Genomic DNA, 72,089 nt, shown 5'->3' on the forward strand with positions numbered 1-72,089 from the left:
TAAATTTAAGTAGTGAAATTCATAGTTATGTGAAAGGGAGGAGTATACATTTATAGTACTCTGCGAATACTCAATAATTACCCATGCACTCGACAACTGTAAAACATAGTTCCCCTTTAAGATATGTTTAATTATGGTAAATGGCATAATAAATGAATTAGGTGGCAGAAATTTGATGAGTGGGAGTTATCAAAATTATGGGTGTTGTTAAAAAAAAAAATATATGGGTGTTGTTCTTATTTTGATTAGTATCGTGGGAGTTATAAAATCTAGGTATGTTTAAAAGCTCACAATTTATGAGATTTGAAAGTTTTACCTAAAATTATGGATTTTAACCTTACACTTGCACTTATTTAGAATTGTATCAAATTGCATTTAAATTACTAGTAATGTATTTGGATGTAATTTTTTGCTGAAAATATTTTATTTATTTAAATAAACAAAGGTATTTAGATTTTTTCGAGTATTTAAGTATTTCCTTGAACATGTGTAATCTTACCGTCCTATACACATCAGATTATTATAGGGAAGAATCTTTCCCCTAAAAGCTTATTTTTATTGACAGTTAGTTAAGTTATAGTTGTATTGTGTATTAAAAAACATACACAAGTAAGTCAAAACTCTAAAAGAAAAAAAAAGTTTGCCAAATAGACATTCAATCTTGTTTCACCTTACCATAATAGTCATGTGACTTGTTTTCTCCCGATTAAATTTACATTAAACTATTTTTTAGGAGGTATCGAAAAGTGAAATTTAATTTCTAAAAAATCAAAACAACCAGAAATTTATACTAAAAAAAAAAAATCTTAGACCTCATCAACCGAACAGGATCAACTCAAGGACTGCGACACTTGGATGCATTTGATTTACACAATTGAATCAATTGTTCACTTCTTTTATTATATTTATTTAATCCTCGAGCTTTCAAAGGTTGATAGTAAAATTTATGGCACTCTCCAATCTCAAATACACAGTATACTCGTGAATGAAAAATAACTTCTTAAGTTAGTATTACAACTCAAATGACATACTATACAAGCAGCCAGATCATTGAAACAATCAATAGACCACAGTCTACACATGAAAGAAATATTGACACCTATTATTATGGTATGTACAACCCAAAATAAAAAATTTGGAGATATAATTGTATAGCAATTTGATAAACCTACATGTTTCTCAAATAACTAAATAGTCGCAGTAGTTGTGAAAATGAGAGGGATCAGGTTCATTGTACCATGAATATGCCAAAGTGAAATTCAAAACCATTGAAAATGTTGTATTCTACGATAATATTAAATTCGATACTCTTAAAGAGTCAAGGTACATACTGTATCAAAAAAAAAGAAAAAGAGTCAAGGTACATACATTATATTCAATATGTCCAAATCGATCAATATTATTGACTCTGTTGCTTAATTTCAAAAATAGCACTTTTTTTTTTGGGGCACGGAAAAAAAAAACCATTGGACTCGAAGAAACCATGACAGAATAGTTCACACTGTAACGACGGCGCGGAGCTCTAATACCACGCCCCCTCATCTTTCGGTGAACTTTCACAGTAACCCAAACGATTGTCACCCACAATTCGCACCTCGATGCCTAATCTTATCTACCAATACCAAATCGAATCACGCCCCTATCACACAATTCACAACCCAAAAATAAAAATTAAAACAAACCCATATCAGTAAACACAAAGAAAACAAAAACCCAAAAAAAATTGAATCCCAAAATCACTTATATTATCACAGACAGACCCATAAAAAAGAAAAGAAAAAAAAAGTGTGCATATATTATAATAGAAAAGAAGAGTCCAACGCCACGTTACGAAAACAAGGCTATAGAAGCGCGCTTCGCATCCCTGCCGAGTCTCCTTATAAAAAGTTAGCATAAGTTATATAACCTCCCAAATACCAAAACCAAAAACCAAAAAACCAAAACCCAGTCACTGAGACAAGAGCCTCATCTTTATAATTAGAGGGTCTTTCTTTTATATTTAGTAGGCTCTCTCTCTCTCTCTCTCTCTCTCTCTCTTCTATTCTTTTTCACCAGAGACCCAGACCACTTCTTTTTCTCAATTGTACCCCACACGTCTCTTTGTTTTAATTTTTATTCGTCTAGTACTAATAAATATCTCTCCCAAAGAACTTTCTATATATCTTTTTCTTCAACCAAATTATTTTGTTCTATCATTTTGGACACGGGACCTGCCCACCCCCTATATCAATTTCTCTGAAACAACACACACCCACCAAAAAAAAAACAAAAAGGGTCACAGAAAAACACATCTATTACTAGGGATATTATGTGAGAGAGTCGAGATTGAGAGAGAGTTGTAGCTGAAAATATAAAAAGGGGGGCACAAAATTCACCACACCCACCCACACCTTCAATTTTTTTGCCTGTGGCCTGGCTTCCGTGCAAGACCAAAAACCCCCCAAACCTTACATTTCTTTTAAAAGGTACATTTACATTACCACTTTCATTTCACCTCTCCCCAATTTTTTTCGTTGCTCAGTTATCATCATTGTTAGGTTAGGGCATGTCATATATGTATATGCATATTATGTTACATCTTACAGATACAGTCTAAAATTGTTTTGTTTTGTTTGTTTTTTTTTTTTTTTTAGACCTAGCTGATAGCTCCACCCCCATAAATTATTTTACTAATAAGAAAAAAAAAACACATAATGGGTCACCCAAAAACCCTCTCTTCAATTCTACATTCATTCTAATTAGCTTTTTCATTAGGGATTTTAGGGCATTCATGTTGTATTTGCTACATAATTTTATTTTTGTGATCATGGATTTAAAAGGTACAGTCATGTTGTACATGTTCATGATCTAGAAATTTTTTTGGGTTCTTTTTTTTTTTTTTTTTCACTGTGTTACCAAGTTAATGTACAATAATGTAGGGTTTTTAGGGTTTGTAAATAAAAATTAAGGGTTTTGTAAATTGTACGGAGAAACGTCGTGCTAGACTAGAAGAATTTGTTGGCTACGGTTTTGAAAGAAGTGATTAGGTGGGATTATGATCCTTTTTGAACAATTTTGCATTGTTTACATATCGTTTCGTTGGCTTTGTTGATTTCATTCTCAGATGGGTTTTGATTCACATGTTGCCTATTTTGGGTTCCGCCATGATCAGGACCTCTATTTATCAAATGGTTATTTTTTTTAATAAAAAAATTTTTTTTAAAATTTTTTTTTTTTAAACCATTAAATTTGACAGCTTTAGCTAAACCAATTGCAAAATTTTATACTTGTACTTTCTGTTTTTTTATTATTATTATTTTTTTTAAAGATATAGAGAAGGGAATTAAATTCTAGGTGTAGACAGTAATATTTTCAAGAAATTAGTTGTGAATTATAATAACTTAGCATTAAGCTTCATGGTAATATTGCTATCAAAATATATGGGAAGTTAATTTTTTATGGAATGTTTATATATATATTTTTGAAAGATAATTATAATATGCTGCTAATCCAATAGCTCGAACTCTTTTCTCCCTTAGACCCCCAAGCACTTTGTGCATGGGGAGGTGCCAATTTAGCTACAAGGCCCTTGATAGGATGTTTATAATTCGAATTGCATGGTATTAGAATATGTATTTTAGACACTTAATAAGATGAAGTGAATGAATATTTTTCTTCCTTTTTTGGGTGATTTAGTGAGAGTACCTTTATGTTCATTGAGTGATATGACACCATAATATTTTTGCTAATTTTTTTTATTTTTTTATTTTGGCTTCCCCTGCCCTCCTCCCCTTTTCTTTTTTCTACCTTCAAATTAAGAACATTGGATGATAGAGTGTTATTAAAAGTAAGTTTAAAGCTCAAAGTCTAAGTGCTTCACTTGGTTGAATCAAAGCGCTTTCTGGCATCTTTTTGAAGAAGCACAAAGAATGTCTAGGCATGATTTTTTATTGTTTGTTAAAAAAAAATATGAATCATTAAAGTTAGTTGTTTGATATTGAAAGAAATGAAATGGTCTAGTGATTTAATTATAAAAAACACCATTTTTTAAGCACATATTATACAACAACCAAAAAAGTTTATTTACATATCAAAAGACAGAAACCATGGTAATTTACTAATATGGTGTTTTTTTGGTCTTTGCCTTTTGGATATCTTTTAATTGAACCACATGCTTCTTTTGTTCATAGCTATCGCAGTTATGATTACAAGTGCAAGTGGATTATTAATGTACTTAGCAAAAAAAAAGTGGATTATAAATGTAAAGATTATTATCATATTGTCCATTGATGACTGATTTCAAATTTACTATATAAAAATTTTAAGAAATTGAAAGAACTTATGTAAATTTTGAACCTATAAACTTTGTGCAATCACTATCTATTTTAGCTAATAAAAAAAAACTATTTTGATTTATTATTTCTTCTATTATATGCTATTTTTCTTATGTAAAATTTATTTAATGTTACTGTTTTGATTTATTAATTTGAAAATTTGGAGCTTTATTTTATTTAGGTGAGCACTTGTGCTTTGTGCCTAGACTCCAAGAGGCCTACGCGCATGACACTTTTACCATTACTAGGATGATCAATGAAAATGCAATTGAAAGTTTCTAGTTTTACGGTTTCTAGAAATTTTTTATCAGCAGGTTATTGTTAAATTTTGGATTGACAATCATAATAAATTAGGTTCAAAGCATTTGCTTTTATTTTTCTTTCATTTAATTTAATAATTATATCCATGTGGCACATAGGTATACTCTTTATACAATGTGCCATGTTAACAGTGTCACACGGACAAGTCAGAAACATGGTTGGGCTGGTCTGTTTCAGTTGAGTTGGAGGTTAGATTTGTTAAGAGGAAACACAAAAAAAAAAAAAATGGTATTTCTAATAGATCCCTCAACATAATTAGAGACGACGACAACAACAACAAAGCCATAATCCCAAATTTTGGGGTTGGATATGAATCCTCAACAGATTAGTTAGGGTTGGTCACATTTATTATTTTTTCTTTATTCTATTCTATCTGAAGTCATATTTTTTGTTACTCCTTTAATTGATACGTCATTTTTTTATTACTTCTACTAATATTGTTTTGGGTCTTCCTCTAGCTTTATTAACTTGGATCAACTCACTCTCTCTTATCAATGCATTAAAATCACTCTCTTTTGAACATAACCAAATCATCTCAAGCAATTCTCTCTCATCTTTTCATCAATAGGCCTAGGAACTATTATTACTTTCTTTTCTTAGTGTGTGTGTGTATATATATATATATGTTTAAAAGTATGTTGTCTTGCTTCTTCCGTAAGTAGATGATTGAACCGATCTTATCGGGTTAGCTTTTCAAAGTGAATATTTTTCTAGTTGAATGGCCTGAGTTTCATTTATTCAAGTTAGATGGCACCCTTTAGCTAGAAATATTGACCATAGTTTCAAAATAACAAGGAGTTCCACTAAGAAATTTAAGAATGATATTGGAAGGTAAGAATCAACTTGTCAAGAAAATGCTTTGCAATAAAATTTTTCCTTTTTAATTTATTAATAAAGATTTTGGGATTTCATTGATTTAAAATTTATATTAATTTAATGGTGCCTGTGACCGTTTCACTGATTATGGTATTATTCATTGGTAATATGTTGATGCATCTTTATTTTCCACTGATTTATGGTATTATACATTGGTAATATGTTGCAAGTAGTGCTTGTCAAAATAGTGTGAATTAATTATCTTTCTGGCAAAAGGAATAAGTCAGGAATTTTTAATTTACCATAGCTTATCCAATGCACATATAAACTTGACATGTAGAGCGTACTCAAGAACCATTGTCACTTTAGGTATGATGCTTCATAATGTCAAAGGTTGTGAGAGTCTTAGTACCAGTATCAAAATATTGGGACGAAATTGGTCTATTACTTGAAATTGTCAGTCAAGTGACATGGTTTTCTTTGCTTTTATGCTACTTACTATTTTAAATGTGTCAAATGACATTTGAGCTCAGCTTTTTATTGGAATTCCACACTACATAATCCGTACATTTTCAATGCATCTTTATCAGGCCTTCATCAGTGGCTGGAGGGCAGGGAAAATGCTGGGGCCATGGCACCTCTGCACCCCTCTCTTTATAATAAATATATTTTAAAATATTCCTTGTTTTTAAACCAATGGCTCCACGAAGCCTCAAAGTTAATTCAAGCATCTGCTTTGATACAACTGCAATATCTTGATAATTTTGTCAAATTCAGTTATTCCACATTAATATTCATTATCTAAGTTTTGATTATTTTAGTAAATTACAGTGTCTTTTGTTGGATAAACTATACCTGGAAGTTTACAGGATGAGATTTTCCATATGACTAAGTTTTTCTTGTGAAACCTTAAAATTGGACTGATTCGTATTTGATTGGAGAGTTGCATGCTTTTCAAATGCAAAATTGTGGTCTTTGTTGTTTTATGTTAAACTTCAAATTAAAATTTTGTGCTGTGATATTTCAAATAGATTTTGAGATATATGTCATGAGTAGCACCTACAACTATTAGATGAAAGTTTGCTTAAACAAACTAGGGGGAATGTTGAGAAGATCTCTTATATGTGCTTTGAGCTTGAAAGATGGCATTAATCTAGTTGGAGTCCTCTATTTTTTTCTTTACCCCCTCAAGTCTGGCCCTTAATATTTGGGAGCCTATATTTCAGCACGGCTTGCATGCTTGGTTGATCACTTCCACAATGTCCACAATGTCTTTGGTACTTGGCAAAAGTGATCTCCAACTGTGCCATGGATTATTCCATATATAACCAATCCAAGTCAGGCCAGTGGGGTTTTCATTAATGATGTCTAAGAACTTTTCTCTCTGTGATTGATTTGTAGAGATAACGTTACACCTATGTAAGTGTTGCACATATATGCCCACATATGCACACCTCTGACATTAATCCTCGTTCTTCTTTTTTTCCTGTTCAGTCAGGAAGAAGTATGCTCTAAATTTGTTTTGACTATATATCTGCTGGTATACCTTAAATGTGTATTCTGACTCTTTCATGGGGTGAGTTTTATTTGAACAGAGAGGTGAGTTGGGGAATAACCAGTGAGATCACAAGCATCATATGGCATTAAAAATTTCAGTCTAAAATCATGGAAGTGCTTCCTTGTTCTGGTGTCCAATATGTTGGAGAATCTGATCGCTCTCAACAGAGTCCAGGAACAGTTTTTCTTTATGATGGTGAAGCTAACTGCCTTGAAAATGGAAAACAAGTTCAAATGGGAGATGGTAGACCGGGTAACTTATTGCTAAATGTGGAAGGGCCTCAACTAGAAAAACAAGGCGAAGTTAAAGGGATAGTTGATGAATTGCCTACTTCAGAAGGCCACTGCAGTGGAGCTTCATATTGTGATAGTCAGTTGGAAGACCAAAATTTATCTTGTGGTTCTCATGATTTTGAAGACGATGATGTAAATGTGCAGAATTATTGCACGGACCCGTGCATGCCAAACAGGGATGAGGAGTCATCTCTTGCAGAGCCCACATGGCTGGAAGGGGATGAATCAGTGGCACTGTGGGTCAAGGTAATCATTTCAAATGTTTTACATTATATATAAAAAAAATTCTCTCATTTGCAAAATTTATGGTATTTGTTCCAAATTGTACGGTGTTATCCAGTCTCATATTTTGTAGATGTGAGCTTACTAGTTCTAGTAGGTTAAATACTGCATGCTTGTCATTTTCTTTCTTGATTGTGCACTGAAAAAGATATGACGAAGTGGAAGATTCAGCCTATACGTAAGCTCCTCCCAGTGTCCACCATTCCCACGTTCCCCTTTCCCAACCTATGAAATAACTTGGAGCAAACCAACTCAACCTGTTCGTTTGGTTTTACTAAAACAAACTGAACATGTAGTGTCATGGCTAGATATTGTCAATTGACTCCAATGTGACTACCTCTGTGCTCTTAATGTACCATCCTCAGCTACCCCCAACTATCTATTTGGGTCTATGCCTGGAAATTTTGTCACTATGAGGTTCCAAGTCCTTGTTATTTTCTAAAATTATGTTCCTTGCTTGATGTTTTCTAGTTTTTAGTTTTCTTCTGTGAAATATGAGATAAAACACATGCTAATTTTTGTTGTTTTAATGCTTCTCTGTTTTTCCAAGTATAGTGGAGAGGGAAGTGGCAAGCAGGAATCCGATGTTCCAGGGCTGACTGTCCATTGTCAACTTTGAAAGCAAAACCAACACATGACAGGAAGAAATATTTTGTGGTTTTTTTTCCACACACAAGAAATTATTCTTGGGCAGATATGCTGCTTGTTCGTTCTATTAATGAATTTCCACAGCCTATTGCATATAAGACACATAAAGTAGGATTAAAAATGGTTAAAGATTTAACTGTTGCACGCCGGTTTATTATGCAAAAGCTAGCTGTCGGCATGCTGAATATTGTTGACCAATTTCATACTGAGGTATGTGATTTGGTGCTCACATTTGATTGTGATTTTATTCTTTTGTTATTTCTCTGTTTGAAACTTTTACTTTTCTTGTCCTCTTAAAAATATTTCTTGCATGGTTGTTCTTATTAGAGATCTGCTCAAATTTGTGTAGGCATTGGTAGAGACTGCTCGTGATGTGATGGTTTGGAAGGAGTTTGCTATGGAGGCTTCCCGTTGTGGTGGTTATTCTGAACTTGGAAGAATGCTTCTGAAACTGCAGAAGGTAAACTTCTTCTGTGTTATATGTTTAAATCTCCTGTTGCTATGCAGGCTTCCTGTTTTGGTGGTTTTCTTGTTTCTATTAAAGCTATGATATATATTTAAATCTCCCACCCCAAAAAAAAAAAAAAGAAAAAAAAAAACCATTTGGCAACAACCACTACCTTGCCCTTTTTTACCTTTTACCTACAGTTGTTCATTCGTTAGGAAGTAATGCATCATGATCTGAATAGGTGATGCAGCCATGGAAGATTAATTTGCTACTACTTTTCAAATTGGCAGCCTATTCAAGAATTATTTTATGGGGTCGTCATGTTAAGTCCGATTGAAGTGAAAGTTGGGTGATTTTAATGGTCTATTGAATCTTTTAGGGTTAAAAATATTTTATTTTATCTTATTAGTTATGGGCAATTTTATATTCAGCGGCAAATCTGTAATTTCTTCAAGTCCTATGAATTAAGGGTATTTTGGTAATTTGGTTGAGTCTAGAATCTTCTTGGAGACCCTAGGTCCCTAAGTATCTTAGGTTTATTTTATTCGGGTCCAAGTTAGTTTTTTATTAGGTTTTAGTTTACTAGTCAAACTAGGAGTCTTAGTACTAGTAGGAGTCTTAATACTAGTAGTACAAGAAAGAGTCTGTGTTTGTTTGGGAACAGCTTATTTAGCTTTTTGCTGAAATTTTTTTGCTGAAAGTGTGCTAAAGCATACTTGTACCTTTAAAAAATTTGAAAAAGAGAGAAAATGTGGGAAAAAGTGATGTTTTAAAAAGCTGTACATAAAAGCTAAAAGCTGTTCCCAAACACACTCTTATATGTATATAATTTTTTTTTATAGGTAAGAATAAATTTATTGAAAGGATACTACTTCATGAAAAAAGACACAAAGTAGCTTAAAGAATTACAATTAGAGAAATATCTACATATGAATTATCTTTACAAAAGATTGGACATAATATTTGAATTAGGATCCATAATCCACCACCCACATAGCAAATCAAGAACCTTCTTTGGTAATACCCACTGAATCCCAAACATCCCGAATATAAAACTCCACAACTCAGAAGCCATGTCATAATGCATCAAAAGGTGGTCCACTGTCTTCCCACTACAACGGCACATACTTCACTAACTTACCTTTGAATAACCCCTTTTGATAAGGTTCTCACAAGTAAGAATTTTCCCCAAGCTGCTATTTACACAAAAAAGAAAACTCTTCGAAGCCATAGGCGATGAGCCCCGTAATGACTCATAAAAAGAAGATAGAGAGTTGATTAATAAAATTATTTATTGTTTTGAGCATAGAGGCATGTTGGCCTTTGTGGATTCTTTTCTCCTTTCCTCTTCTCTCTCTTTTCTTATTCTTCTCTTCCTAAATTTACTGTTCATGGGTACTGTTCAGGAACTTCATACAGCCCCTAAAACACCATAAAACCTCTTTTTTCTTCTTCCTTACAATCCCATAATCCTTCTTAAACAATTCTAAACCTAGACTTACAAATTCTCCTAACCCTAAGCCCACCACAAACACACGTAGACAAATTCTCCAACTTATCCTATGTCTTTAGGTTGGTTGCTTACATTAGCATCTCTGGCATACAATTGACTGTTGAGTGTTACTGTACATGTTTTTGCGTAGACTGTAGGATTTACCTGAGTGGGGCCTATCCAACTTCCATGTGTTCAAGTCATGCTATTAGATTTTGCTGAAAGCTAACCTTTATGATCTTGTTCTTGATGTTTAGAAGTTTTTCCCTTCGCTAATTTTGGTTGGCAATGAAGTGATGCTACTTATTTCCTGCACAGATGATACTTCAACGTTACATGAACTCTAACTGGTTACAACATTCTTTTCACTCTTGGGCACAAAGATGTCAGAATGCACATAGTGCTGAATCCATTGAAATGCTGAGGGAGGTATGTGATATACTTTGCTCATCCATCCATGTTATACAATCTTAAGTTGTTCAAGGTACTAATCTTCATGACGTGTTAACTTCTTTTTGAAGCTTTGGTCTTCTACTCTGTCACATGAGTTTCAGAGGAAATGAAAAATTGAAATCTTTGCATGGTATTTGTTTTCCTTTTGAACTGAGGGAGCTGGTTCACTGCTCTTCAGTGTGTGAACAAATCCAGAAGATTGTAGCTATTTAATGTATCACCCTCTATTTATATGGAATCAATTATTGCTTTTAATTGCTTTTCTTCTCCCCCCACGTAGTGGCAAATTGAATTGAAGATACTGTAATCATCTTACTTCTCACCTGCAACAATAAAATGGATCCATATGGTCTTGAATTAATTGTAAATTGTTTTCTCTGAATTCTGGCTGATGCTTTCATCCTTCCTTTCTCTTGTTCAGGAATTGTTTGATTCTATTTTGTGGAATGCAGTCAACTCTCTCTGGGATTCACCGGTGCAGCCCACATTGGGTTCTGAGTGGAAAACCTGGAAGCATGAAGTCATGAAATGGTTTTCAACCTCTCATCCAATATCTAGTGGTGGAGATGCGCAGCAGCAGACCAATGATGGTCTCTTGACCACTGGTCTCCAGTTTAGCAGGAAGAGGCCAAAGCTTGAGGTTCGTCGTGCAGAGGCACATGCCTCCCAGGTGGAAACAATTGGATCTGATCAAGCAATGACCCTTGAGATTGACTCTTCATATTTTAGTGTTCGAGACACTGTAAATGGTGCTACATTAGCATCTGAACCCTGTAATGTGGATGATAGAAAGGAGGTTGCTGCTCCAACAGATACACCTAATTTTGTGGCTGATAAATGGGATGACATTGTAGTTGAACCTGGAAATTCTGAATTAATTCAAAACAAAGATGTGGAATTGACACCTGTGAATGAAGTGGTCGCCACAGAATCCTTAGAACCTGGGAGTAAGAATCGACAATGTGTAGCTTTTATTGAAGCTAAGGGAAGGCAATGTGTGAGGTGGGCTAATGATGGTGATGTTTACTGTTGTGTGCATTTGTCTTCTCGTTTCTTAGGCAGCTCTGCTAGGGCAGAAAGGACTCCATCTGTTGACACACCAATGTGTGAAGGTACCACTGTTCTTGGTACTAAATGTAAGCATCGATCTTTATATGGCTCCTCTTTTTGTAAGAAACATAGACCTCGAAATGAAACAAGAGGGTCATCAATTTTTCCGGAGGTGCTCAAGAGAAAGCATGAGGAGAACCTTCCCAGTTCAGAAACCACAGAATGCAAAGAAATAGAAATGGCAGGCAAAGTTGAAAGTCCCCTCCAAGTGGATCCTGTCTCAGTCATGGAGGGGGATGCCTTACAAGGAAGAAACAGCTTAACTGAAAATACTGAGCATCCTGGTAAGGATTATAACAGCACAGAGGTGCTGCACTGCGTAGGCTACTACCTGCATGATAATCTCAACCCATGTCTAGAAAACCCAAACCGCCATTCATTATACTGTGAAAAACACCTTCCAAGCTGGCTTAAACGTGCAAGGAATGGTAAGAGTAGAATTATCTCAAAAGAAGTGTTCATAGATCTTTTGAGGGACTGTTCTTCACAGGAGCGAAAGGTGCGATTACATCAAGCATGTGAGCTTTTTTACAAGCTCTTTAAAAGTATTTTATCCCTGAGAAACCCAGTGCCTAAGGAGGTTCAATTTCAGTGGGCCGTATCTGAAGCCTCTAAAGATTATAATGTTGGTGAATTCTTTACAAAATTGGTTTGCAGTGAAAAAGAGAGACTCAGAAGGATTTGGGGCTTCAGTGCTGATGAAGCTGCACAAGTTTCCTCTTCTATCATGGAAGAACCGGCACTGTTGCCAATGGCAGTTGATGGTACTTTTGATGATGAAAACACCATTAGGTGCAAAATTTGCTCTGAGGAGTTTCCTGATGATGATGCACTTGGCAGCCACTGGATGGACGTTCATAAAAAGGAAGCACAATGGCTGTTCAGAGGTTACGCTTGTGCCATCTGCCTTGATTCTTTCACGAATAAGAAAGTCCTTGAAACCCATGTGCAAGAGAGACATCATGTGCAATTTGTTGAACAATGCATGCTTCTCCAGTGTATTCCTTGTGGCAGCCATTTTGGGAACAGTGAAGAGTTATGGTTGCATGTGCTTTCAGTTCATCCTGTTGATTTCAAGCCATCAAAAGCTGGTCAACAGCATAATCTGTCTGTTGATGAGGATTCTCCACCAAAACTTGAGCTTTGCAATACAGCTCCTATGGAGAATAACTCTGAGAATTCAGGTGGTTTCCGGAAATTTATTTGCAGGTTTTGTGGGTTGAAGTTTGATTTGCTACCTGATCTTGGCCGCCACCATCAAGCCGCGCATATGGGGCCAAGTTTAGTCAACTCTCGCCCTTCAAAGAAGGGGGTACGTTATTATGCATATAGACTAAAATCTGGAAGACTTAGCCGTCCTAGATTTAAAAAGGGCCTGGCAGCAGCATCTTATAGAATTAGGAACAGGGCCAATGCTAGTATGAAGAGACGCATCCAGGCATCAAAGTCAATTAGCACTGTTGGGTTAAGTACACAGCCTCATGTAACTGAGGCAGCCAGTCTTGGCAGATTGACAGATTCCCACTGCTCTGCAGTTGCGAAGATTTTGTTTTCTGAGGTTCAGAAAACAAAACCTCGGCCCAACAACCATGACATTTTATCTACTGCTCGTTCTGCTTGCTGCAAGGTGAGTCTTGTAGCATCCCTGGAGGGGAGGTATGGTATATTGCCAGAACGTTTGTATCTGAAGGCAGCTAAGCTCTGCAGTGAGCATAACATTCAAGTTAACTGGCATCTAGAGGGGTTTATGTGTCCTAAAGGTTGCAAGTCATTCAAGGATCCATACTTGCTTTCTCCGTTGATGTCTTTTCCACATGGGTCTGTGGGGTACAGATATGCACATCCATTGGATCCAGTGAACGACGAGTGGGAGGTGGATGAGTGCCACTATATCATTGATTTACACCAATTGGGATATGGGTCCACTCAAAAGGCAGCTGTCTTGTGTGATGATATTAGCTTTGGGCAGGAACTAGTTCCAGTGACCTGTGTTGCCGATGAGGGTCTCTTGGATTCTGTTCACATCCTTGCAGATAGTTCTGATGGCCAAAATGTTATGCCTTGGGAGAGCTTTAACTATGTTATGAAGCCGTTGCTTGATCAATCCATTGCTGGTGATACAGAGGTAAATTTTTATTTATTTTTATTTTTTATTTTTATAAGTAACACAATTAAATTTATCTGAAAGATATTAATCTTTGGTCTAATGCTAAGTAATTTGGAAGTTAAGATTATAATAATTAGCACTATGCCAGTGCAATGCATAGGTTAATAAAAAATCAAATGTAAACTAAAAGAGAGTTTAATAATATAATTGAGATTTAACAATAAAATAGGGAGATTGAACAATAAAATAGGTCGCAAAAATAAAAGAAAAATAACTTTTAAGTTGTGTTGTATAGGACTGAATTTATATAAAATCCAAAAATTATAATAAAATGTTAAAATAAATTATGAAACCTTTTTTTTTTTTTTTTTTGCGGGTGATAATATATTTTTAATTTAGAGGAAACTATGTTAATAATTTTAATGTACTTATAGTGTGCTACATAGTGAAAGTTCGTCATATGATATGTGATATGATATATGATATGTGATACTTAAGTTGAGTCACATAGTGCAAGCAGGATATGTAAGACCTGAATTTTTATTATTAAAACAAAAATATGGTAGGTTATAAAAATAATGAAAGTTAATTTAAAAAAAAAAAAAAATCTAGAAACATTTGATGGTAATAGATTTCAGAGTAGTATTTTTAAATTTCTTGAAATTTTGGTAATAGAGTCTCACTTAAAGCAAACTATGTTTATAATTTTGGTGTACTTATAGTGCATCACATGGCAAAAGCATGTCCTAATTATGTAAAATAAAGGGGATAAAGAACTTTTCAAATTGCATGAGGGAAAAAGAAAAAAAAGGAGAGATTATCCATTTGGTGCAACCACAACGTTTACAATTCAACTTTTATTTTTATAGATAAATTTTAAAAGGTCCTGATTGACAGGCTGTTTTGTCTCACATGCCATTTCCCCATACTCAATTTCCTCTCCTGCTGCCTCTTATGCTCTTTCTCTAACACACCTATACAAAAAAATTAATGCACGATATGTAGGGTATATGCATAATTCTCTAACCTTGCTTTTGTATGTGTTTTTTGTTTGTTTGTTCTGTACTCATTGCAGAGCTTACAATTGGGGTGTGCCTGTCCACATTCAGCATGCTATCCTGAAACCTGTGATCATGTTTATCTCTTTGATAATGACTACGATGATGCAAAAGACATTAATGGGAAACCCATGCACGGAAGGTTTCCGTATGATGAGAAAGGCAGGATTATCTTGGAGGTAATGTAATTTCATCTATGATCAACTATCCTTGTCATCATCGTCATCATTTTTTTTTTTTAAATTTTAAATCCTTTTAAGTGGGTACTGATTTCATTGATGGCACATGGTATCAGCATGTAGCTTAGCTGCAATAAAACCTAGCATTTTCTTCCACCATTTATGCCAGTTATGAGCTATCCTTGTTTTAGACAGCAACAACTGATATTTCTGCCTTCACTGTTGCTTGGCATGCAATAAATCTTATCATTCTTCTCCATCAGGGACAACCACATACAAGCATCGTTTTGATTTGATTCTTAAATCAGTAAACTTGGATTCACTTCAGACAATTTTCCATGCAAAACTGTTGCTAGAAATGATACTTAACCTATATCGTGAAGAGCCTTGTAACTCAATTGGCACCTCCTAGTTTTTTCAATGGAGAAGTCCAGGGTTTTAATCTCCCCTCCCCCTACTATTGATTATAAAAAAAAAAAATGATGTTTAATTTATATCATTGGACCAAGGCGATCACCAGGCTACCAACATTAAACTCTTGCTCAATGAGTTTTCATTTATGTGACAAGCAGTTATCATTTAACTTTCTAGTTCATTTGTTTATAATCTTCTTTACACCTTTTTAATTTTCCTTGGTAAGTCTGCTAAATTTCTCTTTCCCTATGAAACTCTGCAGGAGGGTTACCTTGTTTATGAGTGCAATCATATGTGCAGCTGCAGTAGAACCTGTCCAAATAGGGTTTTGCAGAATGGGGTAAGAGTGAAGTTGGAAGTCTTCAAAACGGAGAAAAAGGTATCTGTTAGAATTATGAAACTAGTTAAATCTATCTATTTATGATAGCTTAAGCTTTTGGGACAATTGGTAATTTATCATAGTATCAAAGTAGATAGTCTTGAGTTCAAACTATGCCTCTACTGTACCTCCCATGTAGAAATCCCACGTGTTAGACCCCATTTATTAAGGGTGTTTGGGCCCACACATGAAGGGAGTGTTAGAATTATGGTTAAATGATGAAATTCATCATTTCCTAATAGCAATAGCTTTTGGGATAATTGGTAATTTATTCATATCATTTGTCATTGTTGTATTGTTTCAAGGAGTCTGTATTAACTACTCTCATTATTGATTTTCAGGGTTGGGCTCTCAGGGCAGGTGAAGCAATCCTGCGTGGCACGTTTGTATGTGAGTACATTGGTGAGGTCTTAGATGAAGAGAAAGCAAACAAGAGGCGCTGCAGGTTTCTCATATCTTCTGATAGATGCAGTTCGTGTTTATTATTATCATGCTATATCTACTTGAATGGATCCTTGTGGTATTTTTCAGGTATGGGAATGAAGGTTGCAACTATCTGTATGAAATTGATGCTCATATCAATGATATGAGCAGATTGATTGAAGGACAGGTCCGATATGTGATTGATGCTACAAAATATGGAAACGTTTCACGGTTCATCAATCACAGGTGAGAAAAGATTTCTTGAATGGGTTTTTTTTTTCTTAATACTTGGGTTCAGGAGGCTTTTTATTTAACTCGCTTACATATGCATCCATTCAAATAAATCAATTGGTGGACTACCAGTTTTCTCTAAACTCAAAAATGTTTTTCCGGAGGTTGCTAATGCAACACAAGGTCTATAATCTTCAGTAGTTTTTCCATCTAGTTCATGTAGAGCTAAGAACTGTGAAACAGGCTGTAGTTAATTCTCTAGTTTACCTACATGGGAAAGGAGGCCAACTCCAGGTAACAAATGATGGTCACACTTTTGTTTTGATTGTTGATATGAATCTAAATTTTACCAAGTAGCTTTAGTTCAAGTGAAACCTCCTTCCCTTGTAAGAGCAGAGTGGGTGGTGAAGCTGTGGATTCAAAACCCAGAGTATGTGTAACTTATCATATATATAAAAATAAATAAATAAATAAAATAAAAAATCTAAAATTTACCCCTTCCCATTTTATATCCTGACCACCTGAGCAGAAATGTGCCATACTAGGAACTTGGATAACACAATTTACATCAAGTTTCCCAATTGTAATTAATACCTGCACCACCATCACCACAAATGGCTTTTATATTGGCAGTGGTTGGTAGTGGTTTCTGGAAGAGGGTGTATCATTGTGTGATGCAACAATTTCTGGTATAATGGTTGTACCGTTTGTTACATTAATATTAGTTGCATAAAATTTTCTGTTATATGATAGTGTTACTGAAGTTATGTTGTGTAATTTCATTACTGAATATTTAAAGGACTACAAAAATAGTCTCTTAAAATGGTTGCAAATATGTAAAGAACCTTTACCATTTCTTCTACACCATCACCATTGTCAGCATTGCACCTTTGACATTGTCACATACCTGCTCCAACACCATCGCCTTTGATTCTCTCTCTCAAACATATTTTACTTCCAGCCACACTAGATCTCAGCATTTTGTTTAAAATAATGATTTTGAGTTTTTGGCTTCTTTTTTGAAATAATGATATGGGCTAGACTTTTTTGAACTGATATGCCCATGGCTGAAGCTCCTTAAGCTTTAATTTCTTAGCCTCAAACTTCAACGTGTTATTTGTTTATTATGGTTTCCATAATTGTTTACTTTTCTTTTTTATTATATGCAATTCTAGAGAACATACTAGCAAATGAGTTTTGATTTCAATTTAAGCAGAATATATTTTGATTGTCAATCTGAATATTTACCATGTTGATTTAGTAATGCCTTTTTCTATTATACACCATCTGTTCAAGGTACTTTCCCAAGGTTTAACTTTAACTGTTGACCATTTTTTCCAATAAAGTAAACTATTTCAACTTCTGTACTCAATTCCTTTGTGGTGTTTTAAGTATTAGAATCATAATTTTCCACTTGGTTCCGGCTATGAAAGAACTGGAGCTGGAATTGCAAGTTGAAACTTCAATTCTAATTCCACATAGCAAATCAGACCCTTGAGAGAAGCTATGGCCTGACTTAGGTAATTAGTGAAAGGTGTTTGTGCGGTCAACTAGTGAGATGAGCCAACCCCAAAGGGTTGGTTGACGGGTTCCCAATACCTCATGAAATCCATGAGGTTCAAAACTCCTAACTAGCATCTTAGGGCTACTCCCAAGGGATTTTTTTCCTATAATTACTTGGTGTGTATGGGATGGGGGGACTACACACACCCAAGAGATTAGTCAGGTGCTCAAAAAGCTCGTTGAGGCACTCGCGTTAGCAAAACAAAAGAAAAAAACTAGTCAGATGAGCGTTAATTGACTCAATAGTTATCTACTAAAAAAAATAGTTTTTATCCTGCCATCAGCTACTTTAGGCATGTTGAACCTGTTGATTTACTTATGAAATCTGTTATTTGTAGCTGCTCGCCAAATTTAGTCAATCACCAAGTTCTTGTGGAAAGCATGGATAGTCAGCGTGCGCACATTGGTCTTTATGCAAGTCGAGATGTAAGCACTCTCTCCCTGTATTTCCTATAATGTTTGTCCACATTCTGAAACTTGGGATGACATAGGCTAATATGTTTTCCAATGCGATTTTCAAGATGACTATTACTGTTGGATAGAAGAGGTTATTTTCTGGAGGCCTTTACTTTGTAGTGTTCTGACTATTGACTTGCTCATTTGTAAACACAGTCAGATTTCATCCTTCCCAATTCTGATGGATCCCCTTGGATGATGGCATTCTATGAGAACTAACTTACTATTATTACCTTAGTGTGCTAGACAATCATTTTTCATATTTTACTTTACTATTTTATGAGCAGATAGCTTTGGGTGAAGAGCTGACATTCAACTATCGGTATAAGCTGCTGCCTGGTGAAGGTCATCCATGCCATTGTGGAGCTTCCAACTGCCGTGGCCGCCTTTATTAAATTTCAACCAACCTTAGTGCCCTCTGCTTCTCTAGTCTGGACAACCTAGTGCCGAAAATTTCATTGGAGAACAGGAAAATCTGAAATTGGATACATCAAAGCAGTGATAGAATGGCTGAGACCCCAACAGAATGGCCTGCAATTGCTATATAGTGTGCCCCCTAGCCCTTCTGTAAATTACCACCTACGTTTCTTTGTTCATATAAATCCTCACCCCCAACCAAGAAAAGGGCAATTTTACCAGCATTCTATACATGTTTCTTTGCAGAAATGAGGATGAAACGTCAGTTTATCATTTTTTTTTTGGTTTATTGGGAAATTTTTATCTACTGCAGAAGTGGCTCCGGTCTAGCAAAATGTAGATGGCATTCTCGACGTTCAAAATTCTCTCTGGTCTGGTGGGAATGCATTCTCAATTTTCAAAGTTTATCTCTGGTGGGAATGCATAAAAGGCCAATGTTTTGATTTTAAACGTATTTGCCATATCTGTTTTTGAAAATATTTAATACCCTATAGTTAAGGGGTGTAAAAAATCGAACTCTTGATTGTTAGAATTAACGGACTAAACTCTCACAATTCAAAAGGTAACTAATAAAACTACTAGTATTTGTGTGATGGCGTTATGTGTGGGGGTGTTAAGAGAAGATCAACTTTTAACAATAAAAAAAATACAAAATAAAAGGGCTAAGAAGAGACTCCATCATTGCACACCATCCTACCACTGTCAAACCATCAGCCATTGCAGGTTTTTGTTTTAATTCTTTTTGTTGGCATTTGAGAAGCTCTGAGCCTATCTGGTAAACTTGTTTCAAAACATTTTCAAGTTTTCAACAAAAAAAAAAAAAGTGGTGGATTCCAAGCCATGTCTCTTTGTTTGGTACCTGTTATTAGAAAACCGTTCTTAGATAAATTGATCTCAACTTTTGCTATACTGTTTTCTGAGAACAACCCGTATGTTTTCTGTTGTCATTTTCTGTTTTGGATGGCATTTTTGTAAATATATGAATTGCAATATTATTATATTTTGATTTTTCTTTTCTTCATTTTATTGCTTTTTCATCCCCTTAATACTCTCTCTCTCTCTCTCTCTCTCTCCAACGATCATGAGCGAAGTAGTTGTGGAGTTGATGGTGTCTCAAGGCGACTTGGTGGTTGAGGCGTGGCAATTGGATTGGCTGTGGAGTTGATGGTGTCTAGAGGCGAGTTGATGGTGTCTCGAGGCGACAAGGTGGTTGAGGCGTGGCAATTGGATTGGCAACGAAGTTAATGGTTGAGGCAATAGCTGGAGGCAACATGGAGATTGTTGACAGTTGTGGAGGTTGAAGCAGTAGTAGGGGTTTTGAGACTGTTAGGTTGGCGCGGGTTGGGTAAATCTGGGTTATGCATAAGCATGTGCATCAACCTGCTCAATTCGTCCAATTCAATCAATCACTTTGTCCCAATCTACCTCACACTCACATGAATATGATATTAATTTCCAAGCAGGTTAGGCAAGTTCAAATATTAAAGCAATGGATTTAGTTGGGTGATGGATTCAGTTTTTTTTTTTTTTTTTTTTAATATAAAAAAAATAAACTGCCAAGACCTGACCTAACCTACGTATATATATTAATTTTTTTTTTTAGTTTTTATCTCATATCAAATTTAAGTTTTTATTTTTATTTATTTATTTGTTAACTTCATGATTTAATCTATTGAGAAAGTGAGTCACTTCTTATAATTTCTTTTAATAATTTATAAGATTTAGAGAAAATAGAACTTCTTAAATTTATCTGGTAATATTACTTTTAAAGTTTAGTATATAATACTATATAATTAAAGTTAATCTGCTCAATCTCCTAAGTTGAAACCACTTACATTTTCAATTTATCCATCGTGGATTGGTGGCAGTTTGAAAATTTTCTAATTTGCCAAAGGCAGATTGATTTTTTTTTAGTATATAAATTATGATGCCATTGGGCTTTGGTGCATCGGTTTGCCATCCCCATTAAAACAACGAATTATGCTTTAAGGCCAGCCTCAATTATCTAAACCTAGAATATGTATCCTTCTTGGCCATCTTGTTCTTTCGACTCGAGGACATGTTCTCTTTTGCCAATGATTTTTTTTTTTTTTTTTTTTTGTGAAAGTTATGATAGAAAAACCTATTAAGGGATTTATGTCCAATTGTTTTAGATTTTTTTGATATGGTTTAAGGGAGTTTTTTAAGAGCAAATTTTGGCTATAACTCCCTTCAATATCTTTTCATTGGATGCGAATTTTGAAAATCCATCATTTGATTATTTTTTCTTATATCTTATATACTTGCAAAATTTTCAAAAGATCATAGATTAATAGTTATATCATCCATTAAATGTTTAAATGTTTAAATTTTTATGATTCTAAAATATTGCATAAAAAATAAGTTTATGGATTGAATAATAAATAACATTCAACTGGTACGAAATTTAATATGTGTGTTTAGAATATAAAAACACGTAATCTAAAGGTTAGATTTTCAAAATATATAGTTCTGTTAATTTTTTTAGTGGGAATTATAGCCATTTGTGGGGGGTAAAAGTGTTTGAACAAACGTTTGGGCTTTGGGCCTGATTGGTTGATACAAGTCTGTTTGATCAGGGACTCTAGGCCCACAGGTCAGTCCGCATTATAGTGGTCCGAGGAGTTGTCTGAGGAGGAGTATCTCCTCGGACAGGCCCAGCAATGGCCCTGGGACTTGCTAAACGGGTTAGAGGCAGAATCCTAGAAGAACTGGTGGGTAAAAGTGTGATCCAAACACCCTTTAGAAGCAGGAACGTGTGAGAAATATTTGAGGAAAAAGCTGCTACCACCATATTAAAGGCCCTGCATCTACCTCCTTGGCCGCATTAATGGAGAAATGACCTCTGAACAGTAGAATTCAGCCTTCTTGCTATTATTTGAAGACTTCAAGAAGGTAGTGGATGGGACAAGTATCTAAGAGGAAGATTTGTGTGACACGAGGATGAAACAGGGAAGAAGAAGAAGTATATAAGAAAACGAGAGAGGAAAGAAGAGGGGAGAGACCTTCTTCTTAGCTAAAAAAAAAACTAAGAATTGTAATCGTTTGCTTAGAAAAGGAAATACTATATAAATTGTCCTCGGCTTACGTCCGAGGAGCTTCTTTTTTGTTACGTCTATCTACTACTTGCATAGACAGCGGCATTCTAGCCTGTTGATCAAATTTCCAATATCCCAAACCTAGGTTTCAAACTCATACTCTACAAATTTCATTGTATAAGACTCTTTGGGCCTGAGCCCATCACTTGTTTTTGGGTCCAGGTACAAATTGTGCACTTACAATTGGCGCCGTCTGTGAGAATCTAGCGTCAAAGGAATTGGAACATCATGGCAGACTTAGGTTCGCATCATGCAGAATCTCAGGGATCCCAGCGTGAAGACCTTTTTGAGTGTCTTGAGCGTCGGAGGGATCGAGAAGGAAGTGTGCATACCGTATATCTTGGTGCGAGCCATACGCGTGGTGGAAGCAGTGCCACCCATGAAGATGATGCCAAGGCCATGCAGAGGGAGATTTTTCACCTCAAGAAAAAGCTACGCCGTGTCAGACGAAGGCTGGCTTCACCCCATCCAATCCTTCCTCAGGGGGGTCCCGGGGAAGCAGTTACAGTCCAAGGTCCAGGACTCCCCCTAGCGAAACCTTCTCTTACGAAGGGGATGACCTACCAGGTCGTAAGCATAGGAAGCTTCCTTCCAGGGGCTTGGGGAACGATGCTATTAGCCGAGTGTTACACCAACTCTCTAAATCGCCCTTCTCATGCAGGATCGAGAAGGGAAGGCTCCCTCGACGGTTCACCCAGCCCACTTTCACCATTTATAATGGCAGGACAGACCCGGTTGAACATGTGAGCCATTTTAATCAGAGGATGGTGGTGCATGCTCAGAACGAAACCTTGATGTGTAAAGTCTTTCCTTCCAGCCTGGGACCTGTTGCCATGAGATGGTTTAACGGGCTAAAGTCGGGGTCTGTCGATTCTTTCATGGAACTTACCAGGGCATTCGCGTCTCAATTCATCACATTCAGTAGAGTCCCTCGACCTTTGGACTCGCTATTATCTATGGCTATGAGGGAGGGTGAGACATTGAAAGCATACTCCGACAGGTACTGAGAGATGTTTTATGAGATTGATGGAGATTTTGACGAAGTGGCGATTAATACTTTTAAAGTGGGCCTCCCCACTGATCATGATTTAAGAAAATCCCTGACCAAAAAGCCTGTACGGAATGTACGTCACCTCATGAACCGCATCGACGAGTACAAAAGGGTCGAGGAAGATCAACAACAAGGTAAGGGTAAGGCGAAGGTTATCCTGCAGGAGAGAAGGGATTTCAGGTCGGACAGGTACCATAACAATAAGCCGAGGAGAGATTACTCTAGGCAATCTGGCTCAACCACTCCTCAAGCAGTTAATACTATATTCCGAGAACCAGTGCACCAATTGCTGGAGAAAGTCCGTAAAGAACCCTACTTCAAGTGGCCCAGTAAGATGGCAGGGGACCCTATGAAACGGAATCAGATTCTTTTTTGCTAGTACCATCAAGATGTGGGTCATACCACCGAGAATTGTTGGACCCTTTGGAACCACTTAGAGCAGCTCGTTAGTGAGGGAAAATTGAAACAACACCTGTATCAACCCAACGGACAAGGAAATCGTTCGGGTTCAAATAATCAGAAGAACAACTTATCTCGGCCACCCTTGGGGACGATTAATGTCATCTTCGCTGCACCTGGCAGGACCGGTTCTTGTCCTACCAATGTAATGGCAGTGTCACATTCCCAAGCCGAGGAGTCAAGCTCAAGGCCGAAGAGGATCAAGGGGAGTGCGCCTATTTTAGGATTCTCTGATGAAGATAAGGTTGGGACCATTCAGCCCTATGACGACGCCCTGGTGGTCACATTGAAGACAGGAAATTATGACGTCAAAAGGGTGATGATCGATTAAGGCAGCGGTGCGGATATTATGTACCCTGACTTATTTAGGGGGCTTAAGTTGGGCCTGGAGGATCTCACTCCTTATGACTCGCCGTTAATAAGTTTCGAAAGGAAGACTGTTATACCAAAGGGACAAATCCGATTGCCCGTACAGTCCGGCTCGGAAACGGTCGAGGTAGATTTCATTGTGGTTGACGCATATTCTCCATACACGGCCATCCTCGCTAGGCCTTGGCTGCATGCTTTGGGTGCTGTCTCCTCAACTTTGCATGTTAAAGTAAAATTCCCTTCGGGTGGAATCATCGAAGAAATTCTTGGTAACCAAACAGTAGCAAGGCAATGCATATCGGCAGCAGTATTGCATCAGGCCAAGACAGAGTCCTCGACCTTGGCTATGGCGAACTTATAGCAATTAATGACTCTGGATGCGCCCGGTGCGGTGACAGTAGAGGATGCTATGTGTGAAGATTTTGAGAGATTTCTCATAACCGATGATCCTGAAAGGTTCTTCCAAGTTGGGATACGGTTACCACACCAAGAGAAGATGGAATTGGTGAAGTTTTTGAAAAACAATATCGATGTCTTTGCCTGGGATCCCTATGAGGCTTTGGGGGTTGACCCAAGCTTCATTTGCCATTATTTGAACGTCAACCCTGCCGTTGTTCCTAGGAGGCAACCACCTCGGCGTTCTTCGAAAGAGCATTCCTAGGCTGTCAAAGAAGAGGTGCTCAAGCTCAAAAGGGCTGGGGCTATTATAGAAGTTTTCTACCCGGAATGGTTGGCGCACACAGTTGTAGTGAAAAAGAAGAGCGGAAAGTGGAGAGTGTGTGTGGACTTCACAAACCTAAACAAAGCCTGCCCAAAGGACTCGTTCCCGATGCCACGCATAGATCAGCTTGTGGATGCTACGGTCGGGCATCCTCGGATGAGTTTTTTAGATGCTTTCTAGGGTTATCACCAAATACCATTGGTGTTGGGTGATCAGGAGAAGACTACTTTCATTACTCCAACAGGGAACTATCACTATAAAGTAATGCCGTTTGAGTTGAAAAATGCCGGGGCTACTTACCAAAGGATGATGACCAGAATGTTTGAATCGCAACTTGGAAAGACCATTGAGGTATATGTGGATGATATGGTAGTGAAGAGTAAGACAGTACCTATGCATGTGGAGGATCTGGATGACACCTTTCAAATACTTAGGAAGTACAAGCTACGCCTTAACACCTCAAAGTGTTCTTTTGGGGTGGGTTCCGGAAAGTTCCTAGGCTACATGGTGACTTATAGAGGAATAGAGGTGAACCCGGCATAGGTCAGAGCCATTCAGGGCTTGCAACCACCTCGGAATCCAAAGGAAGTTCAGAAATTGACCGGGATGACTGCTGCTCTCAGCAGATTTATCTCTCGGTCAGCTAACAGGTGTAGACCTTTTTTCCAACTGTTAAATAAATGGAAAGGATTCCAATGGTCCGAGGAGTGTGCTTTAGTTTTCCAGCAGCTTAAGGAATATCTCTCCCTGCCACCCATTATGTCTCGGCCGGAGGTCGATGAAATCCTGTTTGCATACCTAGCCGTAGCTATCCATGCAGTCAGCCTGGTTCTTATAAGGGACGAAGGCGGGGTACAAAGACCGGTTTATTATGTTAGCAAATCTTTGAATGAAGCTGAGGTGCGTTATTTGCCTTTAGAGAAGGCAATTCTGGCTGTAGTCCATGCCACGTGGAAGCTTCCTCACTATTTCCAGTCCCACACCGTTGTGGTTTTGACTCAACTGCCTTTCAAGTCAGTGTTACGGAGTGTTGACTACTCGGGGAGGGTAGCCAAGTGGGGAACTATTCTATGAACTTTTGATATCAAATATATGCCACGCACCTCGGTGAAGGGCCAGGTTCTCGCGGATTTGGTGGCAGAATTCACCGAACCATCGTTAGAAGAAACTGCGAAGGAATCATACATGAATGAAAAATCAGTTGGCATGACCACGGGCAAAGGACCTCCGATTTGGAAAGCGTATGTCGATGGGGCAGCCAACCAGAGGGGGTCTGGCGTTGGACTTGTTTTGGTATCCTCTGATGGAATTATCTTTGAGAAATCATTGAGATTAGTGTTCTCGGCCACTAATAACGAGGCCGAGTACAAAGCGGTCTTGGTCGGTATGAATATGGTACGGAGAATGAGGGGAAAGGCAATTCATACGTCCTCGGATTCTTAATTAGTCGTGGGCCAAGTGACGGGGACTATGGAGGCTAGGGATCCAAGAATGCAAGAGTACCTGACCTAGGTCAAATGTTTACAATCCGAGTTCGATTCTTTCATCCTTTCGCATGTTTCTAGAAGCGGAAACACACATGCGGACTCGTTGGCCACTTTGGCGACATCCTCGGCTCAATGCTTGCCTAGGATTATCGTCGTCGAAGACTTGCTAAAACCAACTCTAACCACTGCAAGTGCAGTCCATATCCATCTGATAAGGCCTGGACCTAGCTGGATCGACCCTATGGTCTCTTTTCTAAAAAGCGATATTCTGCCCGAGGAGAAGTCTGAAGCAGATAAGATTCATCGAAAGGCGCCTCGTTTCTGGTTGTCCGAGGATCATAAATTGTATAAACGCTCCTTTTCTGGACCATACCTGCTGTGTGTACATCCTGAAGCAACGGAGGCACTTTTGGAAGAATTACATGAGAGAATTTGTGGAAGCCATATTGGGGGGAGATCCTTGGCCCATAGGGCTCTGACTCAGGGATATTGGTGGCCCAATATGCAGAGGAAAGCTCAAGACTACGCAAGAAAGTGTGACCAATGCCAAAGGTTTGCTCCCAATATTCATCAGCCTGGGGGAGTCCTTAATCCTTTGTCTAGTCCTCGGTCATTCGCTCAATGGGGACTGGATATAGTTGGGCCCTTTCCGAGGGCTGTAGGAGACAAAAGGTGGCTGCTCGTGGGAATTGATTACTTCACAAAGTAGGTCGAAGCTGAGCCTTTATCAAATATTAGGGATGTCGACTGGAAGTTTATCTGGCAGAATATTATCACTAGATTTGGGGTACCACACATACTTATTTCAGATAATGGCATACAATTTGACAGTAGAGCTTTCAACCAATATTGTAACGACTTGGGCATCACAAATAGATACTCCACCCCAGCTTATCCTCAGGGAAATGGACAGGCCGAGGCCGTTAACAAAGTTATAGTCAGTGGACTTAAGAAGAGGCTGTATGATGCGAAGGGTAGATGGATAGAGGAGTTACCACATGTTCTGTGGACATATTGGACTACGCCGCGAAGATCCACTAGAGAAACACCTTTCTCCATGACTTACGGGGCCGAGGCGGTGATACCTTTAGAATCTGGGTTTCCCACATTAAGGACAAGTTCCTTCAGCCCAGGAAATAATGATGGCCTCCTGGGAAAAAGCCTGGATCTGGTCGAGGAACGACAAGAGGTCACCATGGTCCAAATGGTTTATTATCAGCAGAAGCTTAAACGAGGATATGATGCTCATGTGAAGCTAAGGCCACTAGCGCCTGGGGATTTGGTGTTGAGGAAAGTCGTGGGTACTGCTAAAAACCTAGCATGGGGAAAGCTAGCACCAAATTGGGAAGGATCATATCGCATAATCTCTGTAGCGGGCATAGGGTCATATCGATTAGCTGATCTAGATGAAAAAATTGTATAACGCCCCTGGAATGTAAACAACCTACGAAGGTATTATTATTAATAAAAATTGCTTTTGTCGTTCGTTGTTCAGATTGTCATTATGCAGTTTGGCTTATTTATTGCTGCTCATAAATATCAAACAGAAACTTGGACATGTATGGTCCTCGGACCACATGCCTTGTGAAAATTGATATCCTATTGTTTGTTAAACAGAACCTTAGTTATGTTGGGTCCTCAGACCTTCTACTTTGGAGAAATTAACATTTCAAGTTACTACTTCTAAGTATCAAACAGAAACTTGGACATATATGGTCCTCGGACCACATGCCTTGTGGAAAATTGATATCCTATTATTTGTTAAACAGAACCTTAGTTATGTCGGGTCCTCAGACCTTCTACTTTGGGGAAATTAACATTTCAAGTTACTTCTAAGTATCAAACAGAAACTTGGTCATGCATGGTCCTCGGACCACATGCCTTGTGGAAATTGATATCCTATTGTTTGTTAAACAGAACCTTAGTTATGTCGGGTCCTCAGACCTTCTACTTTGGGGAAATTAACATTTCAAGTTACTTCTAAGTATCAAACAGAAACTTGGTCATGCATGGTCCTCGGACCACATGCCTTGTGGAAATTGATATCCTATTGTTTGTTAAACAGAACCTTAGTTATGTCGGGTCATTAGACCTTCTACTTTAGGAAAATTAACATTTCAAGTTACTTCTAAATATCAAACAGAAACTTGGTCATGCATGGTCCTCGGACCACATGCCTTGTGGAAATTGATATCCTATTATTTGTTAAACAGAACCTTAGTTATGTTGAGTCCTTAGACCTTCTACTTTGGAGAAATTAACATTTTAAGTTACTTCTAAATATCAAACAGAAACTTCGTCATGCATGGTTCTCGGACCACATGCCTTGTGGAAATTGACATCCTACTTTTTGTTAAAAAGAAGTTTAGTTATGTCGGGTCATCGGACTCTCTACTCTGGGAATATTAGCAAAAACCATACCACGTTAGTGTTGAGGTGTTAATGCGCCACTTGGATTGCTTTATGCCCCAAATTAAATTCTAAGTTAAATTTTTGATTGTGTATTGCTGTGTCACATATATTATGCTTTTGAGGCACGATTTACAAGTATACGCTAAGTATGTGTACTTTTATTTAAAGTTACAGCAAATTGAAATATTGGAAGTGGAGTTAGTTGTTCCATTCATTCATCTTTGCACTGATGAGTATTTTTATACTAAAGATTGGAAGTCAAATAAAAATCAAACTAGTCAAAGTTTCTCATTAAATTCTGTTAATATACATTCAAAGCAAAAACCCTAAAATTTGTTACATAACAAAAAGGGAGGAAGTCCTAACTAGCCTAAGCCTTAAGCCTTAGGAGGGGGGTCCTGCTCGGAAGTGCTGGCAGCCTCTGTTCATTTCAGCTCTATTTCAAATGAAGTCTGGGCTTGTTTCCCCTTATCTGTTGCCACCAGCAGAGGGACATTGGGCTCGGCACTTTAGCTCGTAGTCTTCTCGGCGCCATCGCCCTGTTCCTTCTCTTTGTTGGAACCCTCAGGTTCTTTAGGAGTTGGAATGGGCTCTGGAATCGTGGGTGGGAGCGTGGAAGATGCTGTCTCAGGGGCAGGTGCGATAGGAGGAAGTTCTTCGATCACCTGGATGTCTTGGGGGAGCCAGATGTTTTCGGGCCTCCTCAACTCGGAGGTTGTGGGAATCCCTGCCACATTTAAGGCTTCCTCCCACACTTGTTGACAATATTTCCGACACAGTTCGGCGAACTCCTCAGTTAGTTGGTTTTCTGTCGCCTCCACCCCTTCCTTGTAAGTGACCTTCTTCGCGGCCTCCATGGAGTCCTTGAAGGTACGAGCCTCATCCCTCATCCCTCATCCTAGCAAGCTCCTTCTTCAGGTCGGAGTTTTCTTGTTGAGTTTTGGATAAGTCTTTGTCCTTCTGACGAAGAAGCTTGCGTTGCCCCTCCACCTGGGTCCTCATTGTCTTCAGGCTGGCCTCGGCACCGTTCCTTTCCCTTTTTAGCTCTCCCAACTGTGTGGTTAGCTTCTCGTTCTGCGCAAGAGCTTGGCCTAGGGACTTCTCGGTCTCCTGCCTAAGCTCCAGTTCAACTGCAACTTTCTTCTGAGAATCTTCCACCCACTTCTCGGCAGCGAAGACTTCCTGAATGGCCTGTGGTGAAATATCAAAATAAATGTATTATTAGTAGCACGAATCTAAAGTACATAAGAATGTTTCTTTCGTTAAGGTGTAATGAAAGTAATAAAGTGAGGATAAGACTTAGATACTCACCAAAGCCAAGTCCCTTTTTAGCGAAAGGAATAGATGCGGTTGGTTCATTTTGTCTAGGGCGTCCATGTCCTTGGGCAGAAGAAGAGGACGTTTTAAGGCGTCGGCTAGGTGGTGAGCGTGACCTTGTTGGAATGCCCTAATACTAGATTGGCAGGAGATTGGTGCCCCATCCAGTTTCAGCTCGGGAGACCAGTTAGTCGGTGTACGGCGTACCTCGGCAAGGTCCCTGTTCGCCCCGCTTTCCACTGAAGAGGCACATCCTTTGCCTTTGCTAGGTTGTTGTTGTTGTTGTTGTTGTTGTTGTTGTTGTTGTTGTTGTTGTTGTTGTTGTTGTTGTTGTTGTTGTTGTTGTTGTTGTTTCAGTTTCTTCTGCCTCTTTGCATCTGCCTCCTCGGCCTCATTCTTTCTCTTCTTCTTAGGCTCCGGAACGGGAGGCTTAGGATCGAAGGGAGGAGGGGATGGTGACAAGGATGAAGGGACCTGCGACCCACCCATTCCCTTTTGAGAGACTTTCGAGCCCCTCTTATTCATCAGCTTCCGTAGAGTGTCCATATCTTCTTCTTCGGAGCTGGAATCAGGCTGTGCAATTACTAGACCTTGTATGCCCGAAGTTTCGGCAGGCGCGTGTTCTTCGTTAGAGAGGATGACGAGTGGATCTTCTCGAGGTCTCTCAACTTCCTCGAGTCGAAACTGGTCGATCTCCTTGTCTAACGATTGTTGCGAGGACCCTGGCTCTTCTCGGACGGCAGTTGTCTGGGAATGTGCTGAAAGAGGAATCGCTGCGATCGGGCGAGAATATAGTATGATGGAGGGATCGTCTGGGAGTTTGCAGTTAGAAAGGAAGCCTGGTCGTGCCACGTCTATCCTTCTGCGTTGTTTGTCTCCCGTAGTGATCGCGTTGTCAATTTCTTGAAAGTCCACTGATAAAGGATCGTATCCTAGTATCAGGTGGGCAGCTCTCACTTGTAGGTCTTCATTGACAAAGACTTCGGAGCGAAGGACGCGATTCAAGTCTGCGACGTTGTGAAATCTTAGATGCGGACGTACGTGTTGTTTATTTGTGAAATGAAACGTCCGAGAAGACGAGCATGGTTGGATTAGTGATAAATATCAAGAAAAAAAAAAATAATGCGCAATATAATTCAAAAAACGGTAAAAGTAACGGGATTGAGTCATGGGTTAGGAAATCTAACTCCTATGGAGTCACACCTGACTCTCCCCATTCGACTGGGCAGTGAGGACCGTCAAACCAATTTTCCAAGGCGATGAGATAGTCGTTTTTCATGCCTTTGTTGGATTTGGGAAGACATGATATCAGCCTAACGATGCTAGACTTGGATTTAATGTAGTATCCTACACTTTTGAGTTTATGGCACTCGTACATATAGGCTACATCGTGCTATGTGAGGTTCAAACCCATTTGCTCGTTTAGAGCATTGACACAACCTAAGACCCTAAATACGTTTGGTGTGCACTAATCTGGGCATAACCTATGGTTACGTAGGTATTCCCTGGTTACGTTTTTCATGGGGAGGGTCATCCCACCTTCTATGAAGGCTATCATGGGAATGATAACTTCTCCCTTTTTCCTAGCGTCACCTATGGCTTCTACTGGGCAATATTTCAAGCCTACGTCGTGAGGAATCTGATATTTGGCCCTGAAACCCTCCATACCGGCGTCGGTATCAACTAGACACTTAAATCTACCCATTTGGTGGGAACGAAACGAAACGAAAGTTTAAAGAAGGAAAGGGATCTAGATGGTGGCTGAGGACAGAAGCTGAGAAGGAATGAGTAAAGAAAAGTGAGAACTTACGGGAGTTGATTAGGCGATTCTTCACGAGCTTCTTGAGAGAAAAGATAATAATTGGCACTTAGATGTGATTGATTTCTGAAAGAATGGATGGAGATACGGGTTCCCAGGCGTTTTGACATGCGGGAGGCGGCCTCGAAATTAAAACTCTCCCGCTCAAATTTTTAGAGCAAATCTGGGTCGTTGGATGCGTATCCCACCGTTGAATGTGGGGAACAGGATGTAACTTGCGGTCATAAATGCGCGCGTTCCGGGTTTCGAAGCGTCAGAGACGTTTTCAGGGAACGAAAGGACCCCTACACGTGTGGCGGTTTGCAAAGTGTGTGGAGGGTGCGCTGTTTGGTTGAAAACTCTATTTCTCCCCTCGGATGGGAGGGAAAAATAAAGTTTTGAGAGGCTATTGTGGGGGGTAAAAGTGTTTGAACAAACGTTTGGGCTTTGGGCCTGATTGGTTGATACAAGTCTGTTTGATCAGGGTCTCTAGGCCTACAGGTCAGTCCGCACTATAGTGATTCGAGGAGTTTTCCGAGGAGGAGTATCTCCTCGGACAGGCTTAGCAATGGCCCTGTGACTTGCTAAATGGGTTAGAGGTAGAATCCTAGAAGAACTGGTAGGTAAAAGTGTGATCCAAGCACCCTTTAGAAGCAGGAACGTATGAGAAATATCTGAGGAAAAAGATGCTACCACCATATTAAAGGCCCTGCATCTACCTCCCTGGCCGCATTAATGGAGAAATGACATCTGAACAGTAGAATTCAGCCTTCCTGCTATTATTTGAAGACTTCAAGAAGGTGGTGGATGGGACAAGTATCTAAGAGGAAGATTTGTGTGACAGGTAGATGAAACAGAGAAGAAGAAGAAGTATATAAGAAAACGAGAGAGGAAAGAAGAGGGGAGAGACCTTCTTCTTAGCTAAAAAAAAAACTAAGAATTGTAATCCTTTGCTTAGAAAAGGAAATACTATATAAATTGTCATCGACTTACGTCCGAGGAGCTTCTTTTTTGTTACGTCCATCTACTATTTGCATAGACAGCGACATTCTAGCTTGTCGATCAACTTTCCAATATCCCAAACCTAGGTTTCAAACTCATACTCTACAAATTTCATTGTATAAGACTCTTTGAACCTGAGCCCATCATTTATTTTTGGGTCCAAGTACAAATTGTGCACTTACACCATTGACTACCATCAAGTTTATAGCCAAACTTTAGACCGTCAAATATTTTATAAATAATAAAAAGTGGCTCCATACTTCAAAGAACTATTTTTTATTTTACAAAAAAAAAATCTAAACTAATAAATACACTGTTCTTTACGCAATACTTTTTTTTTTAAATTTTAAATTTTAAATTTTTTTTTTTACGCAATACTCCTGTATTTAACAATTGGAAAGTTGGAAATTGTAGCCAATAGGTACATTTTGTTCCTGAGCAATTTGATCAGAACTTCATTTCTCCTTGTTGGACCACAAAGAAGACAAAGGGAAGTCCATAACTGAAGCCCACCAAGATTGCCATCCCTGTGATCAGATTTTACCGATCAGAATTGTCAGTAAACATTCATAATTTCGATTAATTACCAAAAATTAAAGGAAGAAGAAGTGTAGAGGAGCAACTATAAATGGAAAATTCGAATGACATATTGATTTTTTTTTTTATTTAAGATTAAGAAGAATTCATAAAGTTGTTTTAGGAGCATAACAAAATGTCAACATTTTCACAATAATTGAGGTTTTAACTCACCATAAGTTAAAATAAAATTATAAAATATTATTCCTAGATCTACTAAAACTATTTGTAAAATTGTTTTATCCTTTAGACTTTCACAATCACATATTGATTTAGGGGAATGGAACATCGTCAACAAATAATAAGAACTAACTTTAGTTCCAAAACTTTGAGTTAGATTATAAATCACTAAAAGATTAATTAGGGTTAGTCAAAAAATTCTTTTTCATCATTCTATACCATCTAAATCAATATTCTCTATCCTCCTCTTTTTTTATAATTCCATAATTACGATGAATATGAAATATTTGAATCATGACTGTTATTAAGTTACAAGACTTTTGACTTTCTTATCATTCTTGATTATTACGTCTTTTGAGATGACAAAGGTGTAGTAGGTGGGGTGGGATTGTGAATTTGGACTACATCTTTTACACATCTTACCAAGTTGCAATTGAAAAGAAAGAAAGGGGAAAAAAAAGAACTAAAATTTGTAGTCTCACCATAATCGAAAAATTTTGTGGAGTCCCTTTGCTTTCTTCGCATGGGGTCCTCTGGGACTAATGATGCTTCCAACTGCAAAATCAAGGAAATGACAACTATCCCAATTCCAATTTTTTCTCCAACCACTCTCTCACGCAAATTTAGAGACCAGAAGCCAGCTATTTCATTCACAAAATCTTCAATTACAACCTTGATGAACAAGAATAGTCCAAGCAATAATGATACCCGGGCAACATGAATGATTGTTGTTGTGGAGGAGATGGCCCAGTTCACCATATTTACAACACAAGCACATGCATAGAGAGGAAACCAAAAATACCAATCTACACCAACCAAAAAGGATAATTAAAGCAAAGACACATTGAGAAACTGTAACATAGTAAAATAGTAAGGATATTGAGATTGGAGTTAGTACCAGGGTCATTCAATTGAACAGACGCTGAGTAAGCAAAGAGGGAAGCCATTAGCACAGAACATAAGCTGTGTAGCTTTGTGCTTGTCATTTTTCTTCTTCTCTTTAAATGCTTCAAAGAAGTACAGGTATTTATGTGGTGAATCTAGTGATGAACTGATGATTCAAGGAACAAGATTGAATTTTATTAAAGTCAACGTCTTCTACTCTCTAGAAGTTCACGTTGTCCACTTCATATTTGTGGGATGAAAGTATTGCCTTTAATTAGCAGGGTTGGAACTGTTAGAAAGTAATGGTTTTTAAATGGGTCTTTTTTTTTTAATCCACTTATTGAGTCAAAATAAGTATGGGATCCATGTATCTTTGAGGAAAGTCCAGGTTGGGTTGTATTGTATTCACCTCAATGAGGAGAATTATACAATATAGTGGTTTGCTAAAAAGTATTAAGAAATGAATAAGAAATTGACTTCTAAAGTACCCACTTAAATATTGGTTGAATGAAATAAAGAAATGTGTTATTGACATCTTTTTGCAATTAATAAGTGTCTTTTGGCAATTGATGTTTCTATTTTATAAATTCATTTAATTTGTGAGTCATTTATGTTTATTTAAGGTTTATTCTCTACCTTTCTCTTTCCACTAATTTGTTTCTTGTTTGATTTACAATTTAGTTAGATTTTAGGGTTAGAGTGAGTGTGTTTTAACCCAATAACTAAAATGAGGGCTAGCTACAGTTGGATGCTCCGAGGTGTCTAGCCTCTTCTTGAGACCGCACCCTAATTCTAGACTTAGTCTACACCATTTAGACCTTCATAAGTGAAGTTCAAAAAGCTTTATGGAATTATAACTAGGTGATGACTCCTTTTTTGCCTGTGTCCTAGAAGAATCAATGTACTCCTGGGTTCATAGCTAAGAATAAGTCCAAATCGTAGATAGGGAGGGAAAGAGAGCAATTCACACACTCCACCCATGCAACATGGGGTGAAGAGAGGGGTACAATCGATGGTGCTCACAGTTGGATATGCCAAGCCTCGTGCACAACCACTTTCTGGAACTATATATTGTAGCTGCTAGAATGAACTATCTTGGTCCTCGATCCAAACCACAATTCCAATTTTTTTTTTTACATGAAAACTCGTAACCTTAGACCATGAGCTAATGATCTGAGGTGAATTTTCATCTTGGCATGTTATGACTCATAAGTGATGAGACATGTCTCACTTTCTTTTATGCTTCTTTAAGCTTTGGCACTTTAACCTTGATTTTGGTTCCGTTTGCTTAGAGATGAAAGTGATGTTGATGTGGCAATGTGGCAAATCAACCTTAGTGAGCTGTAAGATCTAGATTTTTAAGTGGGAGTGGGCTACTCCTTAAGTTTTTATCATGCCCTCTCAAAATGTCTTGTAGTGACATGTGCTTTGACCAATTGAGTGACCATTAAGTCATGTGTATGAGTCTCGGCCTTCAAGAAATATGTATGAGTTTTATGATATTGTAGTTTAGTAGCCTACATTATTCACTACATTATTGTAGTTTAGCACCCAAAATTTCCTCATGCCTAACGGGTTGGGCTTATGGCATATGAGTTTAGTAGCCTACATTATTCAGTTGACATGAAGTGAAGAAATGCGGGTCATAACTCATAAGCTCAACCCGTTAGGCATGAAGAAATTTTGGGTAACAAAAAATCAATCTATGTAGTTGGATGAAATTGGGATCTTTGGGAGGTTTTAAAATGACCTTAGCCCAAAACACATTCTCTTTATTCATAAAGATGATGAGGTGGCATGGGTTAACCAGCAAAATTATGCCACGTGGTTGTGAAAAAAGAGAGCTCAAACATACCCTTTATAGAGGCGTTTTCCATATAGTTAATCTCATAATATTTATATATTTAAATATTCTAAAAAGTGAAGATAATAGTAATAGAGTAACCGTTATAATGAGGACTATGGTAACCGTTATAATGAGGAAGTTGTAAGGCGTGTAATACACTCCTTGAACATAAAAGAATTCCATAAGCTATATTAATGGTTTGCAAATGTTTTATTGTGTGCTGTAAGATAGGAGACCTCACATGTTCTTATCTTTAAGTTTGTAAGAATGAAAATTAGACATTAAGTGTCTAGTCACACCTAAAAAGTCCTGTGATTGGTAGTAACTTCACTACCTTTTCAAATTCAAGACCTCACTAGTCACTAGGGGCCAGTTTATAATCTGATTTTAACACATACTACTGTGATGAACTAAGAGAGTAGGAGCGAGCTCGTGTGTACATGCATGGTGTGTATATTGATTTTTAATGTTTATTTGATTTTTTTATTATTTAAAATTGTAAAATGGTTTACCAATTGAAAATGAATCATTAATTTTGCATACTAAAAGGGAGATTATTGTAACAATTTAGTATACATTCGATAATAAATGTTTTTCGGGATTTGAATAATATCGAGCTATGTTTTGGTAGATGATTGTTAACTGTATTAAAAAATAGTTAGTTTATATTTTTCATTGATGTTTTTGTTAATATATATATATATATATATAGTTAAATTACACTTACACACACAGACACGGGGATGGCAGTGGCAGCTCCAGAAATTTTGTTCAGGGTGTTTTTTAGGAAGCATAAATTACACAATTTTAATTCTTTTTAGCCTTTAGCTAATTAGGTTTGATTCAATGTTATTAATTCCATTCCGTTCTGGCCGTAACTGGTGGAAAATATCATGCTGGTAAATAAACTGGAACAGTAACCCACCCTATTTCACTTCAGAAAAAATTTCTTCCGGTCTATTTTGGGTGTTTCGGGGTGTTTTGGTAAAAACTACCCGAAATTCAAGATTCGGCCGACATGAAGTTTGTGATTAAATGTTTTTTTTTTCTTAAAACCAAAACAAATTTGCATTCTGTAAACCAAAAAACCTCAAAAGGAAAAAAAAAAAATGAAAAGAAATGAAATGAACAAAGGTACTTGTACATCTAAAAAAAATCGTATTGAGAAATTTGAGACTTAAAACTTGAGAAGAGGCATTGTTGCATTGGTACTGGTAGAAGACACAGAAGTTACGAATAAGAAGGAAGGCAAAACGTAGATGTAAAAGTGAAGATGAAGTGTGATAAAATTTTAAAATATGAAGTGTAAAAATTGAGGAGACAGAAGACGTGTGTGGTTAAAAATAAACAAAAAAAAAAAATTAAAAGTGAGAACTAAGTAATATATGTCTAGTGAGGAAAAATAATTTGTAATAAAAAATAATAAAAAGTTGAAAATTGTGTTGTATTGGGCTGTGTGCTTAGTTGAAAGAATCAAGCCACTGTCTAGTTTGTAGTAATTTATTATAATTTTTTTTCTTTTAGATTTTAGTTCAATTTTTTTTTTGAGTTTTTCTTTTTTGCTTGAAAGACCACAATATATTGTTAAGTTGCTTAAATTATAGACAAAAATTTAATTTTATTGACATAAAAAAATTCAGGCTGGTCCCAAAATTTTTTTTAAAGGGAAATAAATATAAAATTTTAGCCATAAGGTGGTGCGGGGAATGGGGGAGAAAGACTCAGAGCATTCTTATCAAGCATTGCAAAAAATTTAGCATTTACCATCTTAAAACACTACTTTTTCAATTTTAACACTTCATTTTACAATATACCAAACATCAAAACTTCTATTTTTTTTACAACTTCATATAAATATTATTTCTTTATAATTTTTTATTCCTTTTTTGCTTTTATTTTTTTCATCCTCTTTCTCTGGTCTCACTGTCTCCCTCTTGGTCTCGCTGTCTCTCCCTCTCTCCCTCTCGATGACCCACACCAATGAGACCGATCAACTCAACGATCCACGCCGAACGCAGACCCACACCCACGAACGTAGACCCACATCCATGCTAGTCACATAATCTTAACGATCAAGTCAACGAACCCAGACTCACGAACTCAGACCCACAAACCCAGACCCACAAAATCGTCGGAGCTCATCGCCGGAGCATATCAGACCACGACCCAAAATGCCAAATCCATAACCCACACAACCACTGCCGAATCTAACATAAAATCACAAACTTTTTTTAAAAAAAAACCATTGCGATAGAGATCAACTTGGCTTGATGCTCTGGCCTGGGTTTCGTCATAGAGGGAGGCAGAGATGTCGAGCAGAGAGAGCGAGAGAGCAGAGAAATGGGGGCAAGGAGAGACGGAAGAAACGTAAAACAGAGAGAGAAAAGAATGTCTAGAGAAAGAAGAAAGAAAGAATATAAAATGTATTTTTGTTTTACAATCTTGCTACAGTGGACTGCTAGACATGGCAGTCCACTGTAGCTGAATTGCAAAATAAATGAGATTTAAGAGTATTGATGGAGCATGCTTTTTAGAATTTATAACATTTTGTATGTTAAATTTTAGTATTTATAGGATTTGCCCATCTTGATAAAAATGCTCTCACAAGAGCTAGATTTAAACTATATGTTAGTTTAGATTTACACATTAACCACCAAGCACTAGCAATGTTGGATAAAATTAATATGCAATATGATACTTCTTTGTGTACCTTTCGATAACCCATCTATCACAAAACACTTTTTTTGGTCAAAATTTTATCACCCGACATTCAATCACGATGAAGATGATGGATGGGATATAAGATTGTTCATGGGTTGGCTCGTTCTGTCCTTCACTCTTATTAATATTCAGCATATTAGTCCAAATTTGGCGCCACCCTAGCTCGGTCTACATATAGGCAGCCAGGGCCGGCCTTGGCCTAGGCCACATAAACCTTATTAACACAAAAGTTTACTTTTAGATTGGCTTCAAATTAGTCTGAATCTATTTTTATTCTAATATATGATGTAACGAGTAGGTATATTATTTGGGTCATGCTAATAGGAGCCTTTAAAGTAATGGTTAATAGTTCATTTTAAGAACTTTTTGACATTACATATTTTGGAAAATAAAAAAAGTTGTCAAAATATTAATAGTTTTTTTTTTTTTTCATAAAAACTTTCTTTTAAATGGATTATTAACTATTACCCTAAAGGCATCCGTTAGCATTTTTCATACTATTTATATATTATTTTAGTCATAATTTTTTTAATGATTTATATAATTTGTTTAAATAATATACACGAATAATCTTGTGATATTAAAAGTGATTTAAAGTGAAACTTTGTCTTTTTAGTTTTAATTTTCCCTTTTTTTTTTTTTTTTTCCCAATCTCAATGAGAGTTTGTAGCCGTGTCACACATGGTAGCTCAACAATGTTGACCACAATAGGGAAACTGTTTTTTTTTTTTTTTTTCAAGGCCCAAAGTGAGAGCCAATTAAACATGTTCAAAATAATAATAATAATAATAATAATAATAAAGTTGCAGGAGCTACTCCATTGGCTCATGGCTCAAATTAAACACTGATTGACGATTACGTTAAGTTAGCTCAATGTCGGCCAGTCGGGGCGTTAATTTCAATTACATAGCAATGAGTTCAAGACCTACCACATGAGGTGAGATATCATGGTGGGCCAAATTTCCAGCACGGCCACATTGCCATAGCTTTTCTTTTTGGTACCCATTGATGATGAAAACGTGCTCTCTCTCTCTCTCACTCTCTCTTTTTTTCCATTACAACATCATTTGCAAGCTCTATTATTGCACTACTACTACTACTACTACTACTACATCCACAGTTGACATGGTCCATGCATATAGCTTTTAATAATGCACGAATCCTCAAAGAAATAAAATAAAAAAGAACCAAGTCAAAACTCAAAAGGCTCCTAAAAACTTCTCAAGTTGTGACTGTTTGGTCTACTTACCCATACACTCTTATGTGAAATTGTGCCATTTGATAGTGATGTTGTCCACTCTTTTTCTAAAGCAAAATACCGCAACTCCACGAGGAACGAAGATGAAAGATATCTTTTGTTTCTGTTCAGCTAAAATTTAAAAAACGAATGACGCCAATTCATTAGGTGATAGCCACCAAAAAGTCGCATTTAGAGTAGCTAGAATCAGATATTATGGTGGTGGTGATGGTACACATAATAATACAGGGTAGTTTATAGTTGGATAAACCACCTTGTGACAGGTTTGAATTTTATGTATTCATGTATTTAATTCGGCTTTGGTTTAGTGCGGATTATTTCTACTCTGATCCAAGTTTGGTGTACAAAAGACTTCTTTTCAATTCCTACAAAAAAAAAAAAAAAAAAAAAAAGAAGAAGAAGAAGAGAAAGTCTTCTTTCTAATCTTTAAAAAAAAAATGACATCCTTATCTATTCTTTATTATTATTATTATTTTGTGCTTCTATTAGTCCATATGAATCTATGATTGTGATGGCACAAGTCATCGATTGGAACATGTCATGATACTCAATTGGTTTCTGTTGCGTTCCCAACATTATTACTAGGTCCTTAAATCCCATCTCTTATCTCTCACTCTCAACTTTCTTGTGGGACCAAAGTTTTGAATCAAAACTCCGACCTAGTTATCCACAGTTGTTAGCCACTTTGATGGGTGTACATATGTGAGTTAAGTCCCACACTGAATGAGTAGTTAATGTTCGTTTGGGACAAGTTAAAAATTTTAGCTTATTTTTCTTACTATTTATGGGTTTCATTGCACTTTTTGATACTATTCATGAGTCTTACTATCCTATACAGCTAACTTTTACCTTTATTTATAGTACTTTTAGCAAAAAAATTTCAGTTTTAGCTAAATAACCTGTTCCCAAATATACACTTAATATAATACAGTTGAGTTCATATCCATTGGATTTAGGCATTTTGGATTAAATAATATCTTTTATATGTTATATTAATTACTTATAGAATCTTCCCAAAGTGTTTATCCCCCAAACAAATGGTATCAGAGCTTATGGTGGTATGCGCCAAAGGTGGCAAGGTTAAGGTTATCGAGGTCTCTTTCACAATTGGAGCAGGGGGGTGTGTGTACTTAAAGCCCTTTTGCTAATGACGCGTTGAGGCCTATAGATGATGCGCTAGTGAAGTTGATCGGTACTTGAGTCCAAGACCCCAACCTTTGATCAAAGAAACTGAGAATGGAGCAAAGGTACCAAGATTGATATTCCTAGCCTCAAGTGCCATATAAGACTAAATAATAGGAATGGAGCAAGTTTTTGTATAAATACTCAACTTGTAACTCCAATTATAATATATGCTTTTCTTGTTTGTGATATGTTTGGATGACATGAGTTCATGGCCATTATATTTTAAAATACCAATTTCGATTGAGCGGGATAGGTACCTAATATCCTCTCATTCTGTACTTAGCTTTTGAACTTATATCGATAGTTTTATACTATGCTTTATCTATGTAATTTTTATATCACATTCACCCAGGTATGTTGAGGTCACAATTTCTCACACCATGATCACCTTTAAAACTACCCGCAATATTCATTTGACCACCCCAAAAGGGGGAGGCTTCCATGACACGGTTACTAGATTTGCGAGATTGATTTGGATTTGGTTGGGATAGGCCATGTGATAGCATGATAATATAAGTTAAAAGGTTGTCATAAATAAAATGGAAAATTACATTATTGTTCCATAAACTTTAGTCAATGACCCATTTTATTCTCTAAAATTTTAAATGATTATTTTTAGTTCTAGAAATTTAAAGTGATCATTTTTAGTGGATAATGAACCTAAGTAAGCACCTTTGATTCGTCAACTTTTTAATTTTCTCTAACAAAACATTAACGTGGTTAAAGTAAAAACAAGCACATTATTGGTTCATTAGATGCATTAGTGACTAAAAAAATTTGATTTAAAGGTAAAACTATTTAGGAATGAATGAGAGCACCTTTGATCCTTTCGTCAACTTTTTAATTTTCTCTAACAAAACAACAACGTGGTTAAAGTAAATCAAGCACATTATTAGTTCATTAGATGCATTAGTGACTAAAAACAATTGATTTAAAGGTTAAACTATTTAGGAGTAAATGAATGCTGTATTTTGTCCTAACTTAAATTTATTATATACTACCAAGAATCTTAGGGTGGTTGGCACATTATGATATTTTCAATAAAAATGATGTTTTCAATAAAGATATTTAAAATTCAAAAAATTATGAAATTATTAAAAAAAATTGTAATACGCCATTGCACACTATTTTTCATCAAATATTTATGAGAGTAATGTTAGGACAATTATTTCTGTCAGCGAGTTATGGACAGTAAAATTGTGGACTTACCATATTTATTTTACTGTTTTTTTTTTTGAATGGATATTTATTTTACTGTTCATAACTTATCATGGAGGCGGTTGTAAAAAAAGTTGTATTATTAGCATTTTTTTAGTATTTATTTATCCGGAACCAGAACCATATGCGGCTAGAAATCTGGACCATCTATTATTTTCGGTAGGCCCTTTTTATTCTATCCAGACAGCTGAAGAACCTCAGACTTTCACTTTTCCTACATTGTCCAACTGCTGACCTTTCATTATCATTACTGTTGAGCCCAATCTGGCCAAAACATGAGGGCATTTCAGTCACTAGAACTTGGTCAGCGAATACTTCCACATCACTCTACATGACAGCGAATCAGTGATGCTCACTTTAGCCTAGTAAATCCAGCAGCGGTCCACTAAAGCAACAAATTCCATAGTACTATTATATTGTATTTTATATCCTTTTATGTTATAAAAAAATAGTTAAAAATACCCCACAAGAAAAAAGAAAAATAGAGACAGAGTCGTGCCTTTTTGATAAATGAAGAGTTTAAAACCCTTTTTTTAATTTTTAGAGAGAGAAAAAAAAAATGGTAACTTGAAGTGGCAAAAGCATGCAAATTCTGAGACCCACAATATAGGCCACAACAGTCCCACAATACACATGACATATCATAGTTTCATTTCATACGCACAAAAATACAATTATGAAAAAGCAAAGTGTAGAGACAGGAAAACTACTAAAGTAGGAAACACAACCCATGAGCCATCACCTCTTTAAATCTGATGTTTTGTTTTTCACTTTTATTTTTGTTCCTCTTTTTTTAACTTTTACAAATTAAAAGAGTTGAGCCATTAGTACCTCTACAGTTCTAATACTATAACTCACATTATTATTCCACACTGCAACTCTTTGTTTAGTGGTTCCCTTGATGCTTGACACCAGAGCTTACTTTCAATCATTTTAGGCACTTGTGGGCTTGAAAAGTATATATGATAAAAGAGATGGGTTTTCAGTGAGCTCTCTCTCAGATTACCACTTCTTGGTGGTGAGTGTCCTTTTTCTTAAATTTGTTGGTCCTTAGCTGTGTTGGGGTTTTAAGATTCCCTTTGTTGAGATAAAAGATCCATTTTGAGCTGATTTCTGAGGGTACTTTTGTGGATTTTTTTGCCCGGGTAGTGAATCTGCAGTGTGTCTCTTGATAAATGCTTTTTGTGCTTTGTTTTGATAGTAAATTGTGTCTCTGCAAAGACAAGTTTTTTCAAACACATCTTTGTCCTTTCCCTTAGATACTTCTGTGTGTCTTCACCTTTCTGCTATTCTACTGCCTTCAAATTTTAAATTTATTTGTGTTCTCTGTTAGAGTGAAATTTCAATTCAGTTTATTTTGAAACTTAGTTGGGTGGTTTTCATACAAAACTTCATCCATTGTTTCGTACTATTTTGTGTCAAAAGCAGTTGCTTTGTGTGTAGGAAGTCATATATGAGTATGGGGTTCCTAGGATCAACTTCAAAAAGACAGCTTTTCGGTTTTCCTAGTTATGTGTTTATATGGTACCAATGATTTGTTGGAGAAGAAGGCTAGTTTTTTGTTTTCTCAGGATTTTATTTTCTTCTAAAAAGGCTTGAGTAATTCTAATAATTCTTAAGGTGTCCAAAGTTGATTGTAAATGCCACATCTTGAGTGAAATTTGCTGTAGAATCTTGTTAAATATGGCTGAAATTAGGCTTACAAGGGTAGAACAAGGCCACACCAAGATTAGAAATGTTCCAATTGCAGTGACCCCTGAAGGTTTTTGGTGTTGTCCTTCTCCTGTTGTGTTTCAAAAGACCCTCAAAACTCAAAACCCTCTGAATAAACCAAAACCTTCCTCACCACCCCCACCACCACCACCCAAGACCACTGTCCATAAGAAACAGACCCCAGTGACTGAAAGAAAGCCAACACTCACCCCATCAAGATCAGGAATTGTTTCTGATGATCAACGAAATTTTATCACTGATACATCTAGACTTATCACTGATACATCTGGACTCAGTGCATCTGTGGCTGCTGAGAGAGCACCAAGACCCAAAATTGAAAATTTGCCAAGGAAGGTGGCAATTGAGTTTGGTGAGCCTGGAACCAGTGATATGAGGGTGCTTTTACTTGGAAAGCAGGGATTTTGTGTGAAGTTGAGTGTTCACAAGAATGTTCTAGTTGAGAATAGCCGTTATTTCGCTGATAAGCTTTCTGAACAACAGTTTGGTTTGTCCTCTCTGGAAATTGATGATTGTGAGGATGTTGAGATATACGTTGAAACTGTGGGACTAATGTATTGCAAAGAAATGAAGCAACGGCTGATCAAGCAAAGTGTTTCCCGTGTACTCCGCATTCTCAAGGTAATTTGCATCACAATGAAATGAATCTCTCCTTTTTACCCACATTGATTATGATGTATGAATATCTTGTTGGTAAAAGTTTATGCCAGCTATTTAAAACAATTATCTTAATGTTTTACTGTTGTTTGATTGTTCTAATATAGATTTTATATGTGTTTTGTTGTTCCTGTCTTCTTGGATGTAAGGATGGTTAGCCTAGTAATAGAAAAGGGAATCCGTCCTGCTTTGAACAGTTATTTTTAACTCATTATTATAGAGAATGTTCCCCCTGTTTTACTCATGTGTGCAGCTGTCTTTGTAGGATGGAAAATTAAGATTCTTCCTAACTCTAGCACTTATTAGATGTTTGACAACTGTTTATTTTCTTTCATGCTGACTATGGTTATTGTATCTTTATCTTATGTGTTTATGCTGTCTTAGGAGCAATATAACATGATAACTACTTTAAACTGCAATACTTATTGTTGGGAATACATGTGTGACTTGAGTACGTAGTTTTGGTTGCTTGATCAACGTTTTCTAGATGATCCTTTAAACTATCATGAATAGTGATACTGTTATGACCAATTTTTTTGGTGGTATCTTTGCCTAAAACATGATATACATGGTCCAAGTGGATGAGCCGAATATCCATGCTCTAGATATGGATAACAGGATTAATTAAGGATCTCATATATTCGGCTGTTCGTCAGAAAATGTATAGGACATGACATTGATCATTGATCCAATTTTGTCTCTCTAGAGTTTATACAGTAATTCTAATATTGCCTATTGTGTTGAAATTATAATAAATTCACTGTGTATTTGCGTTTTATTGAATTCTTGTCCAAAAAAAAAAATTTGTGTTTAATCGAAGAAAGCATAAATAATAAACTACTTTTAGAAAATTTTATTCAAACCTTTCTCCTTTCAGCGTCCAAAATCTCTCTTGCAGTTGGGCTTCATTTTGGGTCCATATTTTTGCTTAAATGTCTTTATTCTTTGGAATCTCTGACAAATTTCAAGATGTTCAGCATTTGTTGCAACAAAGATGTCTGAGCTGCCTATCTGTTCAATGTTTATATGTCTGTTTTTAAGTTGGGTTCATCCAGGGCCAGGAAAAGCTTAGGGTATGTTTGGTAATTATTTTTTTCCCTTATTTTCTGTTTTCAAAAACAATTTTCTATTTTTGAAACTAAAAAACTTGTTTGGCAACCCAAAATAGACTGAAATCAAAAACTGTTCTCAAAACTCATTTTGTAAAGGAAACTGAAAACATGTAGAAGGTTGTTTTCAGTTATTAATTTTCAAAAATCAATGAAAATACACATTTAATTTAATGAATCTGTCTCATTTAATGAGTTAACATTAAAGTTCAAATTTTATTAACAACATATTTTAGTATTTTCTATTTTCTATTTTCTATTTTTTTCTTCAAAAAACTATTTTTTAATTTCAACTAACCAAACATGTTTTTTATTTCAAAAATACAAGAAAATTGTTTTTTCTTTATATTCCCCAAAACAAGTTTTTGAAAATAGAAAACAAAAACGGTTACCAAACATAACCTTAATATTTTGCAACCTTGGTTTTGTTCCATTTGGATCTTTTGCTAACTGTCTATGCTTTTCAAAACCATAGTTAATAGTTTTTGTTGCACAAGGCTGTCATAGTTGTCCATTCCATATTATGTATTTGCAGTATTGTCTATTGCAAGATATCTTGCAGATAAAATAAAGTGCACGGGTTTAAACATAAGAAGACCCATCTATTGCAAATGTGATACATATAATTATGCCCAATTTCATGATAATCTTCTTGTTCAAAACATCTGTCATTAAAGTTATCCTATAATCCTTATCCCTTAACTTTATATCCTAAATTTTTTCTAAGAAATCTTGAAAGGTTCCAAGACCCCAAAAGCAAGCTCTGGTAGATCATAAAATATTTGGTTTTTTCCTAAAAGGAGTAAGTAGGCTTTTGGATGATTCAAAGAAATCTTGAAAGGCTCCAAGACCACAAAAGGAAGCTCTTATAGAGCATAAAATATTTGGTTTTGCCCTAAATGGAGTAAGTAAGCTTTTGGATGATGCCAAGAAATCTTGAAAGGTTCCAAGACCACAAAAGCAAGCTCTTGTAGGCCAGAAAATATTTGGTTTTTCTCTAAAAGGAGTAAGTAAAGCTTTGGATGGCTTGTGTTTAATCAGGATTTGGGTTAGGTCCAACAGTTCTGGTGGCTTGGAGTACATTGTGTGTTGGGTGATATGCATTGTGTAGCACAATGTGCTTATGGCCTAAAGTAACCCATCCAGTACACCCTTGCTACTATTTTTCCTTCTGATATGGTCATATTGCAAGATATTGTAGTATACTGCTATATTAGGACCATAAACAAGTCAAGCCAGGCAATTAAGTGTTCAAAGCTTTGGTTTTTTAATTTTCTGAATGAAGTTGAGGTTGTTCATGAGCTCTCATAAGTTGATTAAGTATATTAACTTAATATACTATTTACTTATGAAACCTATGTTTCTCTCTTTCTTATTGTGTATTAGCCACCAAATTTATTCAAAATTTACTAATTATTATATTTACACTTCAATAGTAATGATTTTATATAACAAGAAATAATGATGCATTTTTTATATTTTTTTCCTTCTTTAAAGTTGCTTATAATGATTATAGTTTTCACAAACATATCAAGCCAAGCTTTGCTTTTTTCAAACTTGGTTCATTTACTAATTGAGCTTCAAAGTCAAGCTCAAGAATGGTTTGTTTAGTTATTGAATGTGGTTTGAATGAGCATCTTAATGAACCAAACTCAACTTGTTCATGAGCAATTTGATTATTTTTACAGCTCTATATGATACTAACAACCATGTGGCACATTGCTAAATTGGAAGGAGCTTGAAAAAACTAAGCAAGGGATTCCATTAAGCAAGAAGAAAAGTGTGGGCTGCAATCAACCACTTGTCTCGTTAATGCTTCCACTTTCTAAATACATTCATTTCTGAAAGTGAACTTTCTCATGTTGCCTTTCAACCAGTTTGACAATGTCATTTAATGTTATTTTGATGAATATATTTGTTGTGCATGACCATATATACTGAACAACAATGCATAAAAATATCTAAATGTGCACCAATATGTTGATTTTGTACTATAAGAATGCTCTTTTGGGCTAAGAAAATAATTTTGCAGAATAATAATTTTGGGGAAATTTGTTATAAATTATTACTTGTTCTCTACCATAATTACACCTAATTTTTATGCATTGCCAGTTCTGCTTTAATCAATTAGCATTCAGGTTCTTGATGAATTTCCAATCTGCCAAATGTGATATAGTTATTTGTCATTGAAGTTAGTTGTTATTTTTAGGATAATGGAGCTTCTTGTGCCGTTTAAAGTTGTCATATCTGTGAATGGATTTATTGTAAGCAAATCAGAGACTTCATTTGTACTTTGTAGTCAGTGTTGCTTCCTTCTGAGCATTGTTTATACTGTTGAGTAGGGGCCTTTCTTTTCTTGTATAGTTGTCCTGTCAGTGGATTTTACATCAGATTTTATCACTTAATGTATGTGCAAAGGTTCGTAAAATATATTGACTTGCATGCAAACCTCACCTGATGGTGCTGTTTTCAGGTTGCAGAACTACTTGGCTTCAACTCTTGCATGCAGTCATGTTTAGAATACTTGGAAGCAGTCCCTTGGGTTGGTGAAGAAGAAGAAGAAAAGGTGGTGTCATCAGTCCTAAGACTCCAGAATGAGGGTCTTGGCGTCACCCCAGTATTGAAACGAGTGTCTTCTGACATCTCCAAATCCCCTAAAGACACGCTTCCGCAAATTATTGACCTTGTTCTGAAAAGCAACGAGGAGCGAGGTCGACGGGAAATGAAATCTGTAGTGTTGAAGCTCCTTAGGGAGAATAATAGTCTCCCAAGCTATGCTGGGTCAGCTGACATCTGCAATGAAACACTTTACAACTCATGCAAAAGCTGCTTGGATTCACTTTTATCTTTGTTTAGGCTAGCTGCTGAACCTGGGTTTGGTGATAAATCTATGAACAGCAAAGACCCTGTGGTGAAACAAATAGCTCTAGAGGCTGATAACCTCTCATGGTTGGTTGAGATTTTAGTTGACAGGCAAGCAGCTGATGAGTTTGCACTAGTGTGGGCTGGCCAGCAAGAGTTAGCTACACTACATTCAAAGCTTCCTATAGTCTCTCGTTATCATGTTAGCTGCATCACGGCAAGGCTATTTGTTGGCATTGGAAGAGGCGAGCTCCTGCCATCAAAGGACACCCGCCAACTGCTATTACAAACTTGGTTAGAGCCTTTGATTAATGATTACAGCTGGTTACAACATGGGTGCAGGTCATTTGATAGAAAGGTTGTGGAGGAAGGAATTGGTAGGACAATCCTCACCCTGCCTCTAGAGGAGCAGCAGAGTATTTTACTTTCTTGGTTGGGCAGTTTTTTGAAGGCTGGTGATAACTGCCCAAATCTTCAGAGAGCCTTTGAGGTCTGGTGGAGGAGGACATTCATTAGGCCTTATGCCGAAACACAAGGTAATCTTTTCCAGTCAGATAGCTCAATGACACCACATTCATAGACCTAAAGAAGTACCCACGAGTCGTATACTTGATTATACAGGGATTATCTTTCATAATCTTCTGTTAAGTCCAACTTAAAGTTTATAAGAACTTGAGAGTGATGATTGGAACATCTACTTAGCAATGGCAGGTGGAGTTCCTTTTAGAGTCAAACTGGCGACATGACTTGGGTTTACTGTGCTTCATGCCAAATCTTTTTGCTTAAAGCAATGTGGATTGAATGAATTCCCTTTGGATTGATAGATGTGGGTTGATAGCTTGATCTAGTAATTTCTGCAAAGTAATGTAATTGGAAGCCGTTGCTTCGTGTGAGTTTCCTTATCTGAATGGATACAATTGAGTAATGTGTTTCTTTTAACCTCAATTCATGTGTCCATCAGAGTTGATATCATATAATTTACCAGTTGTGAATTTAGAAATTAAATTTATCCAAACTATGGATGAGGACGTGACCAGTACACTATTATGTTTGTGGTTGCTTGACTGGTGCTTATTTACTAGTAATTTTTGAGTAGGTACACTATTATCGCAAAAAATTCCTAATTTGGTCTTCGGAAACTTTTGAACTCCTTTGTAAAATGTGTGCGGTTACACTTACACCCATAAAGTGGTTGCTCTACAATGTTCATGGTAGGCTAATTCCTATTGTCATTTACTTCTATTTGGCTTGTGTTACGCCAATTTATTTGGACAAAGCCATATCTCAGTCATTTGGTTCCAGAAACCATTAAACTAATCCCTTAGATGGTTTGCTTTCTACTATATGTCTATTTGAGTTCAAGGTTCTGTTCATGTTTGAATGTTTCCTGTAAGTGCCTCCTTCGTAATCATTTTCATGTTAAACTCCTTGTCATGTGTAAAACTGTAAATATTGTTTGACAGCTTCACATAAAGGAGTTGTAGTATAATCTAGATAGGACAACATTACTATCCTTCTTTATGATTCAATCGAGGTTAAAAAGGTGAGGTGGGATTGCAAAGGTTCTAGTTGAAGCTTTATATTAACAAATGAAGAGATTCACATGAAAGATACAGAGGTTCTGGGTCAGATGATAAGGGAGTAGGGTGAGATTGTAAAATGGGTTGCTCAGAGAGGTAAATAGAGAACTTTGCATAAAAAGAAATTAGTACAGTGTAGACTTCTGGAAACTTTTTATTTTCTTTGATACATCAATAGTTGGGGATGGGGAATTGAAATCTAGATATCTCCGTTGGAAACACTAGATAATACTTGTTGAGATGTATGGCTCTTGGCGAGTAAACTTTTGGACCTTGACATAGTTGGAAAAATGAGTGGTGTGATTTTAGTACGTTTTAAGAGAGCGGGACAAGTAATTGTTAAGTTTTAGATTTTGGCCATTTCCATATACAAAACTAGAATCCAAACTGTTTGAAATTGTGACAAGACTATTGAAGAAAATTTGATGCTAAGAATTCAATCAAGCGAAAATCAGATTCACTCAAGGAAACATTAAAGAAGACATAACATCTGTGAGACGCTTGAGGGAATCCAAGTTCTGTAACTCTACTTAATCCTATTTAAATTAGACATCCTTAAGCACGATTTACTTTAGAGAAGGCTGTCATAATCACAACTATACCAATAAGTTTATTGTTGCAAACTCTCAAGGAGTTACTTGTAGTATTGGAATTTCGGGTGGTGTGAATGAGGGTTGTTCGTGGAGAAAGATCTATATAAAAGAAATCTAAAAAGGTTTTGGGGCTACTGCAACAGGAAGGCAAACAAGACAATTGTTGAGATTACATTAGAGAGTTTAGCTATGCAAAGTTTTTGTAATTGTTAGTGATTTTTCTATGGGATGGGATCCCTGAAGTGAGGGTTTTATTGGTTTTCCACTTGGTTACTAAGGATCCATTTGGTTGGAGGAATGAAAAAGTGGAAAGATAGAAAATAGGGAGGGAATAAAAAAGTGAGATGATAGAAAAAAAAAGTTTAGTTTTCTCTCATATGTGTTTGGTTGGGAGGATGGAAGAGTGGAGATATGAAAAACTATGAAAAATAAAGTTGATATAAATTTACAATTCTACCTCTATTAAATAAAACAAAAGACAACTCAATTGTTTATACACTTATCTATTTAAAAAATTATATATGGACACTTCAATTTTTTTTTTTTTAAGTTATTATTTTAAAAGGCAGAAGCTAGATCCGAAACAGGTTCAAAAAAAGATGAAGAAGAAGAACTAGAAGGTAACTATGGAAGAAATTGATAAAAACAAAAGATAGAAGAAGACAAAAAGCGAGATGAGCACCCAAAAAAAAAAAAAAAACGAAGAAACCCAAAACGATGAAGTGAACGAACAGTGAAAAGAAGAAACAGAAAAATAAAAATGAAAAAGACAAAAGGTGGGACGAAAACAAGAACAAGAAAAAAAAAAAAACATGAAAAGAAAAAAGTGAAAGAACAACGTGAACCAAAAACAAGAAAATATTATTAAGGTGATTAATAAAGCAGAGTCAAACGCCAACCGTTACTTGAGATTTTCATGTTCAATGTTACAAAAAGAGAGGCTAAAATGTAATTGATTGGATTGAAATAAAGTTAACCAAGTTTCCTCTCCAAATCGGAGAGATAGGATTTTGGTGGGTCATGGAAGAAAATATTTGAATCCTATCGAAATTTCCTTCCATTCTCCTCCCAACCAAACACATCTCTCACCATTTTTTTTATATTTTATAATCCTCATTATTTCACCTCCAACCAAATGAAGCCTAAATCTGTGTTCTTTTTATTGCTTTTATTATTTTTTTCTTTCAAGATTTGGTATTATAACTGTGGTTAAGATATTTGTTTGCACCGGCTATGAGGGATAATTTGTTAAGTTCATTCGATTATTCCGCTGCATAAGTCATTGGAGTCTAGATAAGAATTTTTTTTCCAATTGGTATTAGAGCTTTTTAAATACATAGTTGTCTAAATAATTTTTTTTCAGTAATTTTTAGATATATCCAAAGTACAATGATATTTTACACCAATAAAATTAAGTCATATTTAATACAAAAATATGAAATGAACTTAAAAAATCATATGGGAAAGTTGATTTCAAGAGTCCTTTGAAAGAGAGAAATCAGTGCAAATTGTAAACAAAAATTTTTCCCCTCTTATTCTTCTTTCTAAATTTGAAAGCTATTGTTTGTGTAAGCTATCCATTAGATTTGGGTTGTGATGCCCTGTATGCTATCGTCTAAATTCTTTTAGAATGGGCCTTTGGTTCTAAAAGAAGACCTTGTATTGGGAAAGGCTTTGAACTTTGGATAGGCTGACATGTTGAAACTCTTGACATTTTCCAGAATGGGACCTAGGCGGCTTAATATAGTTGATTTGGGCTGATGAGTTTCCAACCATGTTCCACAATCTTTTGCGCCTATGTTCTATGTTTGTGCTCAATTTGTTGATAAAAATGGGAATTAATTATAGTGGCGATTGTTCCTCTGATTATTGAATGTGCACTGTGTAACACAAACCAAACAATGTATGAATGCGCAATGTTTTTGCTCAATAGAAAGGATATATAAAGAGAGGGTACAACAATCCAATAGAGTCTAAGATACCAGACTACAACAAAGCCACCAGAAACAATGTTTGAGTTAATGCGCTTTGTCGGTTCTCATTTAGGTTCACCACGTATATAATTTTATTATGTATCATTAACAACTTGCCAAATTTTTTGGGCCACTCTCCACTTTATATCCTGCGAATCAAAACTTGCCACATGTCCACCTATTTAATTAATGCCTAATCTTATACCTCTTCTCATTTCATTTTCCTAAAACAAAAAAATCAAAAACCAATATGATAGCAAGGCAATAGTAGCACCAACCTTCACCAACACCACCAAGAAGAGGTTGTTGGTGCCACCAATCATGGCCATGCCATCACCACCACCAACTTGGTGCAATGTCATATCTAGATTTCTGATTTCACCTTTCGATTGGCAATCACTTTTGCTATTCACAACTACAACACAATTGTACGGGACGCTATTCGTTCACGGGCCCAATATTCCCTAAAGCCCATCACAACAATACCACGAACACCGTCCGGACGATCCTCGCCACCCAACTCGAAATTAGGAGAGCACTGATGACAGACGCTATAAACGTAAAACCTTGTTTGTTCGCAGAAGGTAACCGCCCGAAAGGTCGGGTCCCCGTGAGTCTAGTAAAAGCTTTGGGGATATTACTGCCGAGCAGTCCAGCCAGCGGTGGAACCAGTTCCAATGCCACTTTCACCTCTTCTCACTCCCAACTAAACCCCCACTTAAGGGTAATAGTATTGGACCCCCCTTCCACCCACCAGGGGAATAATCATGGCCACTCCACTAAGTTTGGCTATAAATAGGCAAAGGAGACTCAGTTGAAGTGGTTGGCAATTCTGGAGAAGAGAGACTGGAGAGAGAGATCGATCATCCTAGAAGAAGAGGGAGAGTGACAATGATAACAAGGGAAACTGGGGTACTGGGTTTGCCGAGTATAGCATCACCCGTTGTAGGAAATCCGAAAGCCCACTGTACAAATAGATTGTGAGCCCAAGTACATCTTAGGCCCAATAACCATTCCTAGGCACGCACAATTGGCGTCGTCTGTGGGAATCTCCTACGTAGCTGTGGTACTATCTAGGTGCGCACGGGAGAATGTCTGGAAGTAGACAGGGGAGCCATGCAGAGAGCGGCTCTAGGGGATCGTCGCGGGGGTCTACATGGCGGGAAAGGAGGCAAAAGAGGCAGGAGGACAGGAGACGTGAGGAAGCAGAGGAATCTGGGCCTGGAGAAGGATCGTACCAAACCCTCCGGAAAATGTCTGACGCCTCGGGCCGCAGCCGTCTCGACGAAAGAGACTAGGAGCTTGAGCAGAGGGATCAAGAACTCGAGCGCCTACGTAGGACAGTGAGGGATTTGGAGTTGCAAGCGCGGGGCAGACGCATGAGAAGGGACCATGAGGAGCGAAGAGAGAGGTTGGCAAGTGTAGGGAACCGCCGTGCGGCAGGATCCCATCAATCCGGGTCTCGCCGACATCGCAACGTTTGCGAGAGTACGTGGACCGTGAGTCGACTTCCCCGAATGAGGGGCGACCTCAAAATGCGGCCATGGATGCCATGAGCCAGGCATTACGCCAAGCTGCCCGATCTCCATTCTTGAAGGACATTGAGAACACGCCTATGACGAGCAGATTCACACGGTCGCCGTTCAATTCCTACACTAGAAAGACGAACTCAGTGGAGCATGTAAGCCACTATATTCAAATGATGTCTTTACACGCCCATAACGATGCATTAATGTGTAAGGTTTTCCCCTCAAGTCTCGGCCCCACTGCTTTGAGGTGGTTCAACAGATTGAAGAAAGATTCGGTCCATAAGTTTTTAGAGTTGATCCAGGAGTTTGGAATGCGGTTCATAACTTGCAGCCGGGTTTTGTAGCCCGTGGATGCGTTACTTTCGATGAAAATGGGGGCTGGGGAAACCCTTCGCAACTACGCCAATCGGTACTGGGAGTTGTATAACGAGATCGGCGGGGGCAATGAAAAGATCGCGGCGAGCACCTTTCGGATGGGGCTACCTAAAGAGTCCAGGCTCAGAGAATCATTGACCTTAAGGCCTCCCGAAGATATGAGGCAGTTGATGAGGTGTTTCGAGGAATATAAGCGCTTAGAAGACGATCGGCTGCAGACCAAGGGGAAGGCCCCGATCATCAATTATCCTCGGAATACTGGCTTCAACCCTAGACACGGGAAGGATTTGAGAATTCAAGAGCTTGATCCGGCGATTAGGGGGGTCAATGCGGCGTTCAAGGAGCCCGTGCACAGGATCATTGACAGAATAAAATATGAGCCGTATTTTAAGCGGCCGAACAAGATGGCGGGCCACCCATCAAAGAGAAACCAGAATTTGTATTGCACCTACCACAGAGATAAAGGGCACACCACCGAGTAGTACAGAGTGCTGAAAGATCACTTGGAACAGTTGGTGAAGGCAGGACACTTGAAAGAATTTCTGGTGGAAGTAGGGAATCAAGAGACCGGGCAAGGAGATCGGCTGTGTCGAAACCCTCTCCCACCCCCTTTGGGGGTAATAGAGGTCATTCATGCAGTGCTGAGGGGAATTAGAGCACCCACAGCGAGGGGGTATTGGCCGTGGTAGCAGTAGAAGGTTGTGCGGGCGAACAATCCTTGGGGAAGAAGCAAAGGTACGCTAGACAACCCATAACCTTTGACGACGACGACCTGGAAGGCACCACTCATTCGCACCGCGATGCTCTAGTAGTCATGGCTCGTGTAAGGGGCTTTAGTAAAAAGAATAATGATAGATCAGAGGAGCGGTGCAGACGTAATGTACCCGGACCTATACAGGGGGCTAGGCTTGAAGAAGGAGGATTTGTCAAAGTATGACACGCCGTTGATGGGATTCGATGGGCATATGGCGACTCCAGAATGGCAGATTTCACTCCCAGTCAACATGGGAGGTAAGGAGGTAGTGGTGACGTTCATAGTGGTCGCTTCTTTCTCGCCATACACGGCAATACTCGGAAGGCCGTGGATCCACGACATGGGGGTTGTACCGTCCACCCTGCATGTAAAAGTCAAGTTCTGAATTTAAGAGGGAATTACAGTGATAAGGGGCGATCAGCAAACGGCCAGACAGTGCTTAGTAGTCGCAGCCAACAAACAAACCAAGCAAAAGGAGTTAGCTGGGAAGGCTCCCCTATAGCAATTACGGCAGCCCCAAGTAGGGGGGACCAACGTTGCCGAGGATGTGGTAAAAGTAAAAATCCTACCGGGAGGTGAAAGGAGTTTCCTGTTAGGAGCAAGCTTGAATGATGGGGAAAGGGTGGAGTTACTGCTGTTTCTTATACAAAACGTGGATGTGTTCTCTTGGAGCCCATATGAGGTGCCCAGGGTCGACCCCGAATTTATAGTTCACAAGTTGAATGTGGATCCTTTATGCCCTCCTAAGAAGCAGAGACCAAGAAGGTCCACTAAGGAGCATGTGGAAGCCGTCAGACAGGAGGTCAGGAAGCTGAGAGAGGCGGGGGCCATAAAGGAAACGTTCTTTTTGGAATGGCTCGTAAACACGGTGGTCTTGAAGAAGAAGAACGGTAAGTGGAGGGTTTGTGTTGATTTCACTGACCTGAACCGAGCGTGCCCGAAGGATCCGTTTCCGATGCCGAAAATTGATCAATTGGTGGACACTAGGTGTGGGCACCCAAGAATGAGCTTTCTTGACGCTTTCCAGAGTTATCACCAGATTGCCTTGGCCATTGAAGATCAGGAGAAAACGGCGTTCATAACACCCGATGCTAACTATCACTATACCGTGATGCCATTCGGATTGAAGAACGTGGGAGCCACTTATCAACGAATGATGACGAGGATGCTTAGGGATAAAATTGGACAGACGGTTGAAGTATACATTGACGACATGGTGATAAAGAGCAAGCAAGAAGGACAACACGTTGACAACCTTAAGGAGGTGTTCGAGATACTCCGGCGACACTAGCTGTGCCTCAACGCTGATAAGTGCGTTTTCGGGGTAGGGTCTGGCAAGTTCCTGGGTTATTTGATTACCAAATGGGGGATCGAAGTTAACCCCGATTAGATTGAAGCCGTGATGCATCTCAAACCACCGTGCCGGAAGGATTCGTTTCCAACATCGAAAATTGATCAATTAGTGGACGCTACGTGTGGGCACCCGAGAATGAGCTTTCTTGATGCTTTCCAGGGTTATCACCAGATTGCCCTGGCCATCGAAGATCAGGAGAAAACGGCGTTCATAACACTCGATGCTAATTATCACTATACCGTGATGCCATTCGGATTGAAGAACGTGGGAGCCACTTATCAACGAATGATGACGAAGATGCTTAGGGATAAAATTGGACAGACGGTTGAAGTATACATTGACGACATGGTGATAAAGAGCAAGCAAGAAGGACAACATGTTGACAACCTTAAGGAGGTGTTCGAGATACTTCGGCGACACTAGCTGCGCCTTAACGCTGATAAGTGCGTTTTCGGGGTAGGGTCCGGCAAGTTCCTGAGTTATTTAATTACCAAACGGGGGATCGAAGTTAACCCTGATTATATTGAAGCCGTGATACGTCTCAAACCACCGAGCAATCCAAAAGAGGTTCAAAAGCTGACGGGTATGCTGGCTGCTCTCAACCGATTTATTTCCAAATTCGCTGATTGGTGACAACCATTTTATCAGCTTTTAAAGAAGTGGAAGGGGTTTCAATGGGACAAAGAGTGTGATAGAGCCTTCCAAGATCTTGAGGACTACCTTGGGCGGGCTCCGATGTTGGCAGCCCCGGAATCAAGATAGGACTTGTATATGTACCTCTCGGTATCCAAGCATGCAGCCAGCACCGTGCTATTGAGGGATAGTGGTGTACAGCTCCCGGTTTATTACATCAGCAAGATATTAGTTGACCCCGAGACCAGGTATTTACCATTGGAGAAACTGGTGCTGGCTCTCGTGCGTTCCACTCGGAAATTGCCCAATTATTTTCAGGCCTACACCGTTCATGTGCTGACTGAGTAATCACTTCAGTCATTATTGAGAAGATTTGACTTTACAGGGAGGACAGCCAAGTGGGGGACTCAGCTAGGCTCTTTCGATATCAAGTACAAACCAAGGAACTTGGTGAAGGGACAAGTACTCGCGAACTTTATTGTCGAGCTCTTGCCAAAAAGTACGGATATAGTCTGCCTCGTGGAGGTCAGGCCATGGAAAGTATTTGTGGATGGCGCATCCAATACGTCAGGAGCAGGGGTTGGGATCGTAGTCATCACCCCGGAAGGGTTAAAGCCAAAGCACTCGTTCAGGTTAGGCTTCAGGGCTTCTAACAATGAGGCTGAGTATGAGGCCCTGCTAGCCGGACTTAAAGTTGTCACGGATCTAGGAGCCAAAGAGGTGGAAGTTTACTCGGATTCTCTCCTAGTAGTGAATCAGGTGCAAGGGAACTTCGAGGCCAAAGATACTCGGATGATTGAATATCTGCGGCTGGTAAAGCAGACCATGGGTAATTTTTCAAAGGTCAAGATTGAACGGGTCGCCCAGGGGCAGAACCGGCACGCCGATTCCTTAGCAATGCAAGTATCATCAATAGCTGACTTGGTACCTTGGTTGATCAGGGTGGAGTTAGTGCCGGAACCAAGTATTACCGCCAGGACACCGGTCACATAGATCACCACAACTGAGAGTTGCTGGATGGACCCTATCATTGAGTTCCTTGCAGAGGACCGAGGCCCGGAAGATGAGAATGAGGCAGCCAGAGTACGACGGACTGCTGCTCTGTACTGGTTGTCTGCCGATAGGAAGTTATACAGAAGATCATTCGAAGGGCCGTACTTGCAGTGTCTTCGTCCCAGTCAGGCCGAAGAGCTTTTGACTGAGCTGCACGAGGGTGTATGCGATAGCCACGTGGGGGGGGCGCTCATTGGCTCACCGAGCAATGACTCAAGGGTTTTGGTGGCCGCAGATGAGGAAAGATGCAACAGAGCATGCTCGGAGGTGCGAGCAGTGTTAGATACACGCACCGATGATCTACTAGCTCGTCGGGAACTTGAACCTAGTGAGCAGCCCGTGGCCATTCGCCCGTTGGGGGCTAGACATAGTCCAGCCATTTCCCCAAGCACCGGGCAACCGGAGATTTGTGCTGGTGGCCGTAGACTACTTCACGAAGTGGGCAGAAGCGGAGGCGCTGGCAAACATTTGAGATATTGATGTCAAGAGGTTCGTATGGAGGAACATCATAATAAGATTTGGCGTGCCGGAGTCTCTCGTCTCGGACAATGGTCTACAGTTCGACAGCAAGGCATTCCGAGAGTTCTGCAACAACCTCGGTATCCAAAACCGCTATTCCACGCCAGCATATCCGTAGAGTAACGGCCAGGCAGAAGCAACCAATAAGGCCATCGTGAGCAGATTGAAGAAAAGGCTGGAGGGCGCCAAGGGAAGATGGGTTGAGGAGTTACCCAGCGTCCTATGGGCATACCGAAAAACTCCCAGGAGATCCACGGGAGAAACACCATTTTCTCTGACTTACGGAGCAGAGGCTGTCATCTTCGCTGAAGTGAACTTGTACAGCGCCCGAGTCGGGGATTCGCCTCGAACGAGAACGAGAAGCTAATGGCAAAGCAGTTGAACTTGCTAAAGGAACATCGAGAAGCGGCCATCATTCAACTAGCAAAACATTAGCAAAAACTCGCCCAGAGATACAACAAAAGTGTGAGGAAACGGGAGTTTGCCGCGGGAGATCTAGTACTTCGCAAGGTCGTAGGGAACACACGAGACGTTAATGCAGGGAAACTAGCTCTATCCTGGGAAGGGCCCTACCGAGTAACCGCTATTGCCGGTGCTGGGGCGTACTACTTAGAAGACTTAGAGGAAAAACTCCTTCGCCGGCCATGGAATGTTCACAAACTTGATGTAATTTTGCATTATCACGTATTTAATATGATGGTATTCACTCACGCAGGTGCATATGACCCCATTTCTTTTAATTTATTATCGCCGGGCAATAAATTTTGAGAGAATCGCGAATGTGAAGACATCTCATTCACGCTAGGGACCGAAACCTATCCTCGGTTCGATTCCTATCACCGAGCAGGTGGAAACCTTAAACTATATATCTTCTAAGGAGAAAAACCTATCCTCGGTTCGATCCCTATCGCCAAGCAGGTGGAAACCTTAAACTACATATCTTCCAAGGACAGAAACCTATCCTCGGTTCGATCCCTATCGCCGAGCAGGTGGAAACCTTAAACTACATATCTTTCAAGGACATAAACCTATCCTCAGTTCCATCCCTATCGCAGAGCAGGTGGAAACCTTAAACTACATATCTTCTAAGGATAGAAACCTATCATCGGTTCGATTCCTACCACTGAGCAGGCAGAAACCTTAAACTACATTATTTTCTAAGGACAAAGACCTATCCTCGGTTCGATTCCTATCAGGGAGCAGGTGGAAACCTTAAACTATATATTTTCTATGGACGGAAATCAATCCTCGGTTCGATTCCTATCACCGAGTGAGCAGAAACCATGAGCTTCCGTACCAAGCAATGAAAACATGAGCCGAAAGATCTTAGGGGCGAAAACATTGCTCTCAGCCACCGTAAGCGAGAAAGTAAGATATGATGATTGAGTTAACCCTAATCATATACAAAGTCGACAGTTCTCAAACAAATATGCATGAATTTAAAAACAGGAACGAAACGAATGAATTTATGTCCCAACGATACCGATCAAAACCATTCAAACCTTAGAGAAATTGTTCTGTCGCCACAGCCCGGCGACCTAGGCACACAAAAAATATAATATAATATAATATAATATAATAATAATAAATTTTTTATGCTCCACCGAAAATTGAGTCTTCGTTCAGGTGGGTTGGAGGGCGGAGTCTACGAATCGGGTTGGACGAGTATATCCTTAGCTAGTGGAGCTGTGAGGAGGGCCTGTTCTCGAACATCCCCGGCCTCAACATGAATGTTGCTTGAGGCTTCTAAGTCAACCATTTCAACATGGGAATCAATCACCTACACAAGGTCCCTCATGCTTGGCATATCTTCCTCATCTTCAGCACCGACCTGACTTTGAACGAGTGGGGGTGGAACTGGATATGGAATCTGATTGGGGTTCCACAAAGGGGAATCCTCAACTACTCCCATCGCTTGGAGGGCAGCCAACCACCCTTCCTCGAACCCGTGGTTCCGAGCCTGATGGATAATAGGTTCCACAGAGTTCTCGGTCTCCGTAAAGCCTGCATTATACCATTTGTCCTCGCAGGTTTCAAGAGCATCCTTCAAGCCAGCAATTTGGTCGGCTTGGGACAAATTCAAACTATCCACCTTGGCCAAATTTAGCTTGGTCTCGCCCAATCTAGATATCAGATCAGTTAGTTTCTTCTCTGCTACTAAACGAGCTTTTTCGGCATTTACTGCTTTCCTTTCAGATGCGTTAGTAGCTTCTTCCTTCTCCTTGATTCCATTCTCGGTAGCGATTTTCTGTTCATTGGCCCGATCGATAACCTCGGCCGCCTCCTTCAACCTCCCGTCGATAACACTAGTCAGCTGTGCGGCCTGAGAACATAAACGGCGATGAATTAATGAAAGTGGGAAAGCGCCTATGTATTGCAATGCATGAAAGTGGGGAAGTAACAATTACCGTGATGGTATGCCATTGCAACCGTCTAGCAAGTGACTCATCATCCCCGTTCGAGAAGAAATGGGCATCCTCAGGCAGCTAGAGACCTTGCGCTAGGCTTTGAGCGACTTGACCTCCTTCGCCTTGCGCCCACAACCGAACAGTAGCGATCGCCGGTAGGGGTTTATCGCCCTACCTAAAGTCGGGCTGCCAATTAGCCTTAACCTGAGAGGAAGATGCTCCCTTTGTCCCGACTTGGATGGCCGGTTGAACAGCACTTGTCACCTTTTGGGTCTTGGGTCCCACTTTCGCACAAGGTGGGGTTTTCGGGGGAACATCACCCGGGGCGAGACTGACCTTTTCGGCAGCTCACTTCCTTTTTTTGCCCTCTCCAGTGGGAAGAACCAGCCCCTTTCTTAAGGGGGACTGAGGTTGAGCCGTGGGGCTGGCCCTAGGTAGGAACCGGGCGAGGGTCATTGTTCTCTTGCTTACCATTTTCTCTGTCGGACCGGTTTTGACGCCCAATGTGTCGATTGGCTCAGCTCCTCCTTCGACCGCTTGGACTTGGGCGTTGTTCCCCTCAACCGAAACGTGCGCTAGCTCTCTGAGAGCTCGGGAAATTCGTTCGGTTGACTCATCTCGGATCGGGGCAAGGTCTTCAGCAGTTGTGTAGCGGGGACTGAGGTCGCGGGCTTCGCCAATAGTCAGTGAGAGGGGAAGGAAGTTGGCGTGGCAGACGTCGATGTAAGGTAGCAATAGGCTGTCGACCAAAAGGGCTTGGCTGAAGGATTGCCAAGTCTTGTACACGGGGGTGCGATGCCCTGAGCTGTCCATCGCTATGGACGAATATCTCGGACCGAAGCACGAAATTTAAATCTCTTATATTCACCACTCTAAGATCCTGGGTGAATACTTTACCGTCTACGACAAAGAAATACGAGGGGTTAGTATCCAAAATAAATAAATAAGAGTAAAGGAAAAATGACGGATTAGTGTTCGGCACGAACCAACTTCACGTCACGAGAGAAGACAAGGGATGTCGCCAGTAAACCAATTACCGCGCACCCGAACAAACTCTCCAGTAGAATTCCTGTTAGAATCGGGTAGACACAAAATTAGCCGTACTTGCGTATCTCTAACCTTCAAATAATAATTGGTCTCTTTATTCCCACGCAGGCTATACATGTAATTTATGTCATGATGACTCAATCTCAAACCGTATATTTGGATCAGTCTACCGACGCAACTAACTACTCGGTAAAAGTTGGGAAGAAGTTGGTCCGGGCACAAGCCATAGAACCTAAGTGTATCGATTAAAAGAGCATCCATAGGAAATCTAACCCCACCCTCCAGAATTGACATCAAAGGGAAAAAGCCAGTGTTGGAACCCCTATAAAGTGAAAATTCGCTCTCGTGGTAGTACGCCACATCTACATCCTCAGGGATGTTGAATGTTTGCCTAAAAGTGGCTAGGGATGCCTCAGTGTTCAGAAGGTGAGCGAAACCCATCCTAGACACCAGGATTGAAGAATGGAACTAAAGTAAAAGAGAGAGAGATAGAAGACTTACTTCGGGTTCTAAGGGAGAGGAGTATTCAGGGTTGAGCGATTAACACCAGATAAATGCTTAGCAGAGAGGGGGGCTCAGAGAATGGAAATCGTAAAAAAGAAGAGGGACTCGAAGTGGCCTATTTATAGGAACCATGAGAGAAGGGGTTGGTGCTGATCAATAAATGGAGAGCGGGAAATCTCACCAATCCCGACGCCAACTGTCGCACGCACGCCGCTTCGGTTCACAAACCATCGCGCAATGATGAGAGTCTGAGCCAGCGGTCACCTAACGCACAATTTTTCAGGGACGCATTAAATGATTTTTCTGAACCACCCAAATCCCTGTCTGTTCAATATCTCAAATAGCGCTTATCCCTCAACCTTGACTCGTGCCCGGCCCTGGGCACGAGTCAAGGGGGGCTATTGTACGGGATGCTATTCGTTCACGGGCCCAATATTCCCCAAAGCCCATCACAAGAATACCATGAACACCGTCTGGACAATCCTCGACACCCAACTCCAAATTAGGAGAGCATTGATGACAGACGCTATAAACGTAAAACCCTGTTTGTTCGGGGAATGTAACCGCCCGAAAGGTCGAGTCCCCGTGAGTCTAGTAAAAGCTTTGGGGATATCACTGCCGAGCAGTTTAGCCAGCGGTGGAACCAGTTCCAATGCCACTCTCACCTCTTCCCACTCCCAACTAAACCCCCACTTAAGGATAATAGTATTGGACCCCTCCTTCCACCCACCTGGGGAATAATCATGGCCACTTCACTAAGTTTAGCTATAAATAGGCAAGGGAGACCCAATTGAAGTGGTTGACAATTCTGGAGAAGAGAGATTGGAGAGAGAGATCAATCATCCTGGAAGAAGAGGGAGAGTGACAAGGATAACAAGGGAAACTGGGGTACTGGGTTTGCCGAGCATAGCATCACCCGTTGTAGGAAATCTGAAAGCCCACTGTACAAATAGAATGTGAGTCCAAATACATCTTAGGCCCAATAACTATTCCTGGGCACACACAACAATAATTACTATTATTATAACAATGGTTGTCCTTCACATCCCAATTGATCTTTGGTGATTGATTTGATCGACTTGGCAATGACATCCTTGAGCTTCTCAAAGATATATAAGGTATTTTGGTCTTATTTAGTTTTACTAGTTATGTAAGTCATCAAATTATTACATATGCTATTTCTTTTTATTGGATAGGAGGACCATTAGACACTGCTTACACGATCATTTAGGTGCATTGGATAATTTTTTGTTTAAATTCTCAAAATCAAAACCAAACATATATGCAAAATAGATTTAACAAAATAGAGCAAGCCAAAAAATCATATAGGAAAACCATGATGTTACCAATTAGAGCATCCACAACAGTGGAACTAAAAATTTAGCTATTTGGCATCACAAAAAATTACTTTATTTATTTTACCTACACACATGCTACAGCAGTGGATCTATTTTAGCTTTCAACACAATAAAATAATATAAACATCACAATAAAATAAGATATCTACTACAATAAAATAATATATCCACTATACACAACCATCACAGCCACACACACAACCAGGCAGGGAATAAATTTTTTTTATTTTTTAGCTTTAAGCTACAGTGCACATCTACAAATAGATGTGAACTGTAGCAATGAAACTAAAAAAAATAGCTATAGCTCCACTGCTGGATGGTGGTTTTTTGTGTATTGGTGGAACTAAAATAGCTATATAGTTTTTTAACTCCGCTGCTACAAGTGCTCTTAAGAGAGAAGGTTGATGTTGGAGAGAGAGAGAGAGAGAGAGATTTTAGTTGTTCCCTTATTATTTTGTTTAAACGGCGTCTTTCTTACAATTTTTTTTCACCCTAATATCAAAAGCATTACATGAGGAAGTTGGTCTCTCTTTAATATATATATATATATATATTTTTTTTTTTTTAAGTATAAACTGACTAAGCTAATTTAAGCAAGTGGGGAGTTTTTTAGTAGAATAGTGAACCACTAGACAAAAGTGATGTAGTATATCATAAGAACCATATAATTCCTCTAACTTATGCTTTTATGTCCAAAAAACGTATGTATGAAGAAAAAAAAGATTTTCCACACCAAAAAAAAAGAAGGAAAAAATTGTAAATTATGAAGAAATTAAAAATGATGGGATTTACATTCCTTTTATTTTAACTAGTGTATAACTTGTTCATATGCACGGTACAATTAAAAAAAATTACAATTATATGCATATGGATTCAAATTACTCTCTCTCTCTCTCTCTCTCTCTTTTAATTTCTTTTGGGTATACACATGGGTTTACTCTTTCTTTTTTGTTTTGTTTATTGAGTTCTTGATAATTTATTTATATTAGACTCTTCGTATTTAGCACTTCATTAACTCACCTAGAACAAAAATTTAAAAAAAAAAAAAAAAAAAAACTTAAACAGTACACGTGGTGTCAAATTAGACAACAGTTAGAATCCAATTTAGAACCTAATTGAATTTTTTATTAGTTTTTCCTATTAATACACACACACACACACACACACACTCTCCTACCAATAACAAATTTTATTTTTTGAGTCTAATGTAAATAGACAATATAAAATAATGGGATTGTAAATTCTGCAGAATGAATGTAAACAATGACTCCCTTTATTTCAATTTTAATATTTTCAATGTATCAGAAAATTTGCTTATATTCCTATATTTGCTTGCTCTCTAAAATTCTCTTAGGGTACATTTAGTACACTGAATGTAGATTACATTAGAAATAGTAATCTTTATTATTGGGAATAAAAGATATTGTAATAGAATAACTATTAGTTTATTACTATTCATAAGTTTGGTTGTTACATATGAAAAACTTGTAAAATATGATGTATAAGGTAACTTTATATTTTTGGAAATATATTAATTTTAAAACTTATTATATGCATTAAGGAATAGCTATTACATCCATTTTAAAGAGGAATAGCTTTCTTCAATTTAAAGAATAGTTATTCTAATGTAATAACTAATACATGTAATAAAGATGTGACCAAATGACCGAATTGATATTAGAAAATTATTAGGTACTCTCAAAATACCATAAATGCGTACTCCCTCCTCTCACATAAATGGTGGGTCCTACCATGAATTTAATTAGTGGAACCTACCATTCATGTGAGAGAAGGGAGTACGCATTTATAGTACTCCGGGAGTACACAATAATTTTCCATTGATATTACACATAAATAACTATTCCATTACAAGAGCTATTACAGCATACTAAACGTACCCTTAACATTTTCTAGTGTACGAAAATGCACAAAAGAATTTCTATACACTTGGGCAATCCCCACCTACCGAAATCCCACCATCAACATTCCACCACCACCGTCAACAATCAAGATTTCCCCACCACTTCCAAAATAGAAGGCAAAGATAAAGAAAATTAAAAAAAAAAAAATCGATTCACATGAACCAAATTCTAGTAATAAAAAAAGAATATATATATATATAGTCGGCATCCATAGCAGTGCCTCACTCTCCAAGGAAGAGCTAGGGTGCATTTTGACAATTACTACCATCCAAATTAATCTATCTTCAATTAATTAACCAAAGTGGTGAAATGCTTAGAAGTTCTAAAACTCTCCCACGTCTTCATTCACAATTTAAATATTATAGTAGAAAATGCACAAAAGCCACGTTTTAAACACGCGGCTTCAGACTAAACTTAAAGCCACGTCTATAAAACGCGGCTTTAGGCAAAAAAAAGTGGGTCCCCAAAAATTATGATTTAAAAAAAAAAAAAAAAAAACTCAGGTCCTATAGCCGCGTGTTTTAAACGCGGCAATAGCTCCGCCCCCAAAAACATGGCTATAGCTCAAAAAAACGCGGCTATAGACGCATTCTATAGCCACATATTTAAAACACAGCTTTTGTTGTTTTCTTTAAGCTGCGATTTTTAAAAACGCAGCTTTAGCCCGTCTATAGCTGCGTTTTTGCAAACGCGGCTTAAAAAAACGCGGCCTAAGACCCGCGTGTTTTGTAGTGATTAAATTCCAAATTTTCATTCCATAGCCCGAAAGCTTCTTTCTTTTTTGATTAGATGACTCTAGTAAGTGAAATCTTGGACATCTATATATATATAAACTTAATATAATCATAGTATTGCACATAATTTATATATGTATCTCATCACAATCTTCAATAACACATTAAAAATTATATTGAAATGAATGCTAAATTACAAATTACACCATTAAAGAACTAAAAACATTATAAAAACTTCAATAACTGAATGAAAAATAGGTCAAAATTAATTGATGCAATTTTGTAGATTGGCCTATAATAAAACAGGTCCATAAAATTATTCCAATTACTACCTAATTAATAATAATGATAGCATGTCCTCATAAAAGTAGAAAAACATTTTTGTGTCTAAAATAAAAATCTTAAACTAAATAATGATAAATATGTAAGTGCAACATCAAATTAAACCCATTCTATGTCCTATGTGAAATAAACATCAACACCAAGTTTTTTGGCCTCTCAGCATGAACTGCGCAGGAACTGTATCAACATCAGAAATTGTTTCCCATTCTCCATAAACCAAGCAGTAGCTTTAAGTTCTACATCACTATGATCCGATATAGCATTTACCTTATTACACACCTTACACACCTCTCTTGCATCAATCTTCTATGTATTTTCCTGAATAATTTCTTTGAATGATGAAACCATTTCAGCCATTGAAGCAACAAAAACGCCCTTACTCACCATTCTTTTCTTTGCAGGAGCAGTAACTGAAGAATCTGACACAGTGATACTTGATCTCATTTTCTTTGATTCCTAATCAAGGGCAAGCTGGGTGAAATATTGTCATAAAAAATGGCCAATTATTCTGAACGTTGAGTTCCACTATTCAAATCAATACATATAGTTTCAACAATGGGAGTCATGATATCATTATATCAGGCCAACACCTATTTAAGCATTCTTTTTAGTTGCTATATATATATATATATATATATATATATATATATATATATATATATATATATATATTCTTGCTACACAAATCTACTATATCATCCGAATTTACTATTATTTTCCAGCGAAAATTCTTAACAACTCATGGGATTATGAAGCATGAAAGAAAAAGATGTTCTTTTAACATGTAAAAAGACAAATAATACACATATGCTCATAAAAAAGGTAAATAACTGTGTAAATATATTATTTATTGTAACCTGTTATATTCTTTTTTTGAGAATAAGTGCCCTATTATGTTCTTGCCAAACAATATCATCATCTACAGTAATCATTTTCTTTGTTGCATCTCAATTGAAACTACTTTGACTAAGTATATCACTATCTACTAGTACTAAATAAAAGCTTTTTTCATGTCTAGAACTAATTTTTCACACTTTCATTGTGAAGATATGAAGGTACATTTAGAAGAGGCGGTATATATATGAAGGTATATATATATGTGTGTGTGCGCGCGCGCGCAATTGTCTTCCATGCCCTAAGTCGTGTTTTTCTATGAAAATATATACCAACTAATGCATCTTCCATATATAAATGTCTAATCTTTGAGGTTGAAATGGTATCTTGAAATCTCAAAATTTTATATCAATGGGTTCTTAGTAGACTCCAGACTCTCCTTTCCACCACAGTTACTAAGTCCTCTGCATACATCCAAGTATGAAACAATATATTACAAATACTTTGTACAAAATTTAAAATGCTTTAGGTAAAATCCAAGAATAGCCAGGAAAGGCTTTTTTACCAAGCATGGTGCATGGATGGCATGGCAGACTTGGATCTAAAATCCCTGGGTGCAGACCCTCTTAAATTCTGGGATCGAAATTCAATTCCCTTATGTGGGCAAACTGGTTGATCGAGCAAATTTCGTTGCACCACAACAGGATCTTGGCATAGAATTTTAATGGTGGTGGTCCCACCAATTGCTAAATGTATGTGCTCTTGTAGCTAGATTCACATCTTCTCTTATCTTGATCAGATCAGAACTTGGTATTTGTAAGGCTTCATTATTTATCAATCAAATTCTGATACTAAGGGTAAATTAAAACTTTTATATTTATACTTGATGGTGACTTCAAATTAAACTCTATGGTATAAAATGGTTCTAAATAAATCTTAAAATAGAAGAGCTTTATAAATTAAACCCTATAATTTCATTAGTTTCAAATTGAATATTGGCAAGAAATGGTGAATTTAATAATTTTATCTAACACTATCTCTTTATGTGTGAGCCTAAACTTCCCTTATTAAGTGGGCCCAATATGTGAACATTTTTTAAATAGGAGGTAAGGTTGAGACTGGAGAGTGGAGACAAAGTTGAAAACATCTCATCTTTCTTTTTATTAAGTATTGTAATAGGGAAAATTCTTAGGTAGTTTCGGAGTATAGTGAAATGGTATTCTCTCATCTTAAATTCATGGTGGGACTAATATGAATGTAAGAGAAGAGAACATCATTTACAGTGCTCTGAGAATATCTAAAAATTACTCTTGAAATAGATAGCTAAGATAAGTCATTTCATCCTTTATAGCTTCAAAGCTTTTTTCAAACTTTGAAACCGAGGGAAGAGAGAGAGAGATGAGTCTTCATCATCCTTGCACAGAGGAAACCTCAAAAGGGGCTCCAAACAACTGGACAATAAGAGCTTACTACTTTCATTTAGGATGTACCACATCTATTTACTCTAATACTATAATAAATTACTAACCATTTCAATTTTTCAATTTTTTTTTAAAAAGGTAAATTTTATCTTTTAATAACAAGGAAAATTTATACATCTGCCTATCTGAGTTCAAGCTTATTCGTTGTGCTCAGCTCAACTTAGTGTTTTTACTAAGAACAAAGTTTCTCTCCAAACTAGTTTGAAGAGAAACCCTTCAAACTTATCATATATCTTTTTTTTAGGTGTGAATTTTGAAAATCTAATCGTTGAATTTCATGTTCCTTATGTTCTTAACATGCATATCAAATTTCATTCAAATCGGATTTTATTTACTATTTGATCAATGAACTTATTTTTTATACACAATTTTATATTACAAAAACTTGAAATTTTAACATTTGTTTGATGACATAGCAATTGATTTTTGATTTTCTTGAAATTTTGCAAGCATGAATAATATAATAAGAACATGCAATCCAACAGTTAGATTTTCAAATTTCACACTCAATATAAAATTATTTGATAAGTTTGAAGAGTTTCTCTCCAAACTAGTTTAGAGAGAAACTTTTTCATTTTACTAATACTATTTATGTTGGGTTTGGTGGGAAGCATATATCATATTCCAAGTCTATCTATAAAATTAGAACCAACCCACGTGGGCTGGAGTTACACAGAGCTATCCACAGGCAATCCTTGTCTTACGTACCACCGCAACCATTTAGTTCCATTTATTTTGTGACATAAAAAAATTTTACAGGCCTGGATGGGTCCAGGCCCAAAAAACTCATCATATATATGTGATATGTCCCATCTCTACATTTCCAATGTTTTTAGGGCCCACTTCTTGGTAACTAGTTGTTAGGTTTTCTTGCCTGACCCATAATATAAAAAAATAAAATATAAAAAAAGACAGTCCATGGATTTTATCCGAAGGGTACCTTTCTATGCAGCAAAGCAATTTAGCTAGGGTCCACCCCAAGTTGTTCATGTCTTACAGTGTCATAAAATGAAAAATAATAATAATAATAATAATAATAACAATTAATTTGGTCCCTTTCTTCACATTAAATTTTGAAATTTTATATGACCACACAAGACAAAGAAATCATTCTGAAGTGGGGAAGAAAGCACTATTGAATACTGATGGAGTAGTAGGTCTTTGAGTCTGTCACTGGGCCGAGACCATTAATGAACAGTATCACAGACAAAGGCCTAAGGACGAAGGCCCCCACCTGAGGACAAACATTTATTTCACATTGAATGAAAAAGTTTAAAAAACCTATAACAGCACACATTTAAGATTCATGGGGTTTTCCGTTTTCCTTTCTCTTTCACTATTGTAGTTCGTTGAATGAGTCACTTAAATCATCCTCTCATTTCAAAATTTACACCCACAATGCTACTAAATTTGTAAGGAAGAAAGTGCAGTCATTCATATATAAGGTAGTGCATGTAGTTTTCAGCATAAACCTAGAGGGTTTCAATGTTGATGTGTCTCCATTGACTACTACACAAAAAAGAAAAAATAACTCCCATGCATGAGGTCCTATTCCAACAGTAGAAAACAAACTTTAGAATAAAAACATTTAAAGAACAAGGACATGCAGTCCATTGAAACACCTTAATTCTACAAGTAAAGGTGCATTTTCTTTTTTTCATGTTTGGTTTTTTTTTTTTTAAGCATCTCCTTACAATATCGAAAGTGACATCTTGATACCTTAATGGAAGGGACTTATATATATAAATAGTTTGCTTCATAAGGTGTATTTATTTATTTTCGTTTGATAGCTGCTACATATCTTTTCACATACTCTTTGAACGTTTTTGTTTTTATCTCTACTAGCAAAATAAACTTTCTATTATAATCATCATTTACCCTGAGTTCACTAGCGACTTGATTGTTGCTGCTGAGCTACTTTGTAAAATCCTAAATCGGACACATTGTTTTCGGTTTGTTATAGAGTTCCTCAAAGAATAAGCAATGTATTAGGTGAAGAGTAATTGTTGCTTTACAGATTATTGTTTTGGGGTTTAAGGAACCTTCGTGGCATTGGTTATAAGGTAACATAACAAAACCTACTGGTCTACCAGTGCCATGAGATAAATAGAGACTGTAGATTGACAAGCTATAAAACATTGCGTGGTACCATCCACAGCCTAAACTGACAATTTT

The 72,089-nt window shown here is 37.8% G+C and overlaps 4 protein-coding genes across 7 annotated transcripts; 3 read left to right on the forward strand and 1 right to left on the reverse strand.

Moving 5' to 3' along the window:
- Positions 1-1,884: 1,884 nt before the first annotated feature.
- LOC142624093 (histone-lysine N-methyltransferase SUVR5) lies at positions 1,885-19,552 on the forward strand. Of its 4 annotated transcripts, none has more exons than XM_075797594.1 (12): positions 1,885-2,465; positions 7,046-7,547; positions 8,139-8,441; positions 8,581-8,691; positions 10,490-10,600; positions 11,046-13,859; positions 14,917-15,078; positions 15,755-15,871; positions 16,213-16,316; positions 16,403-16,540; positions 18,427-18,514; positions 18,832-19,552. In XM_075797594.1, exons 2-12 carry the CDS (start codon positions 7,116-7,118, stop codon positions 18,937-18,939), a joined length of 4,488 nt encoding a protein of 1,495 aa, XP_075653709.1. In that variant the 5' UTR covers positions 1,885-2,465; positions 7,046-7,115; the 3' UTR covers positions 18,940-19,552. The 4 variants fall into 4 exon arrangements, with proteins under 4 accessions (XP_075653709.1, XP_075653712.1, XP_075653711.1 ...); XM_075797596.1 differs by lacking the exon at positions 1,885-2,465 and adding an exon at positions 2,656-3,026; XM_075797595.1 differs by lacking the exon at positions 1,885-2,465 and adding an exon at positions 3,761-4,968.
- Positions 19,553-33,110: 13,558 nt separating this feature from the next.
- On the reverse strand, positions 33,111-34,494 carry LOC142623554 (uncharacterized). The gene is made up of 3 exons (XM_075796989.1): positions 34,348-34,494; positions 33,932-34,255; positions 33,111-33,220 (listed from the first exon to the last, which is right to left on the reverse strand). Exons 1-3 carry the CDS (start codon positions 34,433-34,435, stop codon positions 33,141-33,143), a joined length of 492 nt encoding a protein of 163 aa, XP_075653104.1. The 5' UTR covers positions 34,436-34,494; the 3' UTR covers positions 33,111-33,140.
- A 9,055-nt stretch (positions 34,495-43,549) lies between these two features.
- On the forward strand, positions 43,550-49,960 carry LOC142624497 (BTB/POZ domain-containing protein At3g50780). Its single transcript, XM_075798072.1, has 2 exons — positions 43,550-44,914; positions 48,533-49,960. The coding sequence occupies exons 1-2, from the start codon at positions 44,246-44,248 to the stop codon at positions 49,499-49,501; spliced, it is 1,638 nt and encodes a 545-aa protein (XP_075654187.1). The 5' UTR covers positions 43,550-44,245; the 3' UTR covers positions 49,502-49,960.
- A 5,007-nt stretch (positions 49,961-54,967) lies between these two features.
- Positions 54,968-55,453, forward strand: LOC142625424 (uncharacterized). Its single transcript, XM_075799085.1, has one exon. It carries the CDS (start codon positions 54,968-54,970, stop codon positions 55,451-55,453), a length of 486 nt encoding a protein of 161 aa, XP_075655200.1.
- The last annotated feature ends 16,636 nt before the right edge of the window (positions 55,454-72,089 follow it).

Source organism: Castanea sativa, chromosome 2, assembly GCF_040712315.1.
Source record: "Castanea sativa cultivar Marrone di Chiusa Pesio chromosome 2, ASM4071231v1".
Classification (NCBI taxonomy): domain Eukaryota; kingdom Viridiplantae; phylum Streptophyta; class Magnoliopsida; order Fagales; family Fagaceae; genus Castanea; species Castanea sativa.

Bases quoted from the DNA above. Each gene is read 5' to 3' on its own strand.
- LOC142624093 (XM_075797594.1), top strand. From the start codon at position 7,116: ATGGAAGTGCTTCCTTGTTCTGGTGTCCAATATGTTGGAGAATCTGAT. The intron at 13,860-14,916 runs GTAAATTTTTAT...TACTCATTGCAG, and splicing joins CCATTGCTGGTGATACAGAG to AGCTTACAATTGGGGTGTGC. The intron at 16,541-18,426 runs GTGAGAAAAGAT...TGTTATTTGTAG, and splicing joins TCACGGTTCATCAATCACAG to CTGCTCGCCAAATTTAGTCA.
- LOC142623554 (XM_075796989.1), bottom strand. From the start codon at position 34,435: ATGACAAGCACAAAGCTACACAGCTTATGTTCTGTGCTAATGGCTTCC. The intron at 34,256-34,347 runs GTACTAACTCCA...TGGTTGGTGTAG, and splicing joins TGTTCAATTGAATGACCCTG to ATTGGTATTTTTGGTTTCCT. The intron at 33,221-33,931 runs GTGAGACTACAA...ATCTGATCACAG, and splicing joins CACAAAATTTTTCGATTATG to GGATGGCAATCTTGGTGGGC.
- LOC142624497 (XM_075798072.1), top strand. From the start codon at position 44,246: ATGGCTGAAATTAGGCTTACAAGGGTAGAACAAGGCCACACCAAGATT. The intron at 44,915-48,532 runs GTAATTTGCATC...TGCTGTTTTCAG, and splicing joins GTGTACTCCGCATTCTCAAG to GTTGCAGAACTACTTGGCTT.
- LOC142625424 (XM_075799085.1), top strand. From the start codon at position 54,968: ATGGGGGCTGGGGAAACCCTTCGCAACTACGCCAATCGGTACTGGGAG.